Below are 72,089 nucleotides of genomic sequence, written 5' to 3'. Positions count from 1 at the left end.
ATATCTCTGTAGTTGCTTAAATTAAGGGAGTTTCCATATTTCCCAGAATTATTCAAAGTTCTATATGCATCTCATTTTGTATGAAGGGGCTTTTGCAAGAATCACACAATGATGTCCTAGTTCTGTAGAATACATCTGTTAGCACCATGGACAGTAGCTGTAGCTGATTTGCCTTCCAAACAGCTGAACATTAAAACAGTGAACTTGACATCCAGGCATAATGAGGAAACACTGTTTGCCAAGTCTTATTTCCAAGAAATTTCAATTAAGAACTTATTATAGAATAAATAATTTACATTGCGACATGTGCATTAGACAAGTGGTGAAGTGTTTTACTGTTGGTGACTGTAAAGCTGCATCTTTAATGTGACACAATGAGACTTTTACCTGGAAGGAGAGAAATAAAATGTTTTCTCTCCATCCAATTTTGAGGTTCTTTTGGACACAGGTCAGTTTTTAAAAAATAGCACTCTGTTCCCCTATTCTTACCTACAAAGTAAACTATTAGATTTTTAAATTATTATCTTTTTGTATTAATAAATCTAATGAGGATTCTTTTTAAAAGAATCCATGACCCTGAGAATTTAAATGTTAACATAGCCACAATCTAACAATTTGCATTTGTAAATGCTGTACTTTTAGCCAATTGATGGATCTTAAATTTAGCATTTATAAATGGTAGTGGTTTCTGTACAATCCATACTCTTTCCCATGCTCTTGGAGCTCAGGGATACAATAAGTGAGACAGCTAGCTAGTGATCAACATTTCTTCATATGGCCTCTTGTCTGCTGTAGCTGGCTCTTATATGTATATTCACTTGATATGTGATTACAGAATCAGATACCTACATTAATCAGAGGAGCAGCTAATGTCTTCACCCATGAGCTGTGGTTTGGGTAGAAATGTGTAAAAAAATCTAAAGAGATAAGGGGGAGAAGAGTCTATAGGAGAAGCAGTGGGGTGAGGCAATAGTCAGTGAAGTCAAAGGAAGGAACAAACATAATCTAATTAGAGCAGCTTATGGGTAGAAGCAATCTTATATTTTCATGTACAATCCCTCAACCACTTCCTCTAGGATGTTGAACAAGGTGTGGCACATAGTAGGTGCTCCATAAATATTATTGGCCACTCTCTATCACAACACTCCCTTGCTTCTAAGCATGACATGTTATGAGAGTAGTGGCAGATGAGAGAGATGGTCACACAATGGAAGAATCTGCCTCCTGTCTTTCATTCTACTCACTTTCCTGGTGCTCCCTGTCTCCACTCTTCTTGCCTTGGTATTCAGCATGGGCATGTTGGAATGTCTGGAGGAATTTATTTCTTTTACAGGCCCTGAACAGAACTAGTGTACATTTTCAATGCTGGATTCACAAGAGAAATATGAAAGCTAACTGCACACAGTATAAATAAACATGGCATGGGAACATGAGAGCAGAACACAGCGGCCTGACACAGACTAGAGAAACAACCTAGCATAACAAATAGTAAGTTGTGCTTTGCCCGTGGCATTTTCTGGCTACATCAATAATTATATAATACAGCAGTCACTGATTTCTCAGCTCTGGATCAATAATGGGTCTCACATCCCCTCCAGAACTACTTGTTGACCAAGGTGTTCTCTCTCTCTCTCTCTCTCTCTCTCTCTCTCTCTCTCTCTCTCTCTCTCTCTCTCTTTCTCTCTCTCTCTATCTTTGTAGCCCTCCCTCCCTCTCTCTCTCCTTCCCTCCCTCCCTCTGTCCATGGCAAAGATCTGTTGATCCTTGCATAACAGATTGAGTATTTGGCATGTCAGTAGCAGAGCGTGGGGAAAATGGAAATTTTGGTATTACTAGGGAATCCACAAATGATTTCACATCTACCCACCTCTCTCATCAATTGTACACCATTCAGCATGAAATAGCAAAGTAAATTCTTATTAAAAGTACCATACAAAAAAAAAGATATGCAGGAGGTTATTTGCCAAAATGATAAAAAAGAACTAGGCAGAAAGCAAAAGGCCCTCATATACATATCAGTTATTTGGAAAATATGGGAAGTGATAGTCCTCTGTAACAACATAATTCTCTACTCTCAATATTCCTGAAATAAAAGAGAGGTGCTGAATTATCATGTTTCACATCCACAAACTGCTCAATAAATAAAAATCTCAACATAAAAATCATATCACAACTTTATCTCATGACTCATACGTATCCCATTTCCCATCACTCTCATATAGCATAAGATAAGCTTGACTGGGACAGGTCCTCCTTTTCAGCATGCAAAGAGAATAGGTTTTACTCCAGAGTAGACTATTGTGGATAGATCATTCTACAGAGCCTAGATAAGCTCCAAAATTCAGCACTTAAGAACTTCCACAGATCATGATGAGAAGAAAGTAATTTACTTGGTTTGTTTAATAATATCAGTATAATAGGGAACATAATGCACTATAGACCACAAAAGTGAACGAGGACATTGCAAGCAGCCAGAAAGAAACAATTTGAATATTGTGGAAACACAATCAGGATAACACAAGATCTAGCAGCTTCTACATTAAGGAATCAAAGGTCTTAGAATATGATGATATTCTGGAGGTCAAAAGAGCTAGGATTAAAACCAAGAATCACCTACCCAGCAAAGCTGAGTATAATACTTCAGGAGAAAAAATGGATATTCAATGAAATAGAGGACTTTCAGGCATTCATGATAAAAAGACCAGAGCTGAATAGAAAATTTGACTTTTAAATACAAGTACAAGAGAAGCATGAAAAGGTAAACAGGAAAGTGAAATCATAAGGGATGTACTAAAGTTGAACTGTTTACATTCCTACATGGAAAGATACTATTTGTAACTCATGAGTCCTTTCTCAGTATTGGGCAAGTTGAAGGAAATATATACGTATGTATGTATGTATGCATGTATGTATGTATGTATAGACAGAGGGCACAGAATGAGTTGAAAATGAAGGGATGATGTCTAAAATAGAATTAAGGGGTGAGAGAGTAATATATTCAGAGAAGGAGAAAGGGAGAAATAGAATGAGGTAAATTATCTCACATGAAAGAGGCAGGAAAAGCTGTTACAATGGAGGGAAAGAGGGGGGAGATGGAATGGAATGAGTGAACCTTACTCTCATCAGACTTGACTTAAGGAGGGAATAAGATACACATGCAATTGGGCATCTTACCCTACAGGAAAGTAGGGGCAAAAGGGGATGGGAGGGGGGAGGATGATAGAAGAGAGGGCAGATTGGGGGAGGGGATAGTCAGAAGCAAACACTTTTGAAACGGGACAGGGTCAAAGGAGAAAATGGAACAAATGGGGGCAGAATAGGATGAATGGAAATATAGTTAGTCTTTCACAACATGACTATAATGGAAGTGTTTGCATAAATATGCATATATAATCTTTATTGAATTGCTTGCCTTCTCAATGAGTGTGAGTGGGGAAGGAAGAGGGGAGAAAATTTAGAATTCAGAGTTTTAAAAACAAATGTTAATAATTGTTTTTACATGCAATTGGGAAATAAGATATATAGGCAATGGGGTATAGGAATCTATCTTGCCCTACAAGAAAGTAAGGAGGAAGGGGATTGGGAAGAGGGTCATAGAAGGGAGGGCAGACTGGGGAATGGGGTAATCAGAATGCATGCCATCTTGGGGTAGGGGATGAGAGAGAAACTGGGGTTTCTAAGATAACAGAGGAACATTCCTGGATCTCAAATGCCTTACAGTTTAACTAGGGGAAAATACTTATGTACATAGCAATATACAAAATAGAATAAAAATAAATATGAGAGAAAATGTGGAACTCAAAATCTTGTGAAAATGAATGTTGAAAACTAAAGATAATTTTTTTTTAAAAAATGAAAGAGTATACAAACACTTTGCACTATGAGTGGGTGCTCTTTCAGAACTGGAGTATTAGCAGAGGTGCATAATGTGCATAGCAGTTAGCTGTACCATCAGATTTCCTAGATTATTTGGTTAAGAGGAAGACAATGGGAAGGAGTCTAGTGTATCTTGAATGCATGTTGGTGAGAGAGTACTGAGAGAATAAATGAACGGAGTGAAGGTAAAGGGGCAAATTGAAACACAAAGGAGTGGTGTTTAGTCTTGGACATTGCAACACTCGTGTCATGATTCTTGCAGACAGGGATGCCTTGTGACATCTGTGTTGGTCCGGGGTTGTGGCTCATGCTTCTCCTGACTACATGCACAACATTCATCAGAATTAGAGTAATTGGTAATGAAGCTATGGTCAGAACCATCTTAACACTTTCTCTTTGAATAGTATTAACTGAGCTTACTCTCAATTTCCCAGTTTGCTAGAGAAGGCTTGGCATATGCAAAAAAGGGGAGAGAGGTCTCTAATTAGGGTTAAAAAAGTCTGAATTTGTCAGTTCAGCTGCCTGCCTTTATGAAAGGACAATTTTCAGGTATCCTCTTTACTTTGTACCAGGTACTACATAATTTGAGTGTTGTTTTGAGCTGGTTTCTTTTTGTTCTTTCTTTCTTTTTATAAATGGTAGTCATTTGTAAAAAAAATCTGGTTCTAAGTAAACTGACAGGTAGGTAAAATTTATCATATTTACTGTATTTCTTCCTGAAGTCTTATCCCTCTAGGCACCCCCACCCACAACCATTCATTCAGTCATACAATTCATTTTATTCAACTATAGCTAATTTAATATCTACCATATGTAAGATAAAATACTATGTGCTGTGGGAAGTGGAACGAAGAATAAGACATAGTCCATGATGTCAAGGAACTTGAAGTCTAATAAGGAAAAAAGTATATACAGAAATAACTGAAATATAAAGCAGAGTATGAACTACATAGTTTTCTTATTGTCTTCAGTCCTCTGTATTTTATCCCAGGAAATCAATTAGCAAATAAACATTTCTTAAGCACTTACTATGTGCCAGGTACTGTGCTGAGCCTTGGGGTTAGAAAGAAAGAACCTGGTCTGAAAGAGCTTACAGTCTAATTAGGAACTCAGGCAAAATCATCTGTATACCACCACATGTGTAATCCTGGATCTTCTCTGTGTACCTTTAATAAGAGGAAGGGGAAAGAACATTACTCTTAAGGTTTCTACAATATATTTAATTTCTATTTAATATGTATGGCCTTGAACAACTCCTTTAAATTCTTTTGGATTTAGTTTCTTCATATGCAAAATGAAGGGCAGAAGAGATGATCTCTAAGCTCTTGGGCAGCTCAGCGGTACAGTGGCTAGAGCACCAGGCCTGAAATCAGGAAGGCCTGAGTTCAAATCCAGCCTCAAACACCTTCCCTCTGTGTGACTTTAACTCAATCTCCTTCAGTTTTATCATTTATAAAATGGGGATAATAATAGTATGTAACTCCCAGAATACTCTCAGATAACTACAAGACCCTTAGAATAGCATCTGGGTCATAGTAAGTGCTATGTCAATGTGATGATTTTGATTATTATTAAGCTCTAAATCCTAGGAACGATGTCTCTCAATTAAGCAAAGCAACTAGTAAACCAATCAAGAGAAACTATTCAGTTCCTTCTCTCTGTCAGGTACTGTGAAAGCACTGGGGTTTCCAAGATAACAGAGAAACATTCCCTGATCTCAAATGCCTTACAGTTTAACTGGGGGAAACAATACTTATGTACACAGCAATATACAAAATAGAATAAATATAAATATGAGACAATTTGGATAGGAGGCACCGGCAGCCAGGGAAATCAGGAAAGGCTTCGTGTAGACGATGACATTTGAGCTGAACCTTGAAGTTCTCAAACCTTTCTTTCATATATGGGAAAACATTAACAATTCTCCTTTCTGGTCCTAGTGTAAATGGTAAAAAAAAAAGCTGGCCCACCTCCACCACCCCCTGCACTTCTAGGAGCCTCAGGCAATGGAGCTTTGTTGCACTACTTCAAAGCCAACAGAACAAACCCCATACTGGGAAGAGAACCAGCAGAAGGCTTATGCTGCAAAATGATCAGCTCATGCTATTGAACAAGCTTTCAGGTGGAGAGTACAGAGAGCAAAATAGTTTCAGTCCTCCAAGTTTGAGAAGTTCCTAAGGCAAAAAGAGGTGTTTGGAAGGAGGTGTGTGGAAACAAAGATGTTAAGAAGAACATATTTATAGGGCCAGTTTAGAAGCTTATATGGAAAAGGAAGAAGAGGAGAGGAGAGCAGAGGAGAAAAGAGGCAAGCGAAGGAAAGGAAAGGGAAGGGGAGGGAAGGGAGAGAGAAAGGTAAAAAGAAGGGATTGAAAAGGAAGCAGAAAAGGAAAGAGAAGAGGAGAGAAGGGGAAAGGAGAGGAGAAAGGAGGAGAGGGGAGGGGAGGAGAGGAGAAAAGAATGAGGGAAGGAAAGGAGAAGAGAGGGAGGGGAGAAGGAGAGAGTGAGGAAAGGAAAAGAGAGGAGAGGAAAGAATGGAAAGGAAAGGACAAAAGAGAGAAAAAGAGGGAGGATGAGAAAAGGAAGGAAATGAGGAAAGAAAGAACTCATAAATTCATAAGTGCAAGCAATGAGCACCAAGGTAATTTTTTTTGTCATCTCTCAAATGATGGGGTTCAGGTATATCAATGGTTCTTCAGAGGTATTCAGAAGTACATTCCCTCAATGTACCATGAATTTATCACTTTTATACTTTCATCTCATGTCAATATATGAACCTCTCCACTATTTGATGTTATGTGAGGATTTCTCAAGGCAGATAATATTACTATACCTTGAGCAAAAAGTTTGAAAACCACTGGACTGAGTGATCTCTAAGGTTCATTCCAGCTCTACATCTCTGATCCTATGAAGAATGAACACACCCCAGGAAGCTATATCACTAACTGGCCCTAGTGTTCCCTATAGCCTTCATGTTTAACATCAAGAAAATACAACTAGTTAGAAGTTACTGAGCATCTGACCTGTGTCTCTCTTCTTAAATTCAAATGAACATTTCCTTTCACACAACATAAAATTTGACTCTGGTATATAGTAGTCTATTTTTTTTTCACCATGATATACATCACAACATAAAATAGTCCATTCTCTGAAGTAGTATCCCAAGTAAAGTGTGTTTAGGATTTTGTGAGAGGTGCTAGGAAAAATCACTTTAAAAAAAGAATTATATATTTTATTATTGTTGTTAAAAATAATAATAATAATAATCTTAAATCGTCACTGAGGTCCTTCTAGTTCTCAAATTCTATGATTCTAAAGCTAAGATAATGGATTTCTTTTTTTAATAGTAAAAAATCACTTCTGCATAGGCATAGGTAGCTCTATTGACTTAATATTCAGAAGATAAATCGACTGCCTGTTAATTATAGGGTGCCATTTATAGCGTTCCTTAGCATTCTCTTTACTAGTGGAAAATTGTTGAGAAACAAAATAACAAATGAATTTTATTTTTCCACATGTAGAGACACCATGCGTTACTACAAATTTTATAGAGCTAGCTCATCATGTCATAAAGCTTGGCTTCTCATTGACTCTGCCAGGGGAACACATATTCTGGCAGATTCTGGTAAGCTGAAAAGACTTTATACGTGGGCAGTGTCTGTTGTCTAAGGACTAGCCTACCTGAATGCAAAGAGACATATGAAGCACTGGAAGAGATGCCACCAGGTCATGAATTTGATCGGCTATGACAATTTGTGAAAATCAGCTAGTCTCCAGACAGGCTAAAATCTGTAAGCCACACAGATCTTTTGAGGGAAAAAATGGGAGCATGATGATGAAACAATTGTTGAAACTTATACAAAGTAAATATGGAATGACTACAGCTGATTGCTAACATCATACTCTACTTCTTGGCCATATTTGAATTTAAATATATTGCTTATCCCCATGGAGGTCAGTGACCAAAAGAAAGGCCCTACATACATAAAAAAATATTTATGGCAGAAACACATATAGCAACAACAACAAAAAAAAAACTTAGTAGGTGTTTATAGATTTGGAATGGATAAATTGTTGTACAAAAATGTAATATAATGTACTGTATAATACAAGTACTTTGCTGTGCTAAGTGATAAATACAAAAAAGCATGGTAAACTTATATGAAATGATCTTAAATGAACTGAGAACCAGGAAAAAGGCATACACAATGACGCGACAATGTAAACAGAAAGAACCACCTTGACCAAATGACCTAAACTGCAATGCGGTGGGTAGAGAGCTAGACATGAAGGTGGGAAGAGCTGGATTTGAATTCTGCCTCAGACACTTTGTTGGCTGCGTGACCCTAGCGAACCTCTTTTGACCTCAATCATCTCTCAGACAGCTTCCAACTCTAAAGCCATCATCTTGTGAAAGCTGTAAAATGCTAATAGTGACTCAGGACCCAAAAGAGATATGTGTAGGCCTTTTCTACTACTGTTTTTCAGAGAAAGGGAATTATAAGCGTGGAATACCATATCTAATGTCAGACTTTTTCAATATGTTAGTTTTGCTAAGCTTTTATTAGTCCTTTTTATGCTTAGTTATATGGAATAATTTTCTGGGAGAAAAAAAAGAGAAAGGGAAGGTAATAAATGTAAAATATAAAAACAAAAGATATCCATTAAATGTAGATAAAATTTGTTTGTTGTTGAAACAGTTTTTCTGTTTGTTGCCTGTTTCTATCATCATCTGTAATATAGTTAGGTCTATGCTATTTTTTTTAAATATGCCTAATGAAATAGATAAAATAAATATTTTTTGAAATTAAATAATCAGTCAGTCAGATGTGAATTCAAATCTGACCCCAGACATTTAGTAGCAGTACTACCCTGGGCAAGTCACTTAACCTCTGTTTGCCTTAATCCACTACAGAAGAAAATGGCAAACTACTCCAGTATCTTTGCCAAGAAAACTCCATATGGGGTTGGAAGAATTGGACACAACTGAGTTATTAAACAATAACAACTTTCCCAGCTTCTCTCTTTAATTAAGTTTATTTGGGGGCAGCTAGGTGATACAGTGGATAGAGTAATGGGCCTGGAGTCAGGGAGACCGGAATTCAAACCTGGCCTCAGACACTTCCTAGCTGTGTGACCCTGGGCAAGTCACTTAGGCCCTATTTGCCTCAGTTCTTCATCTACAAAAAATAGGGACACACTGGAGAAGGAGATGGTGAACCATTCCACCATTTGTCATTTGCCAAGAAAACCTCATAGACAGCATGATCCAGGAGTCACATGGAGTCAGACACAACAGAATGGTTGAACAACAAAAGATTTTGTTTTGAACCTCGGCTTTAGAAATCTTGCTCTTATATTTGGGTCTGTATATCTCTCACATGCCAGGAATCCACATGACATTAAATGAAATATTGTAACCATTGCCATATTTAATTATCTACCTGTCATATCTTGTCAACTTTTTAATTCTTCTGCTATTCCCTCTTATGTTCTGGGAATATATTAATACAAAGATGCAGACCAAAGCAGACCTGACCTCTCAAAAAACTTACTGCCTCAAACCTTCCCTAGATGCTCAGTTTAAATAAATTGGCCATTTATTATAGTTTCTGCATAAGTCAACAACACACTCAATTATGAATAAGTGCCAACAATAATAAGAATTTGGTTGTGATCTCGTTGATCATATTGACTATAAAGGAAACACTATATTTAATCTGATATCAGACATAAATTGGTGGTAGAGGTCAGGTAGCAGTGAAAAAAAGGGTGCCCAGTTACACACCAAATATTTCCGTGACAATTATGATTGTTATGAATTCTATGTGAGTATGGTATAATAGAAAGCATATTAGATCAGCAATCATGCGTTGGAGTTTTAACATTTATGTAACCTTGAGCAAGCCATTTCTCTTTCTTGGCCTTATTTTTCTTGCCTGCAAAGGCAGATAGGTGACATAGTGAATAGAGCACTGGGCCTGAGTCAGAAAGACTGATCTTCCTGAGTTCAAATTCAGCCTTGGTCACCTGATAGCTGTGTACTCTGAGCAAGTAACTTAGCCCAGTCTGCCTCAGTTTCCTCATCTGTACAATGAGACGGAGAAGGAAATGACAAATCGCTCTAGTATCTTTACCGAGAAAACCCCAAATGGGGTCATGCAGAGTCAGACACAATTGAAATGACTGAACAACAAAAACAAAAACAGCAACAGGGTTAAGCCAGATGAATTCTAAGGGACCCAACAGCTCTTGGGATCTAAAATATATGCTTATGATCCCAGGCAACACTACATAATAAAACACACCTTTTATCTCCTCCCTGATGATGATGACGATGATGATGATGAATAGCTAAGATATACATAACTTTTAAAATTTACAAAGCACTTTACATAAGTCATTCCATTTAATCCTCACAGTAGCCATGGGAGTAGGTTAGCTTATCATTCTCCTTTTATAGGAGGTTAAGTGACTTCTCTGGAGTCATACAGCTAGCAAGTATTTAAAGCAGGATTCGATCTTATTTTGTTCCTGATTCCAAGGCTAATCTTACCTTATAACACCAAACTTATTAAACTACCTTAGTATACCACCTTGCTGTATCACCGATCCTTAGGTTTCTCCAGCACTAAACAATTTCATTTTATTTTAATTGAGCAATTCTTTTTTTGGGTCTGGAAGATTTCCAGAAGAAGCTTTTATTTTGGAAATTCTCCAACTCCTTGCTCTCTCTTTTTCTTCATTCTGATAAAGAACATAGAAGGAATATCTTTAAACCATGTTTATTGTCTACATAGCTATGTGACAGGCCTAAATGTCCATAAATTCTATGCCAGTTGAACAACGTTAATACTCTTCCTTATACAGAACAAGATTATAAATGCAAATCTCCCCTTCCCCCCAAAAAATTCTCACTTGGCAAATAACTATTTAAATCAGCATATTTTCAATATTATATTCACCCTTTCAATAATAGTTCAAATTGCAATGAATTTAAAATATTTTAAAGTGTTTTCATAGCACTTTAAAAACACAGTCACAGTATTTCTTAGTTGCCCTTTAAAAAAGTATTATTTATGTTATGTACCTAGAATATGAAGGAACTCATCTTCAAACTGTCTACAAACTACATTGCAACACAACAGTAAAAATATTAAGATGCTCAGGTGATTAGGAATGCCACTAATGGAATTTTAATAAAAATGTGTAAAATAATAAAAGAAGAGAAGGAATGGTCCCTGAATTGATAATTGGGGGGTGAGGGCAGTCTTCAATTATCAGGATTATGAATCAAGGCAAATAAACATTGACCTCCACAGTTAGGCAAAGCTCCATACTGCCCGACTACTGGGTTGAGACCCCCAAGGACTGATAATGCTCAGTAAAAGCCAACTCAGGTAAAGACAGAATTAAGAACCAGACACAACACCCTTTCCATCTCAGTGACCTTGCCTACAACCCCATAAGCAAAGTGCATACTTCACCATATGCCATTGGGCAAAGGCCAAAATCCCCTCTGGGATATGTCCAACATTGACATGCATGAGAGGCAATGCATTTGTCATTGCCAGTGCTTTATGTAGTGCTAAGTAATGACAGGCTGTAACAGAAAGGAAATGACAGTTTTCTAGATATAGAGCAATAGCTTTGGGGAGAAATGTTAGATGTGAAGAAGCTTTTCATACTAGGTAAAATGTAGTTTTATGACCTTATATATTAGAGTTTGTTTTTTTGTTGTTGCTTAAAATTTAAGAAATATCTTCACTCAGACAAAATACAAGCTAAGTCTTTTGCATTTATATATTTTGTTCACATATCATGTATTTTTTAATACTTTCAATGAATTAAATCAATAACCCAAATATTTATTAATACTCAGTAATGTGTTCATCCTTGTACTACACGGATAAATAAGATGGTCTTGAAGCAAAATATGAAACAATTCAGGGATAGGAGTGCTACCAGGTTAAACAGAGTTAGAAGTAAGTAAAAAAAAATTCCTTGCCAGACTAAAAATTCCTTTAGGGTAAAATCCATATCTTATTTATATCTCATTTTGTGTATTGCCTACAACAGTGCTCTTTACATAGGTGGCATTTAATTCTTGGTTATTAAATAGATGGATGAATGGATGAACAGGTAGAAGATATGGCACTTTCCCCTAAGAATAGGTAACATAATTGAGGTGATGAAACTAATACTTGATGATTAGAGGACAAATAGGTACTAAATTCTATAGTAGTCATTATGAGAGCTATAAGAATTTAGAGAAGTAAATAATTAGTGGCAGTTGGAGTTCTTAGGATAGCAACCATAAAGCACACAGGATTCGATTTAGAACTCAAAACAAAGGTAGGATCAAAATTAGCAAAACAAAAAGAATTATTATAAGAAGGAAAAACATATAAGAAGAAGGATGGAGGCAGGAATAAACATAATGTATACAAGAAGCAAAATTACTTTGAATGGAGAAGAGGGTACATAGTATGAAGTAGTGGGAGACAAGGGTGGGTGGGTAAAGTTATGTCTGAATTCTGCATATATGATCTGATGATCTGCCCCATTTTTTCCATTCCCAAGTGTATAACACAAAGGGTCCAGAAGAAAATAAAAGGACTTAGCCATCTGGTATTTTTGAAAGGAAGAAAAGAGACAAACATTTATTAACCAACTAAAATGTGTCGGGCATTGTACTGTTATATGCTTTGCAAATATATCATTTGGTACTTAAGACAACCCTGGGAGGTAGGTACTATTATTATCCTCATTTTACAGTTCAGGAAACTGAGGCAGTCAGTGCTTAATTGACTTGCCCAGGGTCACACATTAAGTTTCCAAAGCTGAGATTTGAACTCAGTTCTCTCTGACTCTAGGCCCAGAGCTTTATCTACTGGGCCACCTAGCAGTGAATACCAATGTCTTTGGTATTACACGGCTATAACTACAATGCAATGTTTTCCCTTAGTATTCATCTCATTTAAGTGGCATATATAGCATATTATCAGAATATCCACAGTTAATAGACCTGGAGATAAAAAGGACTATACATTCTGTTTGGTAGCACTCCTATTCCTGAATTGTTTCATATTTTGCTTCAAGACCATCTTATTTATCCATCTAGCACAAGGATGAACACATTACTGAGTATGAATAAATATTTGGGTTATTGATTTAATTCATTGAAATTATTAAACAATACAAGATATGTGAACCTTATTATTTTATAGATAAGAGAAGGCCACAGAGTTTGTGACTTACCTGTACTTAGACAGGCGGTAAATGAGAGGTGTGATTTGAACCCGGATTCTCTTACTCTAGTCCCTGTGTTCCTTCTACCGCAAAAGAGTAATACATGCCGACTTCATATTAGTTTTGTTCAAGTCTTACCCCCTTTCAATCCATCAAAAAAACCATCACAGTTTAGTGCCACCTGCCTTCAGTCACTTCAGCGTTAAGAATTTTTATGCTCATATTTCTAGGAAATAGTAATGGATAGCCTGCAGATTTTAGTCACACACACATCTGTAAATATATTCATTTATATATTTTATTTGTCCTCAATCTATTTTCAAATGGTGATGAACTCAAGGGTAGGGAACACATCTTTTCTTTTTATTCGCTAATATCCTGCACCATTGTTTAGCATTTATTAAGAAAGAAGTGTTTGTTTCACTAGACTATGTATTGGTTTTTTACAGCTGAAAGCAGTTACTGGCAAAAAGAAAGAGAAGTTAGTATTAGCCAGAGGGATTAAAAAGTAATAAGAGAGCTAAGGATATGTAAAATATGGAAGTTAAAAAAGATAGCAAAAATAGACTTTCTAAATAAATGGAACAAGAATGAAATCAATGACTACTCGACAATGGCTGAAAGACTGAATTCATTTTTTAAGCAATAAAAGTACACTGAACACACAGGAAGTAATGAAGATACTTCTAAAATAGCTATGGATAAAAAGGCTGGTATGAAAACACTTGGCACATTTGAACATTTACAAATAAGTAGTCCCCTGCCAGAATTATTGAACATGGGACAAAGGGAGAATCTAGGGAAAATAACTGGAAGATTTTTTTTTAAGTGGAACTTTTAGGGCATCATAAAAAGAGCATTATTTTTTAAACATAATGATTGGAATGTTTGCTAAAAGGGAAGTAGAAGGATTAAGTTGGCCCTGGGATGGGGGAATAGGAACTAGACAAAGATCACCTTATGCACCTCCCCCGAAATACTTTTTGTTAGCTCCGTCGGATCCTACACAGCTCCCCATTTAAAGAGACCTTTAAATCCTGATTGTCCATAGGCCAAAATTGCTGAAACCATTCAAAAGTAGCAAGAACAGTAACTTCTTAATTCAAGCAGTTTTCTTCAAGAACCATGCCCTGCTCCATTCCCTCTGACCTGACTTTAACACAGTGTTATCATGACCCTAGTTGTGGCTACTGACACTCATTCTGATGTTTTCCTGACTAGATTTCCACCTCACTGGTAGTATGCCTCTCCCTGGCTTTGATCTATGATATACTGACTGGTAGTCATGAGTGGCTCCCTTCTGACCTCATCTGCATCCCCTGCAGTTGCCTGAAGCCTTTCTAGTAAATTCCTCTTCCTGCCCTTTCAAAGTGTAAAAAAAAAAAAACTTGCTATATCCCATTTAATTATATTCCTGCCTTTCTCTCTGACTTAAACCAACTAGAATTGGACTTGAATTATATGTGCTGCTTTCCTTTTGTCCCAAAATGCCCTTTTCCCTCTACCATACCCCTTCCAGAGCCTCCCTATCCATTTTCCCAGATCTTGGTTGCCTTATTGGTATCATTTCTAGTACTGAATTACTTCTATGAGAGGGTGCCACCTGACAGGACAAAAGCCAAACTTAAAGGATATGTAAGCTGATTCTTCAGTTTCTTGTCCTTTCTGTCTTAGGTGACCAGCCAGCTGATGTAAGAAAATCTGTACTAATGTGTTGTGAACTTATATATTAAAGTGTTAAAACTCTCAAATGCCCTTCCTATTTCAACAGAGAGCTTCCAGATCCAAAAGCTTAACCTAATGAAAAAAAAATTTTAGGGTAAAAACTTAAAAATTTTAGCGGGCATATGGGGGAGATATGGGAAGAGGCCCTTATCACATTACTACACTATTCACACTGCCTAATAAGAGGGTTGTCTGCAGCCTTATAACCATGTGTATCAATACACAGAATTTGATTGCTCAAGACACTTGTAGACAATCTTACTAGTTGGACTTGAAGCTATACGCAAGGCACATTGTAGGAGATATGTCTGTAAGGGTCTGCTAATGATTAAACTGGACACTCTTACACTGTAGTGGCAGAACACAGCTTCCAGTAGCTTTGAGCAGGAAAAAAAAAGTATAATCAGAGAGGGAGGAAGGAAAGTGGTTGATTAAAAAAGTTTTGTTCTTTTGTTATACCGTGGAAGTGGTTCGTTCCACTACAGATGTTCCTAAAGACTGGACACAGGCGAAAATGCATATTTTCAAGAAATGAAATAAATGAAATTTTCAACATTTTATTTATTTGGAATATTAACAAATAACATCTTCAATATGATTTCAATCATTTGTGATGCAAAGGTTGATGCGCTTTGCAAGATTCATGTGAACTGGATGCAATAGATCCACATTGCTGTCAATTTTAGCATATTCACTTTTTATGCATTCAATCAAGTGTGTTGCATCTGTGATTTTCATTGAGTACACCTTCTTTTGTGTGCCCCAGAAAAAGGAGTCAAAGGGGCTAAGGTCTATTAATATTTCAAATATTTCAAAATCTGCATTTTTGCCTATGTGTCCAGACTTTAGGGACACCCTGTATCTTGGGGTGTTCAGGCACCCACTTTCTCATGTGTTTTCTGTATCTCTTTGAGGGGCTCAACTAGCTGATTCATGCTTTCAGGAGGTGCATCTGTGTCAGTGTTAATCCATGAGCAGTGGCAGCTGGGAGCTAACATTGATCTTGTCTGACTGGGGCTGTGAAGCTCTTGGCACAGGGAACCAGTGGGACTCATTTGGGATGTAAAGATTCTCAGCTGTGGCTCCTTGTGTGGTCACACCTGCACCAGAGACTTCTTACCTCAAGGATCATAATTGTGTCAGACGTCCCAGGCTCCTTAATAGGGCCAGCCTTAGATGAAGATCCCATCAGCCTACCCATCTAAAACTATCCTTTTCAACTTAAGAACAAGATAGTTTTCATAGCTATGCCCAGTGTTAGAAGTGAGAAAAAATTAAGTGGCTTTTTATCAATTCAGTTGAAGAAGTAAGGGAACGATTTATCCAAAGGCACAAATGTGGCTTAGGCAGCTGTAAAAATGTAATAGAATGAATACGGTATGTCATCCTATCCTACTTCAAGCACTGGTTACACATTAAGAATTACCAATATGAAAAATAAGCAACTATTTGTTGCATTCTTTTATCCCTGCAAGATTATTCAGATTTTACACTTGGTTCCTAGCTTTTATCGTCTATTCTCAACTAATTCTTCTATGCCTACCATTTCATAAGAATTCCCAATGGCTGCCATCATCTCTCTTTCATACTATTGTATTATTTATGAATAAGTAGGTGAAGGAATAAGAGACAGACATAAAAATTTCACATTTTTTTTTGGTTTTTATCTGGGGTGCATCTTCTTCATCATCAATATCATCATTAACATTTAAATAATGCTTTTAAATTTTTTCAAATCATTTTTGTATATTATCTTATTTGATCTTTATAAAAACCCTGTGGAGTAGGTGCTATTATTAGTTCCATTTTACAGATTAGGAAACTGAGGCATAGAGACTAAGTGGCTTGCATAGTGTCACACAGTTAATAAGTGTATGAAGTAGGGTTAGAATTCAGGTTTTCCTAATTCCAAGACAAGCACTCTAGTCACCATACCACGTATCAGTCTCGAGCTGTATCAGTGCCTGAGGCACTGAGATATTAATTTATTTGCTCATGGCCTCAAAAATAGTGTATGTCAGATGCAGGATTTAAAAATAGGTCTCGCAAATTCAAAGCCAGTGATCTCTCCACCTCTCATGGTTAGTCATTATAAATTATAAATGATCAGTACTGGAAAAACAAAACAAACAAACACTTCCCACTATGGAGTAGGGCCACACACACACACACACACACACACACACAGAGAGAGAGAGAGAGAGAGAGAGAGAGAGAGAGAGAAATAGAGATACAAAAAAGATGAATACAGATATATGTGTATGTGCACACACAAATACACACACACACACACACACATATATATATCTTATAAATTACAGAAAAAAAATTTATCTGACTCTGAGAGGAAGGCAAGGAAACATACAGAATACTTATGAAAAGACTAGAAACGGCAAAGAGAAAATAAGCAAACCCACAATAATTCAAAGAAGCAGTGCGTGGTATGGTAATAGGGTGTAAGAATGGGATTCCAAATAGCAACTTCCATGTAAAACTCTTCTAGACCTGACAACACCACAATCAAATTTGTTTGAAAGTTCCTTTTCAGGGCCATCATCTAATGAAATTTGAAAAGTTACACTGGCAAAGCGAATGAGAAAATTTGATATTATTTCCTTTCAACACCATAATGCAAAATTGTAGTTACTTTCTCCTCCAGAGAAAGGGGCAAATGTAATCAATCTTTGAACTGACAATTTCAATCAATTAGTAAAGCAACCAAAATATCAGTGCTGATTTACTGTCTATTCCTTTCCCAGCTGATGGCTTCTGGCATCAACAGGTTTCATATTTTTGTAGTTTTTTTTTGTTTGGACCTGCAAGATTGTCATCATCATCATCATCATCATCATCATCATCGTCATCATCACTAAAATAGAAGGAAAAAAGTATAACACATTGATCCTGCCCTTAATGAGTTTATGATCTAGTTAAGGAGACAATACCAACATTAACAAGATGATGAGAGAATAATTAACTGCTAAAATAAGGATTCAATGGCTAAGAGGTATGGAAGTTCAGAAAGGGTGTCTTATATGTGCTGTAGTGGTTTTGAGGAAGATTTTATGTTAGTATGACCTCAGCTGGTCTTTGAAATCTGAATGTGATTTCATAATCTAAGGTCACAAATTATGAGTTGTGTAGTCTGAGAGAGCATTTGCTGGTAAACACCATTTTCTTTCTTCCTCTCAACTGTACTTTAAGTTCATCAACTCCACTTGCCACTCAATATTGAAACTCATAACACTAATCTTTTTCACTAATTTTCCAACTCACACCAACAGAAGAGAATAATATGTACATACTAAACCAAGATGAAAAAGGAGAAGGAAAGGGAGGCCAGGCCAGGATGGGAGCCCATCTCCATACTGAGATATATTCTAGCTTGCCTGTCCCTATTCTGCACAGGCAGTAGCTCTCCTGTGATTCAGAGACATCCAAGCTGAGAGACTGGTAACAGGAGCAAGATTCTGTACTACATCTGTTTGACTGAAAGCTGGGGGAGTGGCTGACACTGTGAGTGTGGCTTGAGAAGGCAGAAAGAAGCCCAGCTGCACAGCACGGGGAGAATGAATGAACAGACACTACTATTATGAACTGGGAACAGAAACCGGTCTGCACGAAGAGAAACATTTCCGACTACTGATCACGACTAATCACTATTAGCTTTTTACACCAGACCTAGGATGGATAAGATATTCAGTCTTACTGAGAATAAATAGAACTATTCTTTTCTCCATTTAATGTAATTACTTTAAGTGATTTCCATTTCCATTTAATGTCTAAAGGAAAAAAAAAGAATTAACCTGTTAACATAGCATGACGAATCCAGAATCCAGTCATATTTTCACAAGAAGTTAAGTTTCATAATAACCTGGTCCTTCTTTTCCAGTCTTCTTACCTCTTCCTCCCCTTCACATACACTACAATCCAGTGATACTGTTCTCACACAAGACGTTCTAAATTCTCGATTCCAGGCATTTTCACTTGTTGTCCCCTATGCTGGAAATGCTTTCCTTTCTCATCACTGCCTTTTAGCTTCCCTTCAAGCCTCAGCTACAATCCCAACCTCTCCAAGTAGTGTTTCTCAGTCATCATTTTATCTTAGTCAATTGCTTTTACCCCCAATTTATGCCATATATATATATCTTTTTTGCATATTGTCTCCCCCATTAGACTGTGAGCTCCTTGAGAGCAGGGACTGGGTTTTGTTGTAGTCTGGTTACTTTGTTTTGTTTTACCTTTCTACCCCCAGTACTTAACACAATGTCTGGCACATAGAAGGTGCTTAATTGACTTTAATTGACTTGTATGTTTGCCTATTTGAATTTCTCTCTGGGCATCAGCCATAAAGCTTTTTAAAGTATTTTTATTTTGGTTCTGTTGCTGTCTCTATTCATATTACTGTCTTTTCTGATCTTCTACTTCTACTAAACTGCAAGCATCTTGAGGACAATAATCAAACTTTCTCTATATCTAGTATCTTCTCTACAAAAGGTTAGACACTAGCTAAGCATCGTCTTAATTGAATTGCTGAATCCTTTCTCCAGATAATTCAGCTCCACATAACTGAAATTTGACTCCTAATATCTTTGGCTCTAATCTCAGAGACTTTTGATGTGGAGACCCAACCCTAACCTGTGATGCAAGCCCATAACTTCAATATTAATGCCAAGCACCTTGGGCACAGCATACCAGGTCAGCAAACCTTGAATATACATCCATCCATTCAGGGTTGGGATACTGAATCTGTGCACTAAGATGATATTTCTATGGCATATGCTGCAAAGCTTGTGTGTCTCTCACCTGTTTACTTCTGTCCTTCGAGATACAGCGCACCTTTGAACTTTATCAAGTATGTGTTGCTGCCTTCCTAGCAGTGTGTCACTCTTCAAGTAATAGTTCATAAGAAAGACAAAGGAAAAATGCCATCAACAATCTTGTCTCTAAGAAAAAATGTTTACCTCACAAACTTCAAGTAGCTAGGGATTTATCTTTATCATTTCCACTTTCCCATCAGTTTTTCATTGTGGATCTATTATCTATCAGCTTATTTAAACTCTTTTTGAACTGTTTTTGATTTTGGCCAGGACCGACTCTTGGAGTTTCACTGAAGCATAATTTCAGAGTAGGAACGAAATTTTGTAGCCATCTCATTTAACCCATACCTGAAAAAGCACATCCAACAAGTGGCCAGCTAGTCTTTGTCTGAATGCCTATAGTAAAGAGGAACACAGCATCACCTAATGAACCATATTCCACTTTTGGAATTCCTAATATTTGGTATCCAGACCTGGATACCATACTCCAGAAGCTTTTTTAACCATGTCAGAATGCAGTGGGGCTATGGCCTTCTTATTCTTGGATTTCTATGCCTCTATTAGTGCAGATTCAGATCACATTAATTTTCTTGGGTGCTATACCACATTGTTGATGCATATAGAACTTAAAGTCCACTAAAATCATTAGATTATTTGCAGATCAACTGCTACCTAGCCATCTCTTTTCTATCCTTTACTTGTAAAGTTGATTTTTTTCAAGTTCTCTTACTTTGCAAGCTGCTGTGTAAAGCAGTACTTACTTTTATGTTTCCTAAATTATCCCTTCTAAGCTTCAAGGGATACCACTATTACCCTCTCAACTTTTGTCTTTCCACATTAAAGAGTCCTATATTTTTAGGTTATACTCATATGAAAGATCCTTTATCCCCTTGATGTTTTCATTTGCCATTTCTTAGACATTTCATAACTCATATACATATATATATATATATATATATATATACATATATATATGTATGTATATAGTTAGATGATTTTAGTGACCAAACCTGTCTGCAGTATTACAGATCTTTATAAGACATCATTTCATATGAGGATAGGATAAGGTAATTTGGTTTATTTTCAATACTCTTCTTGAATGATGTTTAGCATTTTTTTTGCATGGAGCAGGAGTTGCTTGGGGGCACAGAAGTATATTAAGCCAATGCCTTCGAGGAATAGTCTTCAATAATATTAGCTAACATTTATATATCTCTTTATGGTTTACAAAACACTTTATAATATTATGTCATTTTATCCTAACTTATTATCCCCTTTTTACAGTTGAGGAAATTAAGGCAATCAGAGATTAAGTGACTTATCCATGATCACACAGCTAATAAATGGCTAAAGCTGAATTTGAAGTCAGGTCTTTCTGATACCAGGTCCAACACTCTAGCCACAGAACCATTCAACCCTCCAATACCTTCAGTTGTCTTCAACAACTGACAATCTTTCCTAAATCTTAACTTATAGTATAAAATATAATACCTTCTAATCATAGCTTAGATTACTTTTTTCCCCTAAATGGATTACCTTATACTTGGCTCACAATAAATACTACTTTTCAGCCCACTCACAGGGCCTGGCAAATCTTCTTCCAGTTTATTCCCATCTGCTTGGCATTTCACTACCTGGAAGAGTTTTTAGTGTTATCTACAAATTTGGAGATTGCACAATGAACTCCCTCTTTCAGATTATTTATGAAAATGTTAAATAACACTCTCCTCATTGATTTTTTGCACACTCCACCAGTTCTTCTCCTCTACATATGGGCATGATTATTCTTTTCCCACCAGAATGAATGATAATAATGATGATGATCATATGAGAGTGATCTTATGTTATAGAGCTGGCTATAAAGTGCTTTCATAAACACTATGCAATCATTACTAGATAGATACAGAGGGTTTCTGTAGCCTGAAATCCTCAGTCAGAAGGACCTATGTTCAAGGCCTCTGATGCATGATGTCTATATGACTCTGGGCAAGTCACTTTATCTCTCAGTGCCCTACTGTTCTAAGATTATAAACAACTAAACAGCTTGCCAATCAGCTTTGCATTGATGAAAGGAGTATTCTCACTGGGATTTCCATAGACCAATGGAATGGCAGGTCCAGAAAAAGAAAAAAATAGAGATGAACTTCATAAATGATTAATCCCACATTTGTGATGCAAATATGAGAGACAAACAGAGAGATCTTGCCCCAAAGAGCATAAGTGAAAAAGTGTACAGAAGGTAGATAGTGATAAGTGTAAAGGGAATAACAAAAGTGTAATGAGATTAAGAAAGGAGAAAACTTTCTACTAGGGGGCTGGGAGGAGGATCAGAGAAAGCCTTATAAAGTACTGTTTCTCCCCATCAAGTCATTATTGTGGGCAGGATGGATCATCAGACATGCTGCTATAGTCAACCATGAAATTTCAGTCAGAAGTTCCACTCATACTGTCTTTTTCATAGTAATATCTACAAGTACAATTTTAACATTGCCCAACAAAAGGGAAAAAAAGTTCCAGGTAATTATGTGATTGGTGCCTTTAAGTCCTATGGTCAACAGAATACAGCAGCTCTTTTGTACTTTGAGAGAAAGTGAAAGGTAAAGTTGCTAGAGGGAAAGGGGAGGGATGGAATTTTTGTTGTTGTTCAGCATTGTTTGACTCTGTGACCCCATTTGGGATTTTCTTGGCAAGGATACTGGTGTGGTTTGCCATTTCCTTCTCCAGTTCATTTTTAATAGATGAAGGACTGAAGCAAACAAGTTAAGTGACTTGCCCAGGATCACACAGCTAGTAAGTGTTTGAGGCCAGATTTGAATTCAGGAAGTCTTCCTGACTTCAGGTCTGCCACTCTATCCATTGTTCCATCTAGCTGCCCCAGGGACAGAATAGGAAAGAAGAAAAGCAAAGAAAAAGGAAAGGAGACAGGTAGGGAAAAGTATATGTCTTTATATATACACACACACTATGTATATATACACATATATATGCATATACATACATACACACATGTGTGTGTATATATGAATAAATATAAATATGTATATATAGTGTAAGACTAGTGCATAAGTAAAGAATACAGCAAAGGATACCATTCTCTTAATTACAATAGAATGCTGTGTGGCTCCCCAAAAATGTGTAGTGAAAACCAAAGGGCAGAGTACAAGAATGCAAACGATGAAGTACAAAAAATCGCTGCCAATCTCTTTAAAAAGGTAAAATATTTCAAGTTTAGAAAAATCCACCCAGGAATAAAGAGTTCAGAAGAAGACAGAAACAACAACAAAAAAGAGGATGTTTTACTTTCTATCTTCATGAAGTTAATACACATGTTTATAGCCGACAAAGGTTTTATCAGGGGCCTCCTAATTGTGCCCTCAAATCTCCTCGATGAAATTGGTTTTCAGACTTTGAATGGCCAATTCTCAGTTTGTAAAGCCTTTAGACCTTCTATGGTCCACTTGCATATCAAAGGATAAAGAAATTTAGCTGAAGATGGGACTTGACCTTTACTTTGGCTTCTTTTGATACCTTTTCTCTGGTCATTCATTTCCATGTGCAAACAAAAGATAGAGCGTTTAAAAATAAGATAGCTGTCCAGAAAGGCAATCAAGGAGAGAGCTATCTCTGAAGGAAGAATCCAAATCTTGAGTTGGCTCTTATTTCTTCTGACCTCACTTGCTTTCTTACAAAGTCTAGAAAATGAGGGAGGGGATTTTTCTCCCCCTGCTCATCAAAAATAGTGTCTTACAGCATACGCATGTGGCTTGCTTAGGCAAGTGCTTTCATGGAACATGAGAGGAGAGTGCAAGGACATGGTGGTTGCACTTGGTCTTGTTCTTGTTGTTGCTTTGTGAGAGAGAGCGAGCTCATCACCCGGAGGAGAAATGACTCTAAGACTTCACAGAAAGGGATGTGGTGAGGCTCCCTCTGGTCCTAGTCTAACAGTGTTGATTCTTCCTGAAATAGCCTCATGGTGCCTTAGACCAGAAATTCAAGTGAGCCAGAGACCAGAGGAGCTTAATATTATGACCAAGCAGCAGAGCCATACTCCCAGCCTAGAAAGAACCAGAAGTACTAGAGGTATAAGTTGCTTCTCCAGAGTATTAGCCCCAGGAGAGCCCTCAAGTGTCATCTCTACACTTGCTCACTCTCACAACTGAGGGTTCATATATTTATTTATAGGAATGTACTTGATATTTTGGGAAGAATGACATAACGCAAATCCTCTTGTTGCACATATACAGTAAATGTCTTCTTTGCTCTAATATAATTGTGTCCTCCAGCCTATCCATATATGTAGATAAGTTCTCAAAATCTCAATCAATAAACATTTAGTAATTGCCAAGCACTATGCTAAGCACCAGGAATACACAGAGGCAAAATGCTGTCCCTACCCACAAGGAGCTTACAATCTAATGGGGGAGACAACATGCAAGCAAATATATGCAAAGCAAGCTGTGTGTAGGATAAATAGGAAATAATTAACAGAGAGAAAGCACTAGAATTAAGAGCAGTTAGAAAAGACTTCCTGTAAAAGATATGCTTTTATTGGGGACTTAAAGGAAACCAGAGAAATCAATAGGCAAAGTTGAGGGGAGAGAAAATTTCAGGCATAGAGGACAGTCAGAGAAAATTCCTAGAACCTAGAGATGGAATGACTTATCTATAGTTTTAGCAGTAGTGAATTGTAGGAAACAGATGGAAGGACTTTTGTTTCCACAGGATTAAAAGCACTTCCCCTCCTTCCCTACTTTAGCAGAATGTAAGTCAGGTGACTGGTTCTAATCAGAGGTGTGATCTAGCAGAAACCAGACTTTGGATCTTGTGAAAAGTTAGAGGCACATGCTTAACAAGCTGTTTGAGGGAGGCATGACATGGGCAGTTCAGGGGGTTGCATCTAACCAATGAAGATCCGGGAGGAGATTTAAATTGGGAGTCAATAAAAAGGCTGGCATTTGTCTGAATCCTTGTACTCTCCTGTACCCCGTTCAGGGGACACACCCATTTATTCAGAATGAATAAATGTAAAATATAATGAAAACCTTTCTGGCTTTCCAACGAGTATTGTTTATTCCTAGACTAAATATGTTTCTAACAGAATGGCCCAAAGAGTACCTTGATTTGGAGACCTAAGGGCTATCCAATTTACCAGAATAAGTTGGGTTATACCAGAGTTACTTTCTATTTTTAGTAAAAATGTAAATGATATCATGTACTTCTTTATTTTTTAATTAGGAAAGTTTTGATGAAAATATATGTTGTTGTCTAATTCATATTATGTGATGTCTAAGTTCAAGCAGATAGAACAGCAACTCAAATTTTTTGCTAGGATTGATTGAAATGAAACTGTTAAGAGCAAAGTATTCTATGTATAGCTGAACAAAAAAATATAGATCACATGTTCTACTTTTCCATGAGCTATCCACAGTAAAACAATCAATGAATTATTCCTATCTATAGTTTAATGTTCACCAAACATACACACTCACACAGAGCAGGGAGAGAAGGATTGTAGGGAAAAGACAGGGAAAGGGAGAGACAGAGAAAAAGACACTGAAAGAGACAGAGAGAGAAACACAGGCAGAGACAGAAAGAAAGAGACAGAGACAGGGGTGGAGCCAAGATGGCAGAGAAAAAGCAGGGACTTGCTTGAGCTCTCCCCCAAATCCTTCCAAACACCTGTAAAATGACTCTAAACAACTTCTAGAACTACAGAACCCATAAAATGACCAAGTGAAACAAGTCTCCAGCCTAAGACAGCCTGGATGGTCACTGGGAAAGGTCTATCATACTGTTCTGGGAGCAGAGCACAGCCCAGCATGGGCTGCCGGGACAGACCATACAGGAGCAGACAGGGCAGAGCAGGCCTCAGGGCCCTGAATCACTGAGGTGTGGCAGGTTCCAGACTTCTCAACCCACAAACACTAAAGACAACTTAGCAAGTCAACAGTCCAACTGTTGGGCCTGGGTGAGAGAAGGGTATGGTCTGGTCCCAGCCCCAGGGTGGTGGAGCCATAGTGGCAGCAGCAGCAGTGGCACCTGCTTCCAGAGCTCCAGGCCCACAGTTAGTGGGGGACATCAAGCGGCTGATCAGAGTGGGAGTGTAGGGATCTCTTTGCTGGTGCTAAGGCAGGATTCTCTCGCTTTGCCCTGCTTGGATATGGGTCACAGTCCTGGTTGGCACTCCTTTGGGGAGGAGGACCTGGGCTGGCAGAGCTTGTGGTGGCTATGGAGAGGGAGTCCTCCTGGCAGTTATATGGCAGAAAGGAGTGCTTGAGATCACTCACAGACCAGAGCACAGTCCAGGAGAGGAGTAAACACCTCTCACTGGATCATAAGACCTCAGAAGAATGGAAAATTTACAGGTGCCTAAAATTAGCACTGAAAACAGCTGTGCAAAATCTCTGAGTCTTGCATCACATCACTCTCCACTCTGTAAGCAGAATCACATCTTGACAAAGAGCTCAAAAGTCAAGTAATTGGATGGAAAGATGAGCAGACAGTGTAAAAAAAAAAAACTCAAGACTATAGAATCTTACTTTGGTGACAAAGAAGATTAAAACATACAGCCAGAAGAAGACAATAAAGTCAAAGATCCTACTTCAAAAGTCTCCAAGAAAACTATGAATTGGTCTCAGGCCACAGAAGAGCTCAAAAAGGATTTGGAAAATCAAGTAAGAGAAGTGGAGGAAAAATTAGGAAAAGAAATGAGAGGGATGCAAGAAAATCATGAAAAATGAGTCAACAGCTTGCTAACCCCTAAAATTACAGAATAAAATAACACCTTAAAAATAGACTAACCCCAATGGCAAAAGAGGTCTAATAGGCCAATGAGGACAACAATGCCTTAAACAACAGAATTGGCCAAATGGAAAGGGAGGTCCAAAAGCTCACTGAAGAAAATAGTTCCTTAAAAATTAGAATGGAGCAAATGGAAGCAAATGACTTTAAGAGAAATCAAGATATTATAAAACAGAACCAAAGGAATGAAAAAATGGAGGACAATGTGAAATATCTCATTGGAAAAACCACTGACCTGGAAAATAGATCCAGGAGAGAAAATTTAAAAATTATTGGACTACCTGAAAGCCATGATCAAAAAAAGAGCCTAGATATCATCTTTCAAGAAATTATCAAGGAGAACTGTCCTGATATTCTAGAGCCACAGGGCAAAATAGAAATTGAAAGAATCCATAGATTGCCTCCTCAAATAGATCCCAAAAAGAAATCTCCCAGGAATATTGTTGCCAAATTCCAGAGCTCCCAGATCAAGGAGAAAATACTGCAAGCAGCCAGAAAGAAACAATTTGAGTATTGTGGAAACCCAATCAGAATAACCCAAGATCTGGCAGCTTCTACATTAAGAGATTGAAGGGCTTGGAATACGATATTCCGGAGGTCAATGGAGCTAGGATTAAAACCAAGAATCACCTACCCAGCAAAACTGAGTATCATGCTCCAAGGCAAAATATGGATTTTCAATAAAATAGAGGACTTTCAAGCTTTCTCAGTGAAAAGACCAGAACTGAATAGAAAATTTGACTTTCAAACACAAGAATCAAGAGAAGCATGAAAAGGTAATCAAGGAACAGAAATTTCAAGGGTCTTACTAAAGTTGAACTGTTTTGTTGACATTCCTACATGGAAAGATGATGTGTATGATTCATGAGACCTCAGTATTAGGTAGCTGCAGGGAATATGCATATAAATATATATATATATATATATGTTTATGTATATATATATATATATATATATATATAAGTGAATGTGTATGTATGTATGTATCGATGTGTGTGTGTGTGTGTGTGTGTGTATAAGAGAGAGAGCACACACAGGGTGAGTTGAAGATGAAGGGAAGATATCTAAAAGAAATAAAATCAAATTAAGGGATGAGAGAGGAACATACTGAGAGTGGGAGAGAGGGAGAGATAGAATGGGGTGGATTATCTCGCATAAAGGTGGCAAGAGGAAGCAGTTCTGTGGGAGGAGGGGAGAGGGCAGGTGAGGGGGGAATGAGTGAACCTTGCTGTCATCAGATTTGGCCTGAGGAGGGAATACCATACATACTCAATTGGGTATCTTACCCCACAGGAAAGAAGAGGGAGGAAGATAAAAAAGGGGGGGGGGTGATGGAGGGGAGGGCAGATGGGGGTGGAGGCAATCCAAAACAAACACTTTCAAAAGGGGACAGGGTCAAGGGAGAAAATTCAATAAAGGGGGATGGGTTGGGAAGGAGCAAAATATAGTTAGTCTTTCACAACATGAGTATTGTGGAAGGGCTATATATAATGTTACACATGTGGCCTATGTTGAATTGCTTGACTCCTTAGGGAGGGTGGGTGAGAAGGGAAGAGGGGAGAGAATTTGGAACTCAAAGTTTTAAAAACAGACGTTCAAAAACAAAAAAAAAATGTTTTTGCATGCAACTTGAAAATAAGATACACAGGCAATGGGGCATAGAAATTTATATTGCCCTACAAGAAAGGAAGGGAAAAGGGGATGAGAGGGAAGTGGGATAATAGAGGGGAGGGCTGACTGGGGAACAGGGCAACCAGAATATATGCCATCTTGGAGTGGGGGGGGAGGGTAGAAATGGGGAGAAAATTTGTAATTCAAACTCTTGTGAAAATCAATGCTGAAAACTAAATATGTTAAATAAATAAATTTAAATTTAAAAAAAAGGAAATCAAAAAATTTTAAAAAGAGAACCAAAATCATGAAAAAATAGAAGACAATGTGAAATATCTCATTGGAAAAACCATGGACCTGGAAAATAGATCCAGGAGAGATAATTTAAAAAATTATTGGACTACCTGAAAGCCATGATAAAAAAAAATAAACAACAGCATAGACATCATCTTTCAAGAAATTATCAAGGAAACCTGCTCTGATATTCTTGAACCAGAAGGTAAAATAGAAATTGAAAGGATCTACTGATTACCTCTTGAAAAAGATCCCAAAAGGAAAAGTCCTAGGAATATTGTAGCCCAATTCCAGAGTTCCCGGGTCAAGGATAAAATATTGCAAGCAGCTAGAAAGAAACAATTCGAGAATTGTGGAAACACAATCAAGATAACACAAGATCTAGAAGTTTCTGCATTAAGTGATTGGAGGGCTTGGAATATGATATTCCAGAGGTCAAAGAAGCTAAAATTAAAACAATGAATCACATACCCAACAAAACTGAGTATAATTCTTCAGGGTGAAATATGGACTTGAAACAGAGGATTTTCAAGCTTTCTCAGTGAAAAGACCAGAACTGAATGGAAAATTTGACTTTCAAATACAAGAATCAGGAGAAGCATGAAAAGGTAAACAGGAAAGAGAAATCATAAGGGACTTATTAAAGTTGAATTGTTTAAATTCCTACATGGAAAGTTGATATTTGTAACTCATAAGACCTTTCTCAGTATTAGTGTAGTTGAAGGGAATATACATATATATGTATATATATATATATATATATATATATATATATAGACATAGGGCACAGGGTGAGTTGAATATCAAGTGATGATATCTAAAAAATAAAATTAAGGTGTGAGAAAGTAATATATTGGGAGAAGGAGAAAGGAAGAGATAGAATGGGATAAATTATCCACATAAAAGAGGCAAGAAAAAGCTGTTATAATCAAAGGGAAGAGGGGGGAGGTGAAAGGGAATGAGTGACCCTTACTCTTATAGGATTTGGCTTAAGGAGGGAATAACATACACACTCAAGTGGGCATCTTACCCTACAGGAAAGTAGAGGGGAAAGGGATAAAGGGGGGTAAAGATAGAAGGGAGGACAGATTGGGGGAGGGGATAGTCAGAAGCAAACACTTTTGATAAGGGATAGGGTCAAAGGAGAAAATTAAATAAATGGGAGATGGAATAGGATGGAGGAAAATATAGTTAGTCTTTCACAACATCACTATTATGGAAGTGTTTTGCATAATGATACATGTATAACCTATATTGAATTGCTTGCCTTCTCAAGGGTGGGGTGGGTGGGGAGAGAAGAAGGGAGAGAATTTGGAACTCTATTCTAAAAACAAATGTTAAAAATTGTTTTTGCATGCAACTGGAAAATAAGTTATACGGGCAATGGAGTATAGAAATTTATCTTGCCCTACAAGAAAGTAAGGGAGGAGGGGATAAAGGGGAGTGGGGAGTGGGGTGACAGAAGGGAGGAAAAACTGGGGAAAGGAGCAATCAGAATACAAGCCATCTTGGGGTGGGGAGCAAGGAGAGAGATGGGAAAAAATTATAACTCAAAATATTGTGGAAATGAATGTTGAAAACTAAAAATAAATAAATTAATCAAAAAAGTGATGGAGATAGAGACGGAGAGAAGAGAATGGAACTGATTATAACATGAATCTTTTTGGAAGAGAGAACAATGGTAGTGGTTTGAGCATTTCAGTATGAAACATATGTAGGTGGCCAGGTATGTCCTTTGAAAAATTATCAACTAACTTGTAGTCTGCAGGGGGAAAAATGAGTGGGTATTTTTTTAAAATGTAATTCATGAATGAAATCTAGCCCTAAACAATTTTGTGGAACTGATATGTCACCTCTTTTGGTCACATTTACCTAAATCTACCTTTGATCCTTTCAGGGGCAGTGTCCACTAGATTTTATCTGACTGAGTCATTTGCTGAAACTAGTATATAAGTACCTATTTTAAGTTCCACTCAAGAAACATTTATTAGGCATTTATGAACATTTATTAAACATTCTATCAAAAGTGGAAAAGAGACTGGATTTGGAGTATGGCAACTTGGTGACAAATCCTGTCTCTAACATTTGCTACCTATAAGACCTTGAGTAAGTCCCCAAACCTCTCTGGGCTTTAGCTTCCTGATCTTTAAAATGAGGGGGCTGGATTACATGGGCAATGAGGTCTTTTCTAGCACTAACTCTATGCTCCTATAATCTATTATTGACAAAACTGTGTGTTAGACACTGGTGATATGAAGATGAAAAATAATTCAGCACCTCTGCTCAAAGAGTTTAAAATTTTAATTGGAGTAAATAAAGCATATACACAAATACCTATGATGTAAAGCACAGGGAACAAAAGTGAGATACATTCATGTTTAGTTATGAAATTAGGGAAGACCTCATGATAAGTTGGATTTCAGATTTCAAGAGGAAGTTTGCTGCTTGCAAAGGCCAAGGTGGACAGAGAAATTTCTACTGATTGGTTCCATCATATTACTATACCAGCAGTGAAGAAAAAATTAGAAACACAGGTATACTTGAAGATAGCAAATATATTCTATTACTAGGGAACTGTGGAGCAGAGTTAATGTCTAGAAAAAATTTTAGCATTTCCCTGACTGCCTACGTTATGTCAATGATTCAATCTATAGACCACAGTATTATTCCAAAGATAAAATGATATTACAAAAGAGATTTCATGAGAAAGTGTGGCTCCATCATGCAAGCACTATAAAAGGATCTTTTCATCTCGTTATAGCATAAAAGATGAAGCTTTTAATGTTGCATGTACAGAGATTACCATTAAAAGTATAAAAGAGTACCTGGGAAAAAATAGAGACCTAATATTATGTTCCCAGAAGTGTAATCTTCGAAGCCAGAAGAATTTGAAGCAATTGGAGAAAAAAAGTTTTAAGAATGAAGACATCAGCACAAATCTTGAAATAGTGCGCTGTATAATATCCAATCAACATATAATAAAAATGAGATCAGGGGTAGTTTCAAACTGACAAAGGAGTTACAATTTTACTGATGCAAACACAATAAAAATGATTCTAAATGATAAAAATACCAAAAAATGACAAAAATGGCAAAGACACACATGAATAGGAGAATGCCAATGAAGGGGACAAAGCAACACAGGAAAGGGCTACTCCAGGTATCATTTGATACAATCATCACATTTGTAGAAAAACAACCATATTATACTGCCTGGGAGGTCATACAACTCACATTTCCCATTCAACCTTTATAGGACAGAGGTAAATGACAAGTAGACAAGCTGGGCCTTTTTGTTGGGAAACAAAACAAAACCTAAATGATGTTTTGATGTAGTTTTAGCCCTGCAACTATAGAAATCTATTACAATAAATATGTTCTTTTAAGGTATTTGCATAATATTGTTGATGACATATGATTCCCAAGGGCATTATGAAACAGTATTTCATTTCTGAAATGTAATTATATCTAGCTAAAGAGTGGTTGCTAAGAATGTATACAATAGCATGATCTACAGGTATGGAAGTGATGTAAATTAATGGTTGCACACTTGGTGGTGCATCCCACATTTTATTTTAAAGTATATTTGGAGAGTAAGGGCTAGCTGGGTGCCACAGTGGATAGAGTACCAGGCCTGGAGTCAGGAAGCCTTATCTTCCTGAGTTCAAATTTGGCTTCAAACACTTACTACATGTGTAACCCTGGGGAAGTCCCTTAACTTTGTTTGCCTCAGTTTCCTCATTTGTAAAATGAGCCAGAGAAGGAAATGAAAAACCACTTCAGTATCTGCCAAGAAAACCCTAAATGGGGTCACAAAGAGTCAGATTCAATCGCAATGACTGAACTACAAAAAAATGCAGAGTTTAATGAGAATTAGTTCAGTTTATTTTGAAATATAAAAGATTAAAGGTAGTACTATTCTAAATAGTAATTGTTTACAAAAACTCATTCAACCAAAGTGTATTGTGTCTGTTGTGTGCCTAGCTATGTACTAGGCTCTGAGGTGCACACAAGAAGAGAATAGTACATGTAACATTCCCTCAAGGAGCTTACAGCTGCACTAGAGAAATAGGATTTACATATATTAAATAACTGACAATCTGAGTAAACAATATTATTAAGTCTTATCGTACATGGTGAGTGACATAGGATACAAATGAGGAAGGGAAGAACAGGCTTCATCATCTTTCAGGAATGAATTATAAGTGATGAGGAAAGTGACAGAGGCTAGCCCTGTGATTCTGTTGCTATAGTGAACTCTCAGATTGGGGGGATTGGAGTAGGGCTAGAAGAAAAAGGCTCAGTAAATGCCTGCTGTGTCAGGCTTTGTGCTAAACACTCTACTAATATTACCTCGTTTTATCTTTACAACCCTGTAGGTAAATTTTATTATCTCCATTTTGCAGTTGAGACAGAAAGAAGTTGGGACTTGTCGAGGGTCGAACAGCTAGAGTCTGAGGAGGATTTGAACTAAGGTATTCCTAACTCCAGGCCCAGTACTCTATCCACTGTGCCACCTAGAGGAAGAAAACTTCTTGATGCAGGACCATACTTTCTCAGCAACTTAGAGTCTTGGAAAGTTGTCAACAGTACTCAGATGTTAAATGATGTACTCAGGGTCATCCAACCTCTGTGAGCAGGGGACAGGACTTGAACCTAGCTCTTCTTGGCACCAAGGAGAGCTCTCTGTCCTCTCTGCGCACTACTTCTCTGAGATGAGGATATAATTGTGAGACTTCCTATCCAAAGTATAATTATTTGGATTTGAGAATATTTGCCTTATTTTTCTGACTTTCTGTAAGATTTTGGCCACTGAATCTCACTTTTGTCAACAACACTCTCATCAATAACCAACCAACAGAAGAGACAACCCTGTCTTCTCACTCTGGCACATGATTCCTTCCACAAATCTAGTAACATATTCCTTGTGCCCTTTGTATCTTCTCTGGGTTAAGCATTTGGAGGTTCTTAGATGAAAGAAACTAAAAGTAACAAGTCTCATTATCCAAACTTTCACTCTGAGATTTACCCATGCCTGAACAATCCTGGCCCTGCACTTAAAAGGAAAATGGATATCTAAGAAGCACAAAGTGAAACAACAGCACTTTGCATTTCTAAAGCACTTTCCCTGGGAATGCCTCCTTCTTAGCTCAATTTAAAAGCATTAATTCAACCTCACAAGAGAAGGATAATTGGGAATGAATAAATTAATTGTCTGACTTGGAAATCACATAACATCTCAATGGATTATGAAACAGTTTCTTACACTTAACCTAGTACTCTATTTAAAATAAATAAACAAATAAAAAAGATGAATGAATGAATGTGCATAAAAAGGAGGGTAAATCTGTTGCTTGTTAAAGCAACCTTTCATGGCCAATAAATAGGTGCATAGTTATTCTCTGTAGCATCTCCTTATTTCTACCTGTCGCAAACCCTTTTCCACATTAATGATTTTTGTGTAGAATTCAACTGTCATGAATCACCCAAAATCATGGAAATTTATAGTTGAAAGGAACCTCATAGACTATGTACTCAAACCCATACCCCAAAAGGAGTACCCACTACAACATACCTAACGTATCAACATCTAACCTCTACCTGAAGACCTTCAGAATGAGGGGACTCATTTGATCCTGGATACCCCTGTCCCTCTATCTACTTGTGAATATAAGTTATGATTGTGAGTTTTTCCTCTTCTGAAACCTGTGCCTCTGAAATTCTGTCCTTTGTTGTTGTCAAGCATAACAAGTTTTTCCCCTTTCATCATGATATCTATCAATCATGCCCCCCATGTGTCTTCTTTTCTTCAGCTTAGACATTGCCAGATCTTTCAAAGGATCCTGATTTCCAAGTTATGCAATTCTTTCATTCTCATTATAAGAACACCCTTCAAATATGCAAATTTTGTAAGAGAAAAAAAGTACAAGTACCTCAGAAACACTTGGCTCCAGGTTTTTTGTTCAGTTGTTTTTCACTTGTGTTCAATATTTTGTGACTCCATGTGGGGTTTTCTTGGCAAAGACACTGAAGTGGTTTCTAATTTCCTTCTCTGGCTCATTTTACAGATGAGGAAACTGAGGCAAACAAGGTTAAGTGACTTGCCCAAGGTCACACATATTGTAAGTGTCTGAGGCCAAATTTGAACTCAGGAAGATGAGTTCCCGACTCCAGTCCCAGCACTCTATCCACTGGGCCACCTACCTGCCCCTGGTTCCAGATTGCCCTCCCCTTCTTTAATCATTTAGTTTCATCACAGGTACAAGTCATCAAAGTGCTGACACTAGGATGCTAAGGAACTTGTATTTTTTGGGGGGTAGAGGGAGTGTTAGGGGTTAGTTTTCCTCAGCAATAATTGCTTGAAGCCTTAGCAATTCTGTAGCGGTGATTCCAAAAGCAATAGGGTAAGAATGAGGGTGTTTTGGGTAAATACAGCTTTCTTTCCACAATCACAATACAGTCACCAACTTGCAAGATTTATTTTTCCTTTGCTCTTCTGCCATACTTGGTTGTATTTATTTACTCACCGTCATCTCTTGTTTCCTTCTTTTAAAAGGGTATGGACCAAATTAAGAGATTCCAAAGAATCTCAAGATTTTCTAGAGGAGAAATGTAAAAATGTCACTACAGTGCATGTGCTTTGCTTAAGTGCCTTGGCATTGATTAAAATATTCCAATATTTTCACTAGGTATGCGCCATTTGAATTGACAAATTGGAATTTTGACCGTGACATAGACATTTAGCACAGCCTTTCCTAAATTTTAAACAGAAAGGCTTTTTGCCTAAGGGTTTGAAAACAACAAAGTCAAGCAAGGCAGACTCAGGGCTCCCCTTGGATCACTTGATCAAAGAAAATATTAAGTAGTGCTGTTTTCATAACTACCATTGTGGGGGCACTTCAATGGTGAGAGAGTGAACATGAGGCTAATTCTTGTTCTCATAATGTGATAGAGTGGAGAAAATTCACAAAGGACAACTTGTGTCATAAACTCCAAACCAACTCCTGGGTTGATTCCACACACCAGAAGACTCCTTGACTGTTCCCATTCATGTCAAGGTCCTCAGATCCAATTTGTACAGGTATAAGGAAAGAGGGAAAAGACTAAAAAAAAAAAAGTCTTCAGTGAATCTTGATCTTAACAATGGATCACTTCAGAGTAACAAGACCTCCATCTCAGGGCCTTAGATTCAATGAATTTCCTCATGCAATGACTACGAAAGCCCCCATTAGGTCAGTACTGAGTCGGAGTATTAGTATTATACTTACACTTCATATGCTTTAGCAGTGACTGAAGGCAAACATAGTTTCTTTCCCCACCTAGATCAGCCTCTTCCTCTACCTCGGCCATCACTTATGGGTGACAAGAGGAATCTCAGCTCTACCACTTAAAAGAGATGATGGTACAGTTACTTTAGAGTTGGAAATGACCCAAGATTTCATTCAGTCCAACCTATTCATTTTCTACAGATGTGAAAATTGAACTCTCTGAGAGCAGACTTCCTTTTGTCTTTCTTCATGTACTGAGCACTTAGTGCAATGCCTAAAACATGGCACATAGTTAACAAATAACTGACCAAATAGGATCTACAGAGTTTAGCAATTTGCCCAATTTCATCCAGGGCTGGGATTCAAAAAAAGCTTCCTCTGCCCTTAAAGTCAACACTTATTTCACTGTACCAAGAGATCTACATGTATACTGCCCAGATGGGACCTACAATACCAACTTTAGAAGCTCTCTAGATCTGGGGATACCATGAAAAAAATGCAGATCAATCATTAAAAGGATAGCTCAACACCTAGGCTATTTGAACTAGATTTTTTTAAATTAGAATTTTAACTAGAATTACCACATTTTAAAAAAATCAAAATCACTCTCCAGGCACAAAGGTAGGGATTAATAATAATAATAGTAATATTTTTTCAAATTTTTCAAAGGTCTGCCTCATTGCTATGTCCCTAAAATTTCATGTTTTCAAACTGACTTCAAAATCTGTGAAAACTAGACATTCACTTTAAAAAAAACAAAGTTTCATAGGACTCCCTATGTAGAAAATCTGGCATGAGAGAAGAAAAGGAGTTTGAAACTAGGCACAACCTGATTCAAAATAAGCATCCTGATTTTTGTACAGAGAAAATATCACAGTGCTTGGAACCATAGTAACCATTTAATAAAAGTTTTTACATTCATTAAACAAAACCATATTATAAACATCTTATCCAACATGATCACTGGGACTATTTCTTCAAATGTGGTTGATGTTCATAAAGATTAGTGGTTTCCTCCTATAGACAGGAGATTTGAATCTGAAGTATGGCTTTTCAATTTGAAAATTCAATTCTAAAAAGTTCTTATCATAATTTACTATATGCAAAACACTGTGCTAGCAAACTTCATAGGCCATAGATATAGAGCTAGAAGACTTCAGAGATGATCAAGTCCAAACCACTCCTACTACAGATGAGGAAACTGAGGTCCAGAGAGGCTAAGTGACCCTATTAATAGTTCTCAAAGTGAGTATGTGTCAGAGCTAGGATTTGAAACCAGGTCCTCTGAATCCCGATACAGTAAAATTAACATTGTACCTTACAATCTTCAAAGAAGATTAAAAATTTTTCATCTCTTTGCTCAATTCTAATTCATAAAGAAAGAACAATCTGAAATAATTTAGTCACAAATAAAAATAATTTAAAATCATTCTGCAGGTTTCAAGGGAAATTGTGAAAATCAAATTCATTTGCTTCATAACTGGTAGTATTGCCTTGTGTTTAATGTTCATGGCATGAGGATTTCAGTCTCCATAGTTAAATCTATAACCCCATTAAAGACTCAAGTCCAGTCTTTGTAACACCATGCAAATGACCACAGAAACAAATTAAATTAAAGTTTAAAACAGTCCATTCATTTGACCCTTGGGCATGTTAAGAACCTCTGTCACTATTGAATTTCAACCTCTGACCGAAAGTTCATTGGTCAAACAACACAACTTCTCCCCTCCCCGTACAATGTGGATTGTTTGACTAAGATCCATTAAAATAGTTGATTCAATTTGGCCATTTATGCCATTATCCAGACTCTTGTGTGCTGAGTGTTGGCTGTCAGACATTGGTTGTGTCAGCCTCATCATTCACTGATGACCCACAACAGAGCTCCCTTTGACTCACATTAGATTATGCTTTCATCCTTCATTTCCCCTACTTCTCTTCACACTCAGTGAGTGCCAGTGACCTGACCTGACTCTTCACATTTCTGGTGAAGGCCATATCCCCTTCCAGGAAGTACAGAAGGTCTTTAGGACAAGATTTGGGAAGAATACGGGCCTCTGAAAAATGCTTAAAGTCAGTGTGTTGTGGTGTCCAGAAGCAGTAGGGGCAGCCTCAGGATTTCAAGCATAATGCCTTCTTGAATTGACCTAATGCATGTTAACTATAATTCTCATCAGTAAAGATCTTCCTGGTTGGGCCTTTCATGAGATTATCAGTTGATACTGTCATGATCCTTAAATCATTTTTTAAGATATCCTGTATTTATTTATCTGTGAATGTTATATGCCTAAAATGAAATATTTAAATTCCCTGTGAGTATAGACAATCTCATTTTTGTATTTGTATTCCCAGCACTAAGGACAATGCCTATGTATAATAGGTACATAATAAGAGCTTGTTGATTAAGTTGTCATATTATCTCCAGAAATTAAGACTACAACCGTTTGTATCAATCTGATGCAAGGACAAAGGTAGATAAATGCTTTGGGACAGATTTCTATTAATAAGAAAAACAGCAGTATGGAAATTCTGATTGTGTGACGGCATGAAGTGGAAGGCCTACCATGGCACAATGATTCAATGGTCCAAGTGCACACAGAATTCAGGCCCTAATGCCTTTCATTCTATTGGCCATTTGCCAGTTTTCCTTGGATGTAAAACAAATGAATATTTGAGTTTTAAACCTTTATGATCCCTAACTTACTCTGTTACCTTGAGCTATTCATTTAGTCCCTTGCAATCATCACCATGTTTGCTGCTGAAGGATTCTTCATACTTACTCTGTCCATGAAAACTTTCTACACTATCTTTAGGCAGTTATGTCTATTTTACCTGCATTGCAAGAGGAGTTTAAGGTAGAATAGAAGTGAAAAAGAGCTGCTTAAAATTCTTTGAAATGTCATGAAAATGCCTATAAAGTGCTTTTCTGAAAAAGAATATGTTAAGACCTCCAATTAACATGTGCAGGACTATTATATAACACTATTCTCTTCACTCAATTGCTTTCTGCTCCATAACATTCCATTGGCCCCCCAAATTTACGTTTACTTGGAGATTTGGATTTCTCTTCTACTCTCTGGGTTCATTCTAGTAGTTAAAAGAGATTCATAAGGTTTACAAATGCTTTCTATATGGTCCATAGTCACAACCTTCACACAATGAGCCTTTACTGATAAGGCACTGTTTTAAAGAAAGGAACAGCCCTATATCTTTCCTTTCAGGGAATCCATCACTGTAAGCCCACCCAGGAGGAATGGGAAAAGTACTGTGCCTGCTGCTGTTCCTCCCAAAATTTTCCACTGGGGAAAGAAGAAGTTGTGAAGATTGCAACATGGGGTTTTCTTTTCCATATAGAGAGTCACAGAATTGCTTCAGGATTTAACTGTTATGGAAGGGAAGGGAAGGGAAAGGGAAAGGGGAAGGAAAGGGGGAAGAGAAGGGGGAAGGGAAGAGGGAAAGGGGAAGGGAAAGATATTTTGCAGGAAAATAACAATAAAGTACTGTTTAAATATTTGAAATAATTACTTGCTTTAAAATTGTTTACTACAAAATATTTTGTACGCTTATTTTAACAACTTTTAACAAGTCATAATTGTGTAAAAGACTACTATTCACAATATGCGAACTTTCAAGTATAATAGGAATTTTGGAACTGATTAGAATAGAGGAAAGAGTAGGGAGGTGGTCTGCCCAGTACGTAATGAGCCTATCTCAAAGACATCTGTGTCACAGGGGTGTTTGAAAGAATAAACCAAAAGGAGAAAATGAAATGAGGGTGATATAGCAGCAGATAAAGATGATGTTGAAGTGGGCCATTGAAACACTGGAGGTGGTTTGGAGAGAGGACTTAGGCTGAAGATATTGGGTGCACTTACCTCTTCAAGGACTGAAGGAATTTTCAAACAAACACCTGTCCTATGCCCAATTTCCTTTCCCTTTCTCTGTCCAAGAACAGATGCTTTAATATTTCCTGCACACCTCTTTTACCTGAATATTTCCTGGATCCTTATTTTACTTCAAATATACATATACATATAAAATGTAATTATCTTTGTAACAGCATTACATGTTACATAATTTGTCTAACCAAATGTTTGCCTAGAAATGAACAAAATTTTAATTTAGTCAGAGACATAAACCCTTGTCTGAAAGTTAAGAATTTTCTTGACTGAGGGCTCTGAACTATTGTGATTATAATAATAACTTTTTTTGTCTGATACAAACACCTGATAACAGCTAATAAAGATCATGTAGATCTGAGGGATATTATTGCCCATATGTTAAAAAGAAAGCTAATTATTGTAACAAATTACAGCAAATGAAATCACCAGAGAAATGGCAAACTGGGTGGAGAGGATAGAGACCAAAGAAAAGATCATATCCTAAAACTTCTCCATGGAGGACATAAGCAAGGCCTAGGATGAATTTAATTCCACTATTATATAGCCAAGAGGAAGTAGTAGAGGGATAAGATGCTAACTACACAACTCTTCCATCCACAGTGACACCTGCTGGTGTCCAGACAACTCACACTATTTCTTTTAAGAGGGTGGGGTTGGGACTTGAAATTTCATTAGAGTAGGGGATACCCGCAAGATGGCGGCTGGTAAGCACGGACTAGAGTGAGCTCCGTACCCGAGTCCCTCCAAAAACCTATAAAAATGGCTCTGAACCAATTCTAGAACGGCAGAACCCACAGAACAGCAGAGGGAAGCAGAGCTCCAGCCCAGGACAGCCCGGATGGTCTCTGGGTGAGCTCTATTCCACACGGAGCTGGGAGCTGGGAGCTGGGAGCTGGGAACGGAGTGGAGCAGAGCCCAGCCTGAGCGGCGTGGACGATCCAGACCGGAAGCCGGGCGGAGGGGGCCCTAGCGCCCTGAATACGTGAGCAGTTACCAGACCCCTCGACCCACAAACACCAAAGACTGCGGAGAAGGTTAGTGGGAAAAGCTGCGGGAGTGGAAGGAGTTCGCGGTTCGGCTTCCAGCCCCGGGGGCAGCGGAGGTGGGGCAGCTACAGCTGTTGTTACTTCCGGCTCCAGGCCCACCTGGTGGGGGGATTTAAGTGGCGGATCACAGCAGGGGTGCACAGCCTGCCGAAGATCTGAGCCCAGTCTGGACTGGGGGTCCTTAGGGAAGGAGGAGTGCGGCTCTGACAGAGCTGGCACCTCCCCCCCAAACGTAGAACATAGAACTCTGTAATCTACAAGCAGTCATACCCCACTGAAAAACTCAAGGGTCAAGTTAGTTGGTTGGGAATATGGCCAGGACGCGAAAACGCGCCCAGATTCAGTCTCAGACTTTGGATTCTTTCTTTGGTGACAAAGAAGACCAAAACATACAGCCTAAAGAAGACAGCAAAGTCATAGAGCCTACAACCAAAGCCTCCAAGAAAAACATGAACTGGCCCCAGGCCATAGAAGAACTCAAAAAGGATTTGGAAAAGCAAGTTAGAGAAGTAGAGGAAAAATTGGGAAGAGAAATAAGAAGGATGAGAGAAAACCATGAAAAACAAGTCAATGACTTGCTAAAGGAGACCCAAAAAAATACTGAAAAATACACTGAAGAAAACAACACCTTAAAAAACAGACTAACTCAAATGGCAAAAGAGCTCCAAAAAGCCAATGAGGAGAAGAATGCCTTGAAAGGCAGAATTAGCCAAATGGAAAAGGAGGTCCAAAAGACCACTGAAGAAAATACTACTTTAAAAATTAGATTGGAGCAAGTGGAAGCTAGTGACTTTATGAGAAATCAGGATATTATAAAACAGAACCAGAGGAATGAAAAAATGGAAGACAATGTGAAATATCTCCTTGGAAAAACCACTGACCTGGAAAATAGATCCAGGAGAGATAATTTAAAAATTATTGGACTACCTGAAAGCCATGATCAAAAAAAGAGCCTAGATACCATCTTTCAGGAAATTATCAAGGAGAACTGCCCTGATATTCTAGAGCCACAGGGCAAAATAGAAATTGAAAGAATCCATCGATCGCCTCCTCAAATAGATCCCAAAAAGAAATCTCCTAGGAATATTGTTGCCAAATTCCAGAGCTCCCAGATCAAGGAGAAAATACTGCAAGCAGCCAGAAAGAAACAATTTGAATATTGTGGAAACCCAATCAGAATAACCCAAGACCTGGCAGCTTCTACATTAAGAGATCGAAGGGCTTGGAATGCGATATTCCGGAGGTCAATGGAGCTAGGATTAAAACCTAGAATCACCTACCCAGCAAAACTGAGTATCATGTTCCAAGGCAAAATATGGACTTTCAATAAAATGGAGGACTTTCAAGCTTTCTCAGTGAAAACACCAGAACTGAATAGAAAATTTGACTTTCAAACACAAGAATCAAGAGAAGCATGAAAAGGTAATCAAGAAACGGAAATTGCAAGGGACTTACTAAAGTTGAACTGTTTTGTTTACATTCCTACATGGAAAGATGATGAGTATGATTCATGAGACCTCAGTATTAGGGTAGTTGAAGGGAATATGCATATATATATATGCATATATATATGTTTATGTATATATATAAGTGAATGTGTATGTATGCATGTATCTATGTGTATATGTATGTGTGTGTGTGTGTGTGTATATATATATATATGTAAAAGAAAAAGAGCAGACACAGGGTGAGGTGAGGATGAAGGGAAGATAGCTAAAAGAAATAAAATGAAATTAAGGGATGAGAGAGTAACTTACTGAGAGAGGGAGATAGGGAGAGATAGAATGGGGTGGATTATCTCCCATAAAGGTGGCAAGAGGAAGCAGTTCTAGGAGAGGAGGGGAGTGGGCAGGAGAGGGGGGAATGAGTGAACCTTGCTCTCATCAGATTTGGCCTGAGGGGGAATACCATACATACTCAGTTGGGTATCTTACCCCACAGGAAAGAAGAGGGAGGAAGATAAAAAAAAAAATAAAAGGCAGGGGGATGATGGAGTGGAGGGCAGATGGGGGTGGAGGTAATCAAAACAAACACTTTGGAAAGGGGACAGGGTCAAGGAAGAAAATTCAATAAAGCGGGATGGGTTGGGAAGGAGCAAAATGTAGTGAGCCTTTCACAACATGAATATTGTGAAAGGGTTATACATAATAATACATGTATGGCCTAGGTTGAATTGCTCAACTTCTTAGGGAGGGTGGGTGGGAAGGGAAGAGGGAAGGGAATTTGGAACTCAAAGTTTTAAAATCAGATGTTCAAAAACAAAAAAAACTTTTTGTATGCAACTAAAAAATAAGATACACAGGCAATGGGGCGTAGAAATTTATCTTGCCCTACAAGAAAGGAAGGGAAAAGGGGATGAGAGGGGAGGGGGGTGATAGAGGGGAGGGCTGACTGGGGAACAGGGCAACCAGAATATACGCCATCTTGGAGTGGGGGGGGAGGGCAGAAATGGGGAGAAAATTTGTAATTCAAACTGTTGTGAAAATCAATGCTGAAAACCAAATATATTAAATAAATAAATTGCATTAAAAAAAAAAAAAAAGAGTAGGGGATACCCTTGATCAATGCAGGTTAACAACTCAGCTAAAATTTATAGTCTTAGAGAATTGGCTTAGGGAACACACACACACACACACACACACACACACACACACATACACATGCATACAGACACATACACACAGAGGAGACCTGAATTTCTGATAAATACCGTGCTCTAATGCAAAAGATCATAGGTTCAGCTTTTCTTAACAGGATAGAAGATGCCATTTGAAGAGTGCATCTCATTGTATGTGGTTTGATGTATCAAAAAGTTACAGAATCCTAGTATCTTAGCTTTTGGAGGGTCCTTAGAGGTCATTTTGCAATGTGATACTAAAATACAACATTGCAGATTATGTTATTGTGTTGAATTAAAATTAAACGGCCATTACATTCACCCTTCTGTGCATCCAAGAAACAGGCAAGCATATCGAAAGGAATCAAGGACATAGGTAAAAGAAGAAGAAATTGATATTGACATATTTTCAAAACATATCTTTTGAAGGGGACTGGGAACAAATCAAGCTTATTCTAATGCCCAGGTAATACTAAAATAATAAAATAGATAACAATTAAGAAATTTTAATTGAAATAAACTGTTCATTTTTATTTAGCTCAATTCTAAGATACTTAAAAGGAGATGAATTATTTCAACTGCATTTTATTCATTTTAATAGTTTGTAGCAATGAGTTGGAATTACTTTTGAGACCACTTAGACCAAACCATAATGGACCAAGAATGCCTTCCATAATATCACCAAAAATTATCTTCCAGACTATTTTTGAAAAATCCTATGACGTCAACACACTACCTACCAAGGACAAGTCTAATTATTACAAAGATTTTCTTGGAATTGAGAAAAAATCTGCTCCCTCCAGATTTTCATTTTTGTATGTTAAGTTTAAAGACAGGCATAAGAGGATATTTTATACAATGTCATACATATACATATATACATATATATATATGTATATGTGTGTGTATTAGTGTAACCTTTAGAAAAAGTTGTTTAAAAAATAGTTCAAAATAAGTCATGGATTCTAGAACTGCCTCTGCAGACCTCATTCACAAAAGATATGATTATTTGGATACGTTTCTGTTACTTCTTCATGATCTTAATAGAAGGTATATTTCAATGGTTTTTGTTGGTGTGGTAAATGTAGTTGAATAAAGTTACCTGTTGGGAGCAAACAGCAAGAAAGAAATTGAAATGACAATCTCTCAAAAATCACTTTATTTTAGTGCATGCCAATATAGTGACACTTTCATTTTACAGAGAAGGAATCTGAAGCCCAGAGAAGGCCATCTCTCAGTGATTTTCACAAGATCACATTTTTACTGCATGGAAGAGATGGGGCTAGATCATGTTTCTTGGTTCTCTCAGTAGAAATCAAACTTAAATTCTTAACTATTTACTTCATACATTATTTGAATTGATTTGATTTAAATCACATCCATTCTAAAAATAGTTATTTAAATGTGTTGGGGATCCTGTTCTACTAAAAACAAACAGAAGATTCAAGCTGGCCAGCCAAATAATTACATCTGGTGATGTTTCACATACACTAGTGGCATTATCACAAATGTAGAAATGACCTGATTGTGACTGATATGATCTTATTTCTGCATCCCAGCATTTAAATAAATGTAGTATAGTGCATACAGAGCTGGCCTTAGAGCCAGGAAGAACCATGTTCAAGTCCTACCTCTGACACATGCTGCTTATTTTAACCTAAGAGAAGCCAGTTAACCTCTAAGAGTTGCCTTAGGAAAGTGTCTAAGATTATAAATTAAAGGGAATTTGTAGATCTGCATTGGTAGAGGAAGTTTTCTTAACTGGAAATTCCACATATCAATGAAATTTCAGGTCCAGTTCCTTGCCTAATCCTATCATGTTATTATGACTACTTATGACTCATGCTAGAACGTATGTTTTGGGCGATAGAATAAACCTTAGGTTTTTTGTTTATTTTGCTTTGCTTTTTCCCCTGAAATTTTCAGATCCTTATAGATATGGAAAAAAGATCTTTGGGTTAACAGCCAAGCAGCCAGAGTTCTAGTCTTGGGTTTGCCACTAATTTGCTGCATAGCTTTGGTCAAGACACTTCTTTTCCCAGTATTTGCATTTGATAATCGGTAAAGTGAAAGACCTATACTTGATGATGTCTCAGGTCCTTTTCTACTTTGACATAGTTTATTACAAAAGCCTGTGACCTATAAATTTCTCTAGCAAGAGAACCAAAGGAGGCTGCTGAAAATCTACTCACAACTTTCACTTCGATTTATGTTACTAAATATGTTTTTACTATAACAATAATTATTTTCCCTTTGGACTAGACCAATTCAATCCAATAAATATTTGTTTATAAAGCACCTACTATGTGACAGGCACTGTGTTAAGTGCTGAGGAAATAATGAAAAGAAAGACAGTTCCTACCCTCTAGGAGCTTGTAATCTAAAGGGGAGATAATACAAAAAAGGAGTGAGGAAAGCAGTCAGGAAGGAGGGAGATTTCGTGTGGGGATTAATAGGTGAAAATTTTGGCATTAGTACAAGCAGACAGCAAGAAATAAGCAGCAAGAACTTTAGGGATGGGAAAAAAAACATCTACACACTACCAACTATAGTTTTACCTTGAAGATGAAACTCACTTACTTTGTGTTGAATGATCTTTAGAATTGATTGTTTGCTCATATTTTGCTTATAACTGAGCTGTATTAGCCTTGATGTGATGTTCATTGCAACTCAGCTTGACTGGACTAAATATATGTAGAGAATGAATGGCAGTGGGATTCCTAAGCAGCAGCTTCTTTAGTGGGGTGGAGTATAGTCACCACATGAAGTGCGAATGAAGCTGAGAGTCAAAGCTAAACTGAGGCCCGACTTCAAATGAAGCAACAGAGCTATGGATTTCTGGAAACAAATCTGACAGCCAGAAAAGCCTGGTCAGTAGCAATAGCTAATACTTCAGGTAGACAAACCATTTAAAAGGCAAAAGAACCTCAAACACTGATAGCTATTTGGCACAGTGGACTATGGAGGACATCAATCTATGGCAAACTATCTTTGCAGCCAGCATCTCCAACAGAAGCTACAATAGAGCAATGCAGAGACACATGTGGAAAAAACCCAGTCAGCAATCATCCATGTTAATGGAAGCTCTGTATGTTTTTGCAAAATATAGATAACTTAAGCTAAGGACAGTAATCAACACTTTCACATATTCCCTAAACAAATAGCTGCTAAAAAGACTTTTGAAAATACAATTCTGGCAAATATCAATCTATGATCATATATGATCATAGAAAAATATGGACATCCTTCACATAGGATACTTGTCCTTTACATGCCCCTTCCCATTCTAGGGCAGGGGGTTCTTAATCTTTTCTTGAAGCATGAGCACCTTTGGCAGATAGGTGAAGACTATGGGCCTCTTCTCAGAAGATTTTTTAGCGCACAAAATAAAATACATAGGGTTGCAAAGGAAATCAATTATATTAAAATGCATTTATCAAAATATATGGTTTTAAAATCACAGATCCCATGTTAAGAAATCCCATTCTGGAGATTTCTATCCCAGGCACCCATAGCAAGAGAATCTCCAAATTAATTGGTCAATATACATTTATTAAGCTCCTACTATGTGTCAGGTGTTCATCCACTTGAATAATGAAGAGAAAGGATAGAGAAGAGGGGTGCCAAGAAAAACTCACATCATTCTGTCTTCTTCTTTAATATTCCCTTCATCTTTCTCCCTTTATTTTTACTCTCCCTCTTTCCTTCATTCTCTTTACCTATAGGGAGAGGATTAAGGACTTTATAAAGAGAATCAGGGCTAGAAAGAAGATGCTAGAATGGAACATGGTAGACTAGCTTCGACTGAGGAAATTGTACCAAAATGGGCATGCTGAAGTAGGCAACTTTGAAATTGATCCTGATAGAGTGAGGTAAGGACAATAAGGAATCCAATACATAAAATAGCAATGAAAAGGAAAAAAATTTGATAAAACAAAGGTGAATGGTATTCAATTATGACTCCTTTTCACTAGGACAAGAGATAAGCAAATACATCTACCTCTTTTTGTTGGAGTGGGAGAGACCTATACATATGAAACTGTACAGACTGTCAGACATGGTTGATGTGTTAGTTGATCTTTCTTAATAGATTTTTCCCCCTTTGTTAGAAGATTCTTCCTAGGAGTTGAATAGGTGGTCAAATGGAAATAAATGACTGTATATAGTTGTGACATGCAAACCAAATCCACCAAGGCATTAAAAACAGAAATGCATTGATCCTGATATCTCCACACAGATGCTAGCAGCATAAAGGGCAATAAATGTCCCAAATGTAGCACAGAGAGGGTATTGATTATTATACTTCACGAATGGGTTCACCAACGCTCATCAGAGGTCTAGGAGAAAACAAAACTGAAAAGCAGGAAAAACTGTTTTTTTCTTGGGCCTCTTTTTTATCCTGTTCTAGTGCTCTGCTAGCCCCTAGCTCTTCTTTGTTCCTCTATCCATCAGGCATCAACTGATCATACTCTAATGAGTAGGTTATAAAAGTACCCCACGTCAACCAGGTCTGCTTCTGCAAGATAAAGTGGAGTCAAATACACACACAAACACACACACACACACATACACACACGTACATACACACATTATATGCATGCATATATGTATATATATTTATAAATATACTTGTTTACAAATAAATATTGATATAGTTATCTGATATTCATATCACATAAAAAAGAAAAGTCTGGCAATCTATCTTTCCCTATCATGTAAACCTTTGATACAACAAATAATACTATGCAGAAAAAAAGATAACCCAAATGACCAAATATACCAGAGAGACATCTTTAAGCAAGAGGATTCCTAATTTTCACCTACTCTAGGTAGCCACTTCTCCCTTATCCAACCAGATCTTCTAGGGAGCAAAATACACAGAATCCATTTATTCAAAATCAAACTCTACATCTTTTCCCAAAAAAACCTGTTTCTCCTGATTTTCCCATTCCTGTTAAAGGCACATGCTCTCATTCTCTTACCAGCCTGAGCTTAAAATCTCTATTATTTTGTTTCTTCCTTTCCCTTTACTCCATAATCAGTCTCTAAGATTGATAGACTAGACTGCACAACATCTCTTGTCCTGTTCTCCTCCATTCCATTCCACTACAACTATCCCATATCAAATCTTTAGTACTTCTTGCCTAGAGTCCTGATTTAGCCTCATAGTTATTTTCTCTGAACCTAGCTTATCCTCTGTTTTAGTTCATTCTGAACATCACTGATAAATCAATATTCCTAATGTTCAGCTTTGATTGTGTTGTTGGTATTCTCAAAAGTTTTTCATGACACTCCATTGTATGCCAAATACATTCCAAACAACTTAGCCTAGCTCTGGAAGTGCCACCAGATGGATTCAGTCTATCTTTCCCTGTCAGGCAAGCCTGCCATGGTATGCTAGTAGATATTCTCTATAGATGGCCTGTGCTTTTCTACCCCTCTGTCCTCACTCCCACAATCCCCTTCACCTATCATCATCTCACTTATCATCAATACCTTTTACATTTGTTCCATCTTTCAATATCAGCAGAAATCTCACCTTCCTGAAAATGCTCTTGATCCCCTCAGCCTAATGTCAGTTTAATTTAATTCACCAGTCTTTCATTAAACACCTACCATCCCTGTGCCATGGACTAGGCGCATAGTCCCTATATGTAGAAGCTACCTTCCACTGGAGAAGATAATAGGTAGAAAAGTAAATACAAGCAAATGTGAGGAGGGAGAAAGCAATAAAAATCCATGGCTTCAGGAAAGTTTCCTAGAAGAGGTGCCAAATGAACTTATCAGTGAGGAAAGCTAAAGATTCTAAGAGGTAGAGCTAGGGAGGGCACTTACCACAGCATGGGAAATGGTATGGACATGACTGGTGGAATGTCAAATTCTGAAGAGAGCTACAAAATCAATTTGCCTGAAACACAGAGTGCTACGAAGGGGATTAATTGGAAATAAATCTGGAAAGGTAAGCTGGAGGCAGACGGTCAAAGCCTTTCAATCCTCACCTGAGGAATTTTTACTTTACAATAGAGGCAATAGGGAGTCACAGAAGATTCGTGGGGAGGAAATGCTCTTTCCTTGGACTCATGGAGTGTTCTTAAGTATTTATGCTTTAGCAGTAGTAGCATAGTAGTAGAATTACCATACTACTCTTGCTGTTACTACTACTACTATTTCTACTGCTAGCTAGCCGGTTATGGTTTATCAAAGCGTTTTACAGATAATACCTTATTTTATCATCTCAGCAACTCTGAGGGTAGGTATTACTATTACCCATTCTACCGATGCGGACACTAAAGCAGATGTCATTTAAATACCTTGCCTAGGGACTCACAACTAAGATGTTTCTGAGTAAGGATTTGAACCCAGGTCTTCCTGACTTTAAATTCAGTGTTCTATCCACTGAGCCACCTAGTTGACTCCTCTACATAGTATTATACTTATGGGTATGAATGCAAATATGTTGTTTTAACATCAAATAAAATGTCCTACTTACCTCAGTGTTCCCCATAACAGCCATCATAAAACCTTGCACACAGATTTACTTAATTAATGTTCATTGAACAAATAAATGTATGCACTTAATAGCACACAGTTACCCCCTTCCTCCAGTTGGCCTTTGCAAGTATCTTGGTATTCCACGGAGATCAGTAAAAGCAGTCATCCCTGGAGAAGAAGTTGGAGGTTGGCACAACTCACAACAAATATTCAAAACCACTAATTTGTATCTTAACGTGTATAGCCTCCTGTGCACTGGTAGAAGATGACTGTTTTCTGTGTGGATATAGTTAAACAGACTAATACCTGCCTCTCATTCCTTATTTTCAAAATGACCTTCATGAACACAGCTTATTCTCTGATTTGGAGCTACGGCCACTGTTTGCAAAGATTGCAAGCTGTGTGGTTCAGAATTTTCAACTTATGGTCACTCAGAAGCCTTCATTCCCAAAGCACTACCTCTTCTGTTATTGCTGTGTGCTAGTTGGACAGATCTACAGCTATGGGGAGTTAGGTTTGGATGAGGTAGAACACATATGGTGCCATTTCAGCCCTTGGAGTGAACTTTGAATTTCTAATTAGTGTTAATCAAACCCTAAGGATGCTGATGACTGGGATTATATTGGGTCCTTTCCAACTCCCAAGTAACAAATGTGCTCATCCACACACCGAGGCAGGAATTTTTTGCTAAAATAGTCCATTGTCAGTAGGTCAATCAACAAACATTTAATACTTATAATTTGTGCTGAATGCTGTACAGAGTGCTGAGAACACAAAGAACAGCAAAAAAATGGCCTCTGACCTCAAGGAGTTCACATTAAATGACTGAGACAATGTGTAAGTAATTCTACATAAACATTCTATCACTGGCTGTCTCCCATGCCTTGAAATTCTCTCTCTCCTCATCTCTGTCTTCTGGTTTCTTTGGCTTCTTTCAAGTCCCAGATAAAATTCCACCCCTACAGGAAGCTTTTTTTTTCCATTCCACCTTCTTAATGCCTTCCCTCTATTGATTATCTCCAATTTATCCTGCATATATTTTGTTAGCACATAGTTATTTTGATGTCTCCACTACTAGCCTGTGAGCTCCTGAGATAAGGGACTATCTTTTGACTTTTTTTGTATCTCCAGCGCCTGGCACAATGTCTGCTATATAGGACACACTTGATGTTTATTGAATGAATGACTGATAATCAAGACTTAGACACTATTAATGGAAGCAAAGCTCAGGAGTGAGGCACTGGACAGGGAGGGAGTTAAATGGCTAAAGACTTTCTTCAGAAGGTAAGGTTTGAGCTAAGTCTTAAAGGAAACTAGAGAAACTAAGGAGGGGTGGACAGAGAAGAAAACATTTCAGGAATGGGGGAAAGCCACTGAAAAAGCATGGAATTGAGAGGTGGAGGTGTGAAGTATGCAAGTAGGCCAGAGGAGGTAGATCCAATAGTGTGTGGTGAAGAATAAGAAGGAATCAGATGGTAAAAGGCTTTAAACCTAAATGAGAGACTTTCAGGGGAGGCAATGGGGATTAAGTGACTTGTCCAGGGTCAAACAGCTAGTAAGTATCTGGGGCCACATTTGAACTCAGGTCCTCCTCACTTGAGGGCTGGTACCCTATACCACACACAACCTAGTTTCCCCTAAGACATTTTGGTTTGAACCTGAAGGTAATAGGGAAGCACTGGGGTTTGACATATTCTGACCTGAACTTTAGGAGCATCACTCTAATGTTTTTCTCCACTGCCGCTTTGTGGAGGATGGATTGGTGTGGGGAAAGACTAGGAGCAGAGAGATTATTAAAAAGCTGTTGCAATTGTACAGATGATAGCTGGTGAGAGCCTGAACTATGGTGGTGGTTGTGAGAGTGGAGAAAATACATTCAAGACATGTTGGAAAGGTAAGAGTAAAAAGTTTGACAACAAATTGTATATTGGGGGTAAGGGATCATGAGGCATGCAGAATGACACTAAAAGTGCCAGCCTCACTCCCTGAGAAGATGGAAAGGAAGGAAAGAGAGCTATCATATCACCTACTATTTTCCAGGCACTAGGCTAAGCCTTTTACAAACATTAACTTATTTAATCCACATGACAATCCTTCAAGTTAGGTGTCGTTATTGTCCTCAATTTACAGTTGAGGAAACTGAGGCAAACTGAGGTTAAATGACTTTCTTAAGGTCACACAGCTAATAAGTGACTAAGGCTCGATTTGAACTCAGGGTCTTCCTCTATGCATTGTACTATCTCGGTACCTCAAAAATAAGAAGTTGAGATGAGAAAAGGTTTGGGGAGAAAGATGACTTTTGTTTTAAACATTTGAAGTTTGAGATGTCTATGGGACCACTTGAGATGTCCATGAGGCACCTGCGTCAGTAAGACATGAACTGTGTGACCATGACAGATGATGAATTCCACTGAGTGTGCAGAGTCACACTCTCACTTCTTACCACTTGCGCTCTCAATGGTGGCTAGTCACTGGCACAGGTTCAGGCCATGTTCGCTGGTCTGGGTTCCTCTGCGTAGCTTTCCAAGTAAAGGACATCTGCTGTGCCCCATTCTGGTTCGAATGACATTCTTGAGTAATATGCTATTTATAAGTTGAGGGATTTGCCACAAACCAAATATAAGCGGAATTTCATGGATTTTAATATTTTGCTTTTATGCCATATGGGCATCATGGGGGAAAGTACACAAATACTCCACTGAACAGGAAATATATAGAATCATACTCAGAGCTGAAGGAACCTTAGTGATCATCTAATGATCTTTCTCCTTATTTAAAAAAAAAACAAGGAAACTGAGCCCCAAAGAAGGACTAACATGCCCACAAAATACCTTTGAGAATAGGAAATAGAATTCCCACAGAATATCTTTGAGACAAAGAGGCAGTATGGTAAGGTAGACAGAACATTAGACTTAAAAACCGGGAATGTGAGTACAAATTCATCTTATATACTACCAGCTATGTGATCACAGATAAGTGATTTACCTTCTCTAGGCCCCAGTTTCCTCATTCAGTTCTGTCACACACACACACACACACACACACACACACACACACACACACGTGTGTATGTATATATGTCTCTGTATAAAGACGCACGTACATGTATATGTGGGTGTATGACCTTTGGCCAGACATTCCATTTTCCCAGTCCTCAGTTTCTCCACGTATAAAAGAAGGGGGCTGTAAAAGAGGATGTCTAGGGTGACTTTGAGTTTGGAATCCTATTATTTTAAAATAATGGAGGATTCCAATTACCGACATATAAATTGGTCAAATACCTCATTAAGATGAGAAATGGGTAGAAATAAAGTTTCTCCATAAGACAAATGACTGCTTCCTAGAACTGCTTGTTCTAGAACCTACAAGCAAGGACTTGGCCTTGATAACTGAATGAGAATTGGCACAGGAAGTGATTTTAGGTGACTCACGATAGAATACAATTAATTTCAGCATCGTGGTTGGAGAGAGAAAAAACAAAGTAATCCATCACATTTATTTAGTTTTAGAAAAGAGGAGGGGACTGTGATAAAATGAGGGCATCCATTACTCCAAAATTAATGGGAGAGCTTAAAATCATATGACACATATAATACATTTTAAAACACTGTATAGCCACCCCCAATGAAAAGGTATTTCCATTATCAACATACCACTGGTTGAAGGGGAAGTGATTGAGGAAGAATCCACATGCATACACATAAGCAAATATACGTATGACCCACCAGGAAGTAAAAGAGATTAGGAAAAGGAGTGAAAAGGAATCTTTCCCCAAAATAGAAATGAAATCCAAGCAGGGAACCTCCAAAAGCAGTAAGATAAGGTACAAACTAGAAATGATGAAGACCAATGAAGAATATGAGCAGTAATTTTCAAACAACTTGAAAGCTGACCACAAGAATTCCTTTATATATCCCAAAAGCAGTGAGACAATTAGAGAAGTGAGGAGAGGGTCACTTCATGTAGGGTGATGAAGGTAAACTCAATGACAAACTATTGTCAAGACAGTAGAGACATTAAATGAACTCTTTGTCATCTAATTTAACAAGGAAGCTGTTGGCATTACAACCACTCCTACACTCCATATTATTCTTTAAGAAGGGGTTAGGAGCCCATAATAAACTTAAATGAACCAGTTATAGGTAAAGTACCAGGGCTGAATGATATCCATCTGAATTTGTGAATGAGTGGAATTGTAGACCAATGTAGGTCAACTGCCCTTAAAAATAGTCACAGTAGCAAAATATTGCTCTTCACCCTTTATGTAAGATGGCTTCATGAAATAACATGTGAGTTACAGGCTGGTGAGACTCAATTTTATTAAAAGTTAATTCTAAGGACAATCGTGGGAAAAGAGAAAAGGTCATTAGTTCATTTCCTATGCCTTTACCCACAACTGCTGTTCTACAGCACTCACTCATCATCTCTTTTAAAAGTACAGGATCTTTATGCATTTTCCATCATTCTTCCTAATAAAATCACGTTCTTGGGAAATACTCTTGTAGCAAAATTAAGTACAGGAGATTTCTGGGCCTTCAGTCAAAGGAGCCAGGTTTAAATCTTGCCTCTTATGCTTCCTTCTTGTGTGACCTTGAACGGGCCAATTCACTTTATTGGACCTCAGTTTCCCCACCCCCCAAATTAGGTGGTTGAACTAACTGGCCTCTGAAATCCTTTCTGGTTCTAGATATATGATCTCCATGTACTACATTCCAAAGTGCTGCCTTTCCCAGGAACACTTGTGTTTTAAACCTTAATACCAGCTGGGAAATGAAAGGCTATACCTGTTGTCATAAGAATACTCCACCTCAGTAAGCAAATGGAGCAGGTAGCTCTTTAGGAGACTGGTTGATGGACTGTGGAAACTTCCTAGGGCTTCCAAATTACTATAAGAAGGGCTCTATCCATAGCAGACAAGCTGCTAGAATGTATGGTCAAGAGGAGGATCTCTAGACATTTCAGCAAACATAACCAGTGGACAAATGACAAAGTGATTTCTTTAAAAGGAAGTCATGCCTGACTAATGTGTTGATCAGTTTACAGTACCAGTTCTATGCTTTTTAGGTCACAATGACCTGAAAATTCATAGAATTAGAGTTGTCAATTACATGGTTGCAAAACATGGAATACTACAATCTCTGAGGAGTCAAATTGCTAAGAGATCAATGAGAAGATGCATTATGGACATGAGTAGGATGTAGTCTGCAGCATATTTCCAACAATGAATTGAACAGAGTACCTAAAAATTCTCATAGAGGAGATTTCTGACCATAAAAAGACAGGGACCGTGCAATAGAAAAGAATAAGAAATAGCTCTTAGTTAGCTTTGTGCTATAGTATTAGCCAGGTAATATCAAAAGATGTAAAGGAGAGCCTACAGGATGTGGGTGGTCTGCTTTGGGATCAGAGGGAATGGACATAAATGGAGCAGGTAGAAAACTGGCTCTTTTATCAGAGGAGCTGGGTTCAAATCTATCTAGTCTCTGATGCTAGTTACCTGTATCAACTTGGACAAGTAATTTCATATCCTTAGATCTTGGCTTCCTAATCTATAAAAGCAGCTAATTCAGGGTTGTTTCCTCTGGAGTCCCCTCTGGCTATAGATCTATGTTAAGACATGGATGGGTTGCAGTATGTGCTGATTCAGAGACTGCTAGCATCTAAGAGGCTCCATCCACCGGGGTACTACGAAGATAGCATTGCTGACTAAAACAAAGAAAACGGAAGTTCTAGAAAAACTGATGGGGTAGAAGGAACAAAGAAAATGTCAAAATGAAACTACTCTATTTTCCCTTTTTATGTAAATTTTATGAACACATTGAGAAATACTATAGTTTTCCCCCCTTTTCTATGAGAATAAAAAAAAATCAAACTTATTTTTTTCAGCATGCAATGAGAAGCACATCAAAGTTAGTTGAATGCTGCCAAGGTTTATTTAACAATATTTTCTTACTATATATTATACAAGAACAGCACTAAACAGATGGCCTCAAATGGAAACCCAGCAGTCTAGGAAAAGATACCCACACTCTACCTACACGTCATGTACTACAAACATGTTACCCAAAAACATTCCATGTATGTCTCATTAATAAATTACACGTGTGCCTTATGCACAACGCATATGTCACATTAATTACACAGGATACATAAATATTCAGAAGACTTCATGACAGACTACCTCTCTTATTTATATGGTAAAAATCTCATTCATCTGGATTATACTGACTTAAAATTTGTTATTATTCAACACTATCTGGATAAATGTTTATCTTTGCATTTCTACCTAGAGTATCAGTATGAAATGAATCTTTCTGAAGCACACATTTTTTTGCATCCTACCTCTCTCCTAAATCTTTAATGGTTCTCTGGTGTTTATCAGATGAAGTATAAACTCTTCAATCCGATATGTAAATTACATAATCTTTCAGGACTGTCTCCCAGTACTCCCCAGTATTAACCCTTCACTCCAGCTCTGTTGGTTCTTTCTCTATGGCCACCCCCACAACTGTATAGCATGTTTAATCTTCCTTCCAAACTTTTGGTCACTCGGTTCCCTCCATCAGAAGTTCGTTCTCCTCCCTTTTCTTCCTATAGTAATCCTCCCTATTCTTAAAAAAGAACTCAGATCTTGTCTCCACAATGAAGCCTTCTAGCACAACTCTCCAGAGGAGTAACTAAATTGATTGAAATGATGCATGGCATTAGCTGAGTTTGGAAAGTTTATATCTTATCTATTTAAGAGAGCACATTATTTGCAGTAACTTCATTGCATCAATTTGATTCAACAACCATTTGCTAAGCATCTATTGTGTCCAGAATGTATTGGGGGAAGACACAAAGTTTAGATAAATCATTATTCTTGCCTCCATGGAACTTTCATCTTTGTACATTACTGATGTGTAAATGAAGTTTCTGATTACAAGTGAGTTTTATCTACTTATTAAAGCAGAACATATAATAGCTCAGCTTCTAAATATTTCACTATCAGTTTTAACTGTATGCATTTAAAAATAATAACATTGCATTTCCTTTAAAATGTGCTTTATTTCAGATGTCCCACCAACTAAAACTAGCTTTTTCCGTCAATCAGAGCAAAGGAATTGTACCAGCACTAACTTTTAGATCTCAGAGAGATCTTAGAGACTGACATAGTCCACTACCCACTGTACAGGTAAGAATACTGAGGAGCAGAGAGGATAAGTATCTTGTCCAAAGTTAAGAGAGTCAAAAGTAATGATAACCTTTAAATCGACACACCATTAAACTACTATCTACAACTATATGCCACTACAAAATCAGCCCATTTAATGATTCATACTATCCTTCCTACTATCTGAAATAGTTAAAATGCTGACCTTCTTCATACTTTACAAATAGCACAAACAAAAACAAATCACTAATCCCCTCCAAGTTCCCTTCTAGCTCTAAATCTGTGATAGGATGATGTTATGACTCTTAGACAATCTACCATTCTTCCATCTTCCCCTCTGGTGCACATGAATTCTAGTTTAATGGGGATGTAAAGTAATTAAACTTTTAATAATATATCCAAAGTTATTAGTAACCTTCATATTGGTTATTCATATTCCTTAGGAAAGAGCCACCTATTAACTGCACTCAATTCAACCACAAGAAGCATTTATTGAATGCTTACTACATGGAGCACTGGGGGAAGTTCAAGGTCTCTACCAAGATGATCAGTGGGAAGTAGCGTTTTCTTTGTCATGTGAGGCGAACATTTACAATGGCATTAAATGCCTTGTCTTTTCAAAAAGAAAAACTTGTTCCTCCCCTGACTTTATTTTTTCTGTTCATGGTACCACAATCTTCTTACTAACTTAGGCTTAAAATCAAGGATTTATCTTTAGTTCTTCTGTCTTTTTCACTTTCTATATCCAATCATTTTCCAAATACTTTTGATGCTGCCTCCTTAATATTTCTTGTCTGCCTCCCCTTTTTTATTGACATTTTATTCCTCTTAACAAGCAGGTCTTAGAGAGTGCTAATCTGTCCCCAAGTCCACAAAATAATTTTGTATTTTCTTTGCCTGTGTCTTTTTGTATAGACCTATATAAGTACAGATTGTCTTCAATAGAAACAAACGTTTCAGAGACCTAGGAAGACCCATATAAACTAATACAAAATGAAACGAACAGACCCAGGAGAATAATTTACACAATAACAACCTTGTAAGCAAGATCACTTTAAAACACTTAAGAACTCTGATTTACATGATAACCAACTATGATCCAAGATTAAGAATGATGAAAACTGTTACCTACTTCTTGACAGAGAGGAGAAGGGCTCAATTTGCAGAATGAGACATAGATTTTTGGACATGGCCAATATGGAAATTTGTTTAATTTGATTATGAATGGTTATACAAGGGTTTTGTTTCATTTTTCAGTGAGGCAGGTAAAGTTCTAGGGAAAGAAAATGTACGCTTATTAATTTTTTAAAAAATAAAATATAATTATGTGTATAATCTCTTTGAGGTCAGGGATTGGTTTGTTTTTAATGTTTGCATTCTCAGTACATAGCATAGTTCCTAGTGCATAGGAGACATTTAATAAAAACTTGTAATTGATTGACATAGCATCCCTAGATGATTTTTTCAGTCTGTCACCTCTCGAATCTATGATTCACAAAACTGTCACATAATCATCGTCATGTGCCATTCTGATTATGTCACTCTACTACTCTGAAACCTTCAATGAGTTTCCATTGCTTTTTGAATAAGTCATAAACTTCTGATCTTGTCATTCGAGGCCTTCTGAAAACAGTCCCTTTTATGTATACTATATCCCAATATTTTGAACTACTTCCCATATTCCCTTTTTATCCTAACCTCTTTCAGTCTCCATGCCCTTGATCATATCTTTAATACCTGAACTAGACTCCCTCCAAATGTCAGCTACTGCAGATCCTGTCTTCCTGCAAGGTCCAACAATTACAACATTTTCTTGATCCTTCTGAGAGTGTCTGCCCCCTTTCAAGTGAAAGTACACTCTTCCTCATAAAATAGTTTGTTTGGATCTCCCCCTTGAAATTGATCATGCTCCACCCCTTTTATCAAATTTATTTTTACTCACCTTTCCCCCACTAGCATATTATAAGCTCATTGGGAGACCACATTGATCTTGGAATCTCCTCTAGTGTCTAGAGGAGTACTTTGTACATAGTAAGTACTTAAAATATTTTAATTGATTTGAATTTATTTTCTGCTCAGTTCTAATTGTATAGCATGTAGATTGCCTGATATATGACCAGCCAAACTGTGTCTCTGGTACTTCATCAAAGAAGCACTTATTGGGAGCAACCTTGTCATGACACTTTTTTTTCAGTGCACCTCAAACCCTGTAAAGGAAATACTAATATTGATGGAGGGCTGCAACAGCTACCTAATCTTCCTTTTCCCGGATTAGAGATTTTTAAAAACCAAACCAAAATATTTGAATTAAATTGGAAGAACAAACCCCTTCTGCTGTGAGTACTTTGGCCAATAAATGACCCCTAGGATTCCAACTACTTCTTCCTTTTGCTCCTACTTGCATAAAGAGGGAAATTCAAGAATATAGTGGAAATACTTCTCTAATCCATTTCCAGAGAATTGTGAAATCTGTTATGAAGAGGGGAAAAAGAAGACCATTTTTATTGAACCAGATAATCATTGTCTCAGTGTGATATTCTTCCCCAGAAGAGGGGTGTAGTTATTCCAATTTCAAAACTAAGTTGTATTTTTCTTTCTATGTTTCTACACTTTATCTTCAATGTGAAAGGATAATACAGTGAAGACATTTTTATAGTATCCATATCTTTGGTGTTTTAGAATAAATTTTTCATTCTAAAAGAGAAAGGAGAAGAAATTTATATGAGCAAAAGCACTCTGGCATCCCTGATAAATTTAATTAATTTGACAATTTTGTCCCCCTTTAGTAATGAATAGCAATTTATACAACAAATACTGGTAAAGGTGATTGGAGTCTCGGTCTTTTTTCTCAAAAATCCCTTAAGGCTTCAAACTAAAAAAGTACTGTAAGTCAGGCAGTTATGGATGTTCGTGAGAAAGATACAAAGACGGTAGGTAATTTTCAAGTGAGTAGGAAGGGGTGTTTACATTACAGTTCAAGGTTTCCTATTGGAGTTTAAGGATCTCTGGCCTGGAGAAAGAAGGATTAGGAAGCAGATGAAGCTCTAAGTTTGTATTAGTATTTTACCATAGGATTTCATGTATACTGGAAGATCAACAAACTTAAACCACTCAGTCCTAGGGAACTAAGAAGCAAATTACAGCTAGTTGAGTAAAGGCACATGGGCTAGCTCTCCCCAGACAAGGACAGGACACTGGTTCTTCCTTTAGCTATTTGTTTGTTTGGTCTCTTGGTCATCATCGTTGTTGTTGTGTTATGCATGCAGTGGCAAAGATAATTAATAATAGTCATAATTTCTAGTCATATTGAGTTTTCTAACTTGGAAAACAATTCCAGTGGTTCTATGAGGCAGATAAGGCAGGTAGTATAATTCCCATGTGACAGATGAGAAACTTGGGAGCAATGAGATTAAATAACACACTACTGTGTGATGTTAGTAGTGTAATTGAGAATTGGGAACCCTGACATCCAGTTCACTTACTCAATTAGCTTCTCAAAGCAAGGCTAATATTTATAATGCATTTTAGTGTTTCAAAATGCTTTACTTGTATCCTTTGACGTGTTGTTCAAAAACAATAACCCCTCCCCTTCTTACCTCAGAGAGTTGTTATGAAGATCAAATGAGGTTAATGGGGAAGGAATTTGTAAACAGCTATACAAATGTAATGTATTATTGCTGCTGCTATTTCCAGGGATATATGATTTTTCTGATATGAGTTCTGGTGTTATTATTGTTATTTTTGCTATCTTTGTTTTTATCTTTTTTGACGGGGTTTGGATAGAAACAGTTTAAGATGTTGATATCCTCTTATTCTCACATATTTATTGTTCCTTGTACTATTACACAGTTGAATAAGTGACTTTTTTTTTCTTCTGTAAACTCACTGAAGCTTCGTTTGGACAACTCCAATAGCAAACAGAATAAGAGAGATGACATGAATCTAGTCCTTTCAATTTTTCCATTATGTCTTTATATTTTGAAGGCTTTTATTACATGAAATTTGGAGATTGCATTTAATATGGTGATATTTTTATAGATGTTAGCCTTGAAAATATTCTTTCTGGGCACTTTGTGATTTCTGGGCACTAATTGTGATGCTTCAGGGTTCCACTCTAGTTCATTTGTAGAACTCCCAAATTGGAGTTGTCATTGTATCAACTACCATAATCAGCAATGTAAGTTTGAAATTTCCTTACCTGGGGTGGGGATCATTTTGTAGGGGATAGAAGATAAGATTTGGAATCAGAGGACTGGTGTCCAAATGAAGTCTCTGCTAACTTGCTGCTTATTCAAATCTAGTCAAGCGATTTCACCACTCTGGGTCCCTGTTTCCTTTCCTTCCAGCTCTGTCTACAAATCCCATGATGTAAGCAGGACTGAAATTAGTATCCCCAATTTACAGATAGAGAAACTGAATCAATAGAGGTTAAATGATTTGCACAAAATCCCATGGTAATTGGCAGAATAGAGACTCAAAGACGGTTATCATGACTGTCAGTCCATTTCTCTCACTATACCACACCAGGTTTCAGCAAAGAAGACTTGGTTTTTAAAGTAGAAAAAGAAAGTAGCATTAGGGTTATGAGAGAAAAAATATTTTCCTTTATTATATTACAAAATGTGTGTGAGTCAAGAAGCAATATGCAGTAAGGGAAATGCATTTCATGAGTAAATATGCTAAATCAAACTTTCACTCCATGTTGCTGACATGTTCCAGTAAATATGACTTCCAAGAATATGATATCTTAAAGTAATAAGTTGAAGAGACCTCAAAGAAAATCTAATCCAACATGTTCATTTTACTGATAAGGAAATGGACACTTCAAGGGGTTAAATTATTTACTCAAGATCACTCTACTAATTAATATCAAAACTAGCAATAGAATCAAGGTTTTTCTACTATATTGTACACTACTCTTGATATTAGCTTATTGTTAAAGCACTAGGAAACATCTCTCAAAGATTTTCCAAAGGTTTATGGGTATGAAATAAACCACAATAATGTCTCCCTGTTTCCCAATGTGTATCTGAATAGGTTGGATGATATAGCTATCACCTTTCCAGCTCTATATCTATGATTCTATGAACTTTTTTCTTCTTACTTAAAATTCTTGGATAACTCATCACCCTTGGGCTTCTTTGGAAACTCTTATTCAGAAAGAATTATTAAGCAATTGTTTGGCCAAATACATAATTTGAAAATAGAACGCAGATTGTTGCTGGTAATGTAACTTGGTAAATGCAACAACCTATTCTATATTTCTGTATTAAGTTCTCATAATTAACATTAATAATGGATACCAAAATATTTTGCCTTGCCATCTTGGATAATGCATTGTACTTGCAATCTTAGAGAGCAATATTTCTGCCTATTTTCTCATGCAAGAGTATATTACAGATGTAGTTCCAAATCTGTGTACTAATGAGTCGAACTTCATTTCTATAGTATTGTCTATGGCTATTAAATTTCATTGCACAAGATGTTTAGAGATCATGTGTTTCTGTCCTCTACTTCTTTATTAGACTAGATCATTTTAGATGAGTAAATTCTCTATAGAGACTACAAAGGAAGTAAATCCCATTATTTAAGATAGGATCAAAGATTTAGTAGAAGAAAGGACCTTAGAGATGTTAGTCCAACTCCCTAACTTTTCAACAGATGAAATACAGAGAGGCAAAATGATTTGCCCTACATCAAAGAAGTAAAAAATGGTGGTCAGGCTCTCTGACTCAAGATATAATACTCCATCCACTGTACCAGAGTGATATGATGACTATAACAATAAGACAATAAGACCAAAACCCTTATAATAACATAGGTCATTTAGTGTCAATATCAAATTTAATCTTCTTTCTTATAGTACTTTCCAGTTTACAAAGGACTTTGACAAATGTGAACTCCATTAGATCTTCATAACAACTATATGAGTTAAGGAGAGCTAAGATCATTATCTCTATTTGTAGATGAAGAACATTATGTTTAAGGACACTTCAAAGAACATGATTAGTTTTGGAAGAAGGATACGAATACAGGTATCTAGACTCTTACTCCAGTGCTACTAAATGTAACATAGCATGCTTGAATTGGATGTTGCAATGGAAAGAATACGGGTCATTGAAGTAGACAATCTACTCTCAAATCCTACTTCTGTCAAGTGATATCTCTGTGGACTAGGGCAAGTCACTTAACTTTCATAGGCCCATTTTCTCCTTTATAAAAGAAGGGAAATGGACCTCTAAAGTCCCTGCCATCTCTGTAGAACCCAATAAATTTGATCCTTAAAAAGTAACTATTTTTTTTAGTCCAGAAAATAAACATCAGAACATTAATTTTAAAATCTTAAAGGCTGTCCTCATTGTTAATGGTGTAATACTGTTTTAATAGATAGTTGGATTGATTGATAGCCTACCCATTAGAACACAAGCACCTCATGGTGTAACTATATATTCTTTAGAGTCACACTGTGCCTTGAAAAAAATAACATTTAACAAATAAGAGATGATGATGATAAAGGTGATGATGAAGGTTTTAGTGGTGGTGGTAATGGTGATGATGATAATGAGAATGATAGTGGTGGCTCATGTTACTGACTCTTAGAAAATAGGTTATTATGGGGCAACTAGTATCAATTGGATCACTGTAATAGTAATGCCCTAAATAGAACCTACTAACCTTATATGGTACACATGTTCTAAAATGTCTCCACCCATGTAGAAGATATGGCTCAAGGAGCCTGATTATACACCCTTGCTAGCATGATCTCTCATAAACTCTTGGAGAGATGTCACCTGCCAGTTAAAACTGGGAAATAAGTTGAGGGAGAGAGGCCAGATAAAGTAAAATTCTACCAGTGCACAGATGGAATAGATGTATATTCCCAAAGGGTAGCATCACGAGTGGGACCAGAGTCTATCAGAAGCGTTTCTCATTTTCACTGAGCAGCCAAAATTGGGCTTTCACCAAAAGGGTTTTCTCCACTGACTTTGAAGCAGTGTCACAACACTAGTGTCTTAGCGTCTGGGTAGCCAGAACGTGGCTGCAAGCAATAGCCAGGGATTTTCATATTCAAATGAACTGGAGAATGGCTGGAGAAGGCAGTAGATCCATCTTTCCATCAAACCCCAAAGGGCACATAACTAATTTCCCAGATGCCAAATGGAGAACAGAGCCAAAGGGGATATCAGGAGCAGGTCTCTGGTTTCAGACACAAACATAAGAAAGAAGGGCAGGATGCCAGATGATAAGGAGACCAAGCATTCTCTAACCAAAGGAACAGGAACATCAGACTAGGCTAAGAATAAAATTGGAGCAGGGAAGGGGTAGCAGTCCTAGGTTATTTCCTTGCTTCCTATCATTCACTTTGAACTTGCAAACTGATATTGTTGGCCACTTTCCTCTTGGCTTCCTAGCAGTTTAAAACTAAAGAGAACAAGACCTTATTTAATATAGAGGATTTAGGCACCAATGCATTAGGTTTCAGATGATCTGGATTCTGGTCCTATCTTGCCACGAACTGGTTTGGCACGTAATATTGTCTCCCTGTGCCTGCTTCTTCATCAATAAGAATAACAGTTGAATGTGATAAGGATTACCATTCAATGATTTTTTTTAAATCTAAAGAACTCAAAGCACTTTATTGAGATAGCATCTACTAGATTAAAAAAATACCTATAACGAGTCTTAGGCTAAAGACTTAGCTCTGATACTAACTGGTTGTGGCTGTGTATTGATTACAAACTTCTCTTTGCCTCCATTTCTTCAATTGTTCAAAGATTATAATACTGTCTCTATCTGTGAAAAGATTTAGATCTATGAGGAAAAAGTATTACTTATTTGGTGAAAAGGTAAAGCAACATTACTTGTAGAATTATAATATAATAAACTTGATAATGACCCTCAGAATATTGCTAAGGCAAAGGTCAAGATAGCTATCCTAAATAGTGATATGAATTTCACTTATGGTAAAATACTAATGAGTGACTGTACTTCTCTCTATCAAGCCTAGCAATTAGTATGGGGGGGGGGGTGTTATAGAGTGGCACTGGCACAAAACACATTTCCCTCTTTCCTTCCTTTTCCCTACCCTTGACATGTCCTTCTTTCTCCTGGGCAACATCTTTATACATGTAAAATCTGGTTTAAGATGAACATCAATAACAGCATAGATCAATGGAATCAAGAGAGTAAACATTAGGAACATAATTCCATTAGTAAACATTACTTCGCAGAAATGTTTCAGGGTACAAGGAGCAGCTTGAGAAGGGTGAATGGAAGGGTAGGGGGCACTCTGTTGCCAGGCAGCCATCTCTAGCCCTGCCTTGGTGATGATGGAAAGCAGTGGTGGGGAGTTCTGTGCTGATTGTAAGTAAGCTCCTCAGGTGTTTTTCAGCACCAGCTGGTGGCACCATTTCCTTCTTGTCCTTCTGCTTGCTGCCATCCTGAGTCACTGCACAACTCTAGTTCCTTGGTCCTTGCAGCAATATACCCCCCCACTCTCTCTACTCCTCAAAGTGCATGACTTTAGGTAATATCACTGATTTAATATTGTCTTTGTTCAGCTTTGCTCTCAAATTAAATATGTATCATGGCATAGCAAGGAACCAGCCTAACATGGAGTTAAACCAAACCAAACCTCACAGACAAAAACCCTGCAGCCTATGAAACCATAGCAGCTGGTATGTTTAGAATCACTTAGAACTTGCTGTCCTAGAAGAGTAGTGTTCCTTAGGAAAAAAAGCCTGGTATTTCACAGAAGTGGTCCATTGCAGAGAATTACCACTATATTTATCTTTGAAAAAGTATAGTTTCTTCTCTATTTGTGTTTTTAAGTGGAAGCTCTTCTGAAAAATAATGATCTCCTTTGCTATGCTTATTAGACCTCTACCATCATTTAATGATACCCATCATGTTTCAAGGTATAATATGATCAGCATATCACACTGCACAGCTCTTCACTCAAGTGGACCAAAGTCTATACGTGTTCCAGAATTTGTTTTCTAAGGTGAGAGTCCTTTGAAAACAATTGTTCTCTCTGATGCCTTGTGGCACTTTTAATCTGAATAATTAAGTTGTTTCTAGAATTGAGTTAAAGGATGTGGGGGGAGGGGATTAGCTTTCCTGGCTTTCATGATATCCATGATACGAATGTCTCTGAATGAAAAGCTGAACCCCAGGGGAATTTGAAAGCACAGAGACTCTCCTGACAGCTACTAGATAAACACCATTGTGAAGGGTTAACATGGAAGGAGGCAGTGTAGGGTTGGGGCTGGATTTTTCCATTCAGGCAAGCTTGGTAGTCAGGAGGATTGCGTAATAGAAGAGGAAAAAAAACTTTCAACTGAGAAATAACGGGTCAGTGAGCTTTGAGATGAAAGAGGAAGTTGTTCGAATCCATAACTTGTAATTGTCTGATGAGTGAGGTCCACCCGCTTTCCAAAGTGAACCAGGATTTCAAAATGTAACTCAAGTGCCAGCTATCTTTGGTTACATGGCTTCAGTCAGAAACTGCCAATTAGCCCATCTTCCCTTCATTGGGGAAGGGAACTCACTGCCTTTTCAAAACATCCCCCTGCCATGTAAAATGAAACCCACAGATGCAACACTAGTAATCAGCTGTCAGAGCAGACCACTAGTCAGGGTTGGCAGTTTGGTGATCCACAGCTGAGTGTTCCTGAAAGGAAATATTTTTGTGTTCCTCTGTGTGTGTGTGTGTGTGTGTGTGTTATCAAATGAAAGTCAGAAAGGGGCATTTTCATATCAGTGTGCGATAAATGTGATAGAAAGTGAAAAGACAGACAACATAAGCATGACAGAATGCCATTAATATGAAAATGTTAGAGTGAGAGTGAGTGACATAGTGTATAAGTGGTTAAGTGTGCATGACTGTTTACACAGACTATGAGAGTAATGTACATTTTAAAATATTAAAATGACTCAATGTGGATGGTAAGTTTGCATGCGTGTGGATCTTCTCTATGGGTTAGGCATTTCCAAGTGGAAATGTTATTATGTATTACATGTGAGTTTGTGAGTGAAATCTATACCAGCGCTGTGTTGATATGTGCATATACACTTAACCTCCCTATTTCCTATAATCTTAAGAGAAAACGAAAACCATGACCCACACCAGTTTCAAACTAAACCCAGCTCCTCTTATTTAGCTTTCCAAACCTGAAACAAATCTGACCATTTCTAGAGAGCAATGGCTATTACCTAGTGGGTACCATTCCTATTTATTTTCCACTCCCTCTCAACCTCTTTTCCCCGCCTGCCACCCCTCCAGCCCCCCGCCAGTCTCGTAGACAGAATCTTTCTATTTTTTCAGGGAGATGCAACTACCAAGTGCTTAAAAGATACACAGTCTTCCCCTAAACTTAATGCTAATTCCCCACTGAAAGACGAGGAATGCGGTGGAATCAGCACCAAGGACCAGCGAACAGCTAAGCACAGTGCTTTCGGAGATGTAGTTTACACTAGAACAACCCTCATCTCTCCATCCCAGTTCTCTGCAGACAACCCCATCCCTTCCACCTCTCGCACCATCACCCCCAGCTCTGCTCCCCCATCACACACACCATTTCCAGTCCTCACCACCAACAACACAAACACCAATATTGCAGCAAGTGAGGCATTCGGCCCCCTCGCCACAGAACGCCTGAGGACCAACGCTTTAGTACTGAGTGTGTGAAGGGGCTAGTGGGGGCGAGTTGTAAATAAGCATCCAGTTCCTTATTCCGAGCGCTGCTTAATCCATCAAATATCCAGACCCTGGCCAGAGGGAGGAAGAAGAGAAGGAGGAACAGAAGGGAGCTTGGAAATAAGAGTGAATTCACCAAATACCTTGCAAGGAGAACAGGGACAGGAAGAAGCCCAGCATCCAGATACTGTGCAGCCAGTAGGTCCTCATGTTGCTCCCTCGCTCGATCCTCTCTCGCGTGCACCAGCTCGCTTCTGCGCGCTCTCTCTCTCTCTCCTGTCTTGTCTCTTCTCCTTCTCTCTCTCTCTCTCTCTCTCTCTCTCTCTCTCTCTCTCTCGCTCTCGCTCTCGCTCTCTCTCTCTCTGATTCTCGTTTGTGCTTCTCTCTCAGATCTAACGGCTCTGAGAATCCTGGACAGATGAAGCTGCCTGCCACACGACGCCTGGATCCCACGACCAGCCTGCACTCTTTTTTTTTTTTTTTTTCTCAAGTGCAGGAGGAGGGGGCCGGGTTTGGCGCTTGTAGCCTGTGCTTGGTGTAAACACGGACAAACCCCCCCTCCTCTCTTCCTTTCTCCCTCCCTCTCTCTTTCTCCTCCTCCTCTTCTCTCCTTCTCACCCTACTCTCCCTCTCTCCCCTGCAGCTCCAACTAAATGCGACTGTACTTAACCAAGCAGCGCCTTATAGGACAAGGAGCCTAAGCCGAAAGGGCCCCGCCACTGCCATCTAGCGTGAGAATCTGGGCATGACGGCTCCTCTGCCCCTGCTTCTCTATGTGTTTGTGTGCGTGTGTGTGTGTGTGTGTGTGTGTGTTCACAGTCTCCCTAAATTTTGAAATTCTTCACTTTGATCTCAGGAAGAACAGTTGAGTTTGCTAGTTTCTTCAGTCTTTTACTTGACCTTTCTCTTCCTATCTATTGTCAAGTCAACAAGCGTTTATGAAGTACATTTCAGGCAATGTGATAAGTAGAGAGGCTATAGAGAAAGATGTAAACAATCTTTGCCCTCATGGAGTTTTTTCTATTCTTTGATTTCCTACCAATAAAAGTCCACGACTAAGGGTCTAAAACAACTATCATAATTTCTTTTCACCATCTATTTCCTCCTGCAAACTGGGTCCTAGTTCTAGTACCCTTCAGTGCCTCCTCCCCTTGCCTTTTCCTTTAAGTTACATCAATTAACACAGAAATCACAGGATCAAAGGATCATAGATTTGGAAGTGAAAGAAATTGTAGAAGCCATCTACTCCGAACCTCCTTTTTATAGATGAGGAAAGTGAGGCTCAGAGAGATTAATGGACTTTCCCAAGGTCACACATCTAGCAAATACAAAATTCTAACCCAATTCTTCTAACTCCAAATTCAGTTTATGACTAAAAACTAATTCATGACTAATTACTAAATCCAACAACTATTTTAAATTAACTCTTCTTTACCCTTGTAATGCTTTGGGCACTAGTCCTTTTTAAAAATATATTTTTATGTCATTAAATATTTCCCAATTAATTAAATTTAAAAAGTTTTACCAATCTTTTTTTGTTTAATTTTGAGTTACAAATTTTCTCCATCTCTGCTGCCCCTAATCCCTTCTTGAGAAGGCAAGCAATTTGATTTTGACTATACATGTGAGGTCAGGCAAAACATATTTCTATATTAGCCATGTTACAAAAGAAAACACAAACAAAATAAAACAATGAAAATAAGGTAAAAATGTATCTTTCCATCTGCATTCAGAATTTATCAATTCTCTCTGTAGGTGGATAGTATTTTTCATCATGCATCCTTTGGAATTGTCTTGGATCGTTGTCTTGATCAGAGTGGCTAAGACTTTCACAGATGATCATCCTTATAATATTGCTGTTACTGTGTATAATGTGTATATATATATATATGTATGTATGTATGTATGTATATATACACATATATATGTATATATACACACTGTGTATATATACACATGTATATGTATATATACACATATATATGTATATATATGCGTGTGTATACACACACATATATATATATGAATATATATATATATACATATATATATACACATAATAGGTTCTTTCCCCTTTTCTTTCATCTCTTTGGGATACAGACCTAATAGTGGTATTTCTGAGTCAAAGGTTTTCCACAGTTGTATAGCCCTTTGGGTATAGTTTCAAATTGTTCTCCAGAACGCTTGGAGTAGTTCACAACTCCACCAACAGTAATAGTGTCCCAATTTTTCCTTGACCAATTAGAAATTGAGGAATGGCTCTTATTTTTATAAATTTGGCTCAGTTTCCTATATATTTGAGGAATGATCTTTTTATCAAAGAAACTTGATGAAAATTTCCCCAGTTTCTTATTTTTGTTTGGCTGTGTTAGATTTTTGTGCCAAAACTTTTAAAATTTCATATAAACAATATTTTCCATTTTACTTCCCATCTTCTCTGTTCCCTTTTGGACACAAATTCTTCTTATCCATAGATTTGACAAGTACATCTTTCATGCTCCCCAATTTATTTATGATATCTCTCTTTATATCTAAATTATTTATCCATATTAACCTTATCTTGCTATACAGTATGAGATCATGGTCTATGCTTAATTTCTGCCATACTGCTTTCTAGTTTTCTCAGCAATTTTTGTCAAGTATTGAGTTCTTACCCCAACAACTGGGATCTTTGGGTTTATCAAACACTAGATTACTTATCTCATTTACTACTGTGTACTGTGTCTTTAATTTTTCCACAGATCTGCCATTCTATCTTTAGTGGGTACCATATTGTTTCGATAATTTCCACTTTGTAATATAGTTTGGAATCTGGAACTGCTAGGCTGCCTTCCTTTCGTACCTCTTTTTCATTTGACAAATTCTGTTTTTAAGGTATTTTCTTTAGTATTTTTTGTTCTCTTATCAAGCTGTTAGTTGTCTTTTCATAATTTTCTTCCTTTGCTTTCATTTTTTACCTATTTATTTCCTTTTCCACTCTTTTGATTTTGAAAATCATTTTTAGTTCTATTGGGAAATTTTGGGAGACTTGTGTCCAATTCACATTTTTCTTGGATGCTTTTCTTGTACATATTTCTTCCTGTATCTGATCTTTAACTGTAGGAAACCTCCAAAAGTCTTTCTTTTGGCCCTTCTGTTCCATATCTTCTACATTTTCTCCAAAAGAACAAAGTAAAGAATGTCTTCCAAATTTATGTTTCCATTCTTAATTGCTTGTCCAGAATCCTGGATTCAAAATATTGTAGTTTATCCCTGTATTCCACAATCACTTGAAATCCAAAACAATAGGATGATCCATGAGATCATGGTTTTGTGGAAGGAACACTCCACAGTCACAACTCTCCTACTAACTAGCTATGTAGCCTTGGACTTGATCTCTTTTTGTTTTTTTCTTTTCTAATCTCTAAATTGCAGAGACGGAAATTCTCTGGCATGTTCAAATAAATCTGTTTCTTGATGGTAGAAGAGGCAAATTCAGAGTTGGAAAAGGCCTTTAAGAGCATCCATTCCAAACCTCTCCTCATTGTAACCCAGAGAGGTTCTGTGACTTCTCCAAGGTTGCCCTGTTTGGTGATAGCTTAGAAGTAAAACAGGAATTTCCTGAATCCTAAACCATTTCACTTCCTTTTACCCAACTCTGTGTCCTCAGCTGTTGGATTTACATTTAACTGGCCTTCTCCAAAAAAACTACTTCCCCTGGTCATTTCTATCAATATTACCACAATCTCTCCTATGTTCAAAACCTTGAAATTATCTTTAACTTTTAGAGTTAATAGCTTGCATTTATATAGAACAATTTATAAACATTTTTTCTCTTAATGCTCCTATTAGATAGTACAAATATTGTCATCCATTTTTTCGTGTGAAGGAACTGAAATGTGGAGCAATTAAATGATTTATTGGGTGTGATGCATCTAGTGTGTGACAATACAAAGACTCTAACTTCTGACTGAGTCAATAAACATTTATTAATTGCCTACTATGTTCCAGGCACTATGTAAATTGCTGGGGATAAAAAGAAAGGAAAACTTAATCTCTTTGAGTTCCTTTCTATGATCTAAAAGGATTCATGGTCTAATGAGAAATACAACAAGCAAACAACTGTGAGCAACCAAGATATATACAGATAAATCACAATCAACAGATCAAATGAAGTAATATTAATGGGAAGTTAGGAAAGGCATCTTGTAGGAGGTGAAATTATATCTCAGAATTTAAAAAAATCCAGGGATGCTGAGAGGCAGACATGAGGAGGGAGAGAATTTTTGGCATGGGGGAAAACTATTGAATATGCCCAGAATGGGAAGATAAATTGTCTTATGTGAAGCCAGTGTTTCTGGATAAAACAGTACATGGAGGTAAGTAAAGTGTAAGAAGATTAGAAATATTTGGGGCAGGCATTAAAGAGCCTTAAATGACAAATAAAAAATGTATTTGTTTCTGGAGGTGATAGGGAGCCACCGGAATTTATTGAACAGGGAGAGGGTAATTCGATAAGACCTGAACTTTAGGCAGATTAATTTGGCAGTGGAATAGATG

The sequence above is a fragment of the Trichosurus vulpecula genome, chromosome 2 (genome assembly GCF_011100635.1).
Source record: "Trichosurus vulpecula isolate mTriVul1 chromosome 2, mTriVul1.pri, whole genome shotgun sequence".
Lineage (NCBI taxonomy): Eukaryota > Metazoa > Chordata > Mammalia > Diprotodontia > Phalangeridae > Trichosurus > Trichosurus vulpecula.
This window is presented reverse-complemented; position numbering follows the sequence as displayed.